The sequence below is a fragment of the Henckelia pumila genome, chromosome 1 (genome assembly GCF_033568475.1).
Source record: "Henckelia pumila isolate YLH828 chromosome 1, ASM3356847v2, whole genome shotgun sequence".
Lineage (NCBI taxonomy): Eukaryota > Viridiplantae > Streptophyta > Magnoliopsida > Lamiales > Gesneriaceae > Henckelia > Henckelia pumila.
The window spans coordinates 140,971,136-141,043,224 of record NC_133120.1 but is presented as its reverse complement, the minus strand read 5'-3'; the positions used below and the strand labels follow the sequence as shown (position 1 = coordinate 141,043,224).

General features: G+C 38.4%; 2 protein-coding genes across 2 annotated transcripts; one reads left to right on the top strand and one right to left on the bottom strand.

Annotated features, from left to right (window-relative positions):
- The first annotated feature begins 39,908 nt into the window (after positions 1 to 39,908).
- LOC140874126 (uncharacterized) lies at positions 39,909 to 42,220 on the top strand. The gene is made up of 5 exons (XM_073277405.1): positions 39,909 to 40,104; positions 40,622 to 40,776; positions 40,873 to 40,971; positions 41,624 to 41,740; positions 42,116 to 42,220. Exons 1-5 carry the CDS (start codon positions 39,909 to 39,911, stop codon positions 42,218 to 42,220), a joined length of 672 nt encoding a protein of 223 aa, XP_073133506.1.
- A 10,369-nt stretch (positions 42,221 to 52,589) lies between these two features.
- Positions 52,590 to 59,995, bottom strand: LOC140874125 (uncharacterized). Its single transcript, XM_073277404.1, has 11 exons — positions 59,956 to 59,995; positions 59,665 to 59,904; positions 59,140 to 59,197; positions 58,563 to 59,031; positions 58,309 to 58,428; positions 56,854 to 56,931; positions 56,379 to 56,533; positions 55,524 to 55,626; positions 55,348 to 55,427; positions 53,289 to 53,454; positions 52,590 to 52,958 (listed from the first exon to the last, which is right to left on the bottom strand). Exons 1-11 carry the CDS (start codon positions 59,993 to 59,995, stop codon positions 52,590 to 52,592), a joined length of 1,878 nt encoding a protein of 625 aa, XP_073133505.1.
- Positions 59,996 to 72,089: the final 12,094 nt, after the last annotated feature.

Genomic DNA, 72,089 nt, shown 5'->3' with positions numbered 1-72,089 from the left:
TCAGAAATTAACTCAATGCATGATCAAGAAAGGCGTTAAAATGCTAACAACGGAACAAGTTCAATAACCCAAACATTTTAACTGTAAATATAGCCGTGAACCTGTGTGTGTATGGTCATTAACAATTTTTATGCATGCTTCACAGATCCATTCAATGCAAAACCCCAAAACATCTCAAGTTGCACAAACAAATCAAGTCATACCATTGAGAAACTCTCCTTTTTCTAACACTGTCGGATTTTTTTGCACCCCGTTGTCCTGAACTCCATACGTTCTCCTCCATATTTATCTCTTGGAACTGGTGGGATTATTATTTCAATACTCATTCCAATGCCTCCCCTCACCTTACTAACTCCTTTATTTTCCTTTTTTTTTTCTCAATTACGCTCAAAAGATATGTCACACTTTCTAAGACTATCACAAGGCTCGCACGACTTTCACTATGTTGTATACACTTCACAAGCCATGACCCATGAGTGCTCAAAAAATATTTAACAATCATATCAAAGTCTAATTTGCATTGGAGATTAAAGTGTTCCAAGGTTAGCAAATCATCTATTTTCAAAAGCATGCATGTCATCAATTAGATATCATCATGGGCTAGTGAACTTCAATAGTCATATTCATCAATAACTATGAGCTCTAATTGTTTTTCAAAAACTGGCTAAATCCTCTAATTGACTGGCTAAGTCCTCTCCTCCATACTTAAAAGCTTACATTGTCCCCAATGTAATTAAAAATGCATAACAAAAATAAATAATAAAGATGAAAAGAAAATACTCCCCTTGGGTTTCCTCCCAAGCAGCGCCTCTGTTTAGTGTCGTCGGTCCGAGTACATGCTTCAGTTCACTCAATGCTTTGTGGATCCTCGAGTTCCAGCTCATGCACCTCCTCGACTTCATCTGCTTGGATTACTTCGTAATAATGTTTCGGTCCATGTCCATTCAATTTGAATATATTTGAAGTGTCCAAGCTCTGAATCTCAACTGAACCATGGGAAAAAACATTAGTAATTACAAAAGGCCCAATCCATCGCGAACGCAACTTACCTGGGAATAATCAAAGTCATGAATGATAGAGAAGAACTTTCTGACCAAATTCAAATTCCCTCATATAAATCATTTTATCATGAAATGCCTTCGTCTTCTCTTTGTAGATCTTTGAACTGACGTATGCATCATTGCGTATTTCCTCTAGCTCTTGCAACTGTAGCTTCCTATGCTCCCCACTTTCGTCCATCTTAATATTAAAAGTCTTGATAGCCCAATAAGCTATGTGCTCCAACTCCATTGGAAGATGACAAGGTTTCCACGGTAACGACGCCAAAATTTAGTAACGCTTAGTCATGTCACGCCCAAATTAACCTGTATGGTGAGATACCAATCGTCGTCTTGTACGCAGTTCTATAGGCCCACAAAGCATCATCCAATCTCAGGCTCCAGTCTTTTCTAGTTGGATTCACTGTCTTATCCAGAATAGATTGAATCTTCATATTTGACATTTTTGCTTGGCCATTAGATTGCGGATGATATGCAGTAGAAAAATTGTGTGTTACATGGTATTTCTTCAATAAGCTTGCCACAGTCCGGTTGCAAAAATTAGTTCCTCTATCACTTATGATTGCTCTTGGAATCCCAAACTTTGAGAAAATATTATGTTTGACAAAATCTGCAACCACTTTCAAATCGTCAATTCGGGTGGCTTTAGCTTCTACCCACTTTGAGACATAATCCACAGCAAGAAAGATATAAATATATCCAAATTAAAAGAACTAGGAAAAGGTCCCATGAAATCGATGACCCATACATCAAAAATTTCGCAAACAAGTATGGGGTGTTGAGGCATCTCCTTGCGTTGGGATATGTTACCTGTCTTTTGGCATTGAGCGTACAACTTACAGAAATAATAAGCATCTCGAAACAAGGATGACCAAAAGAATCCACAATCTAATACCTTTCTTGCCGTTCTCTTGGCTCCAAAGTGACCGCCACATGCATAAGAATGACAAAATGTAAGAACAGGAATTACCTCATTTTCAGGCACACACCTTCTTATGACTTGGTCTGCGCAACGCTTTCAGGCACACACCTTCAAATTCACTCAGGAGCAGTATCCATCTTATTAATCTTGGTTTTGCCTCCTTCTTTTCCATCAAATAGCAAAGAGTTGCATGGTCAGAACAAACAATGACTTTAGTTCCAAGTAAATAACATCTAAATTTTTCCAAAGCAAAAACAACAGCTAAAAGCTCCTTTTTAGTAGTTGAATAATTTCGCTGTCCGAGCATCATTCAAAATTCTCTAGGCATAGTATATGGCATGCAATGTTTTCCCAACTCTATGTCCCAAGACTGCTCCCACTGCATAATCATTGGCATCACACATCAGTCAGGTGGTTGAATGATGGGTGCAGAATTCAATTAGTCTTTCAGTTTGTCAAAGGAAATTTTTCATGCATCATTAAACTCAAAGGTGACTTCTTTTTGCAACAGCTTGCACATGGGTGATGCAATTTTAGCGAAATCTTGAATGTACCTCCTATAAAAACATGCATGTCTAAGAAAAGAACGCACTTCTCGCACACAAGTGGGATAAATTAAATATTGAATTATATCAATTTTAGTTTTATCTACCTCAATACCCTTGGAAGAGAAAACATGAACCAAAAATATACCTTGCCCAACCATAAAATGACATTTTTCAGAATTCAAAACAAGGTTTGTTTCTACACACATTTTGAGGACAAGTGTAAGGTTAGACAAACAATTCTTAAATGAATCATCATAGACAGTAAAATAGTAGTGAACCAACTCGGATCGACTACTAATCAGAGTTTAAATATGAATTAAGAATACAATAAACAGTAATCAAAAAGATGCTGCAAAATCTTAAATAAAATACTAGTTGGAAAAATACAACCGACTAACAAAACAATTCGATATAAAACTCAATCGAATAAATCAATAATTCCTACAGCTAAGTCATGTTGTCTCTTCCTGGTCTCCGACTACTCTGAGTCTCCCTGGGCACATTACCTGCACCTGCAACTGCCTTGTCGAATGGGGTGTCCAAATAACAACAAAACACTGGATGTGAGCTCTAAGCACAATACGCTAGTACAGGTAACATACAAACATGATGCATGCATATGTATATCCGTGTGTCATATTGGGAATAATATCCTGCTCAGTCAAGGCGCCATGGTATGTATCACGCTGGGCCGTCGCATCAGGAGGTGGATCCCATACCATATAACCCATGGACATATCCAGAACCATACTGTGGCTCACGCTCGGCCTGACAATATCTACCCAAATCAGATGATCATTGATTACTAAAACTTACATGACTCGATCAATATCGCTGTTCTTGATGCCACAAACCTGCTAATCCCAACCACATGGAATCACAAGAATCACACCTGATTCGACATATCTATTCTCGACAGAGTCCGAAAACAGTTACAAGTAGTCACTGGTACCAACCCTACACCATTGTGGACCTACTATCATCTGTCTCGTTCATTAAAAATGAACACCATGAATCGCCAAATCCGACATTTAAAACAAGCCCAAAAGATTCCAACTATCTATGAACATGCTCCTAGCAGTTATATATCTTTCTAAGACTGTGAAACAACTCAAGACTGAGGTAACCTCCCACCGATAGCCCAACTCTGGAAAATCTTCCAAAGAACACTAGCGTAGGTCACGTTTCCATCCTGTCTCGAACACTTCAGTACAGTCTTCAGCACCTGATATAATCCACCACTAATGAAGTCTATCATCACTGAGCAATAACCAAGAAATAAGATTACAATTCAGTAACCTAGAATAATCCTATCACAAGGAATCCCAAACGTATCTCTGATTAAGTCAGATGATATTCCCAATCATGACTGGTAGAAATCCGTCTACCTACTATATCTATCCATCTAGTGATATCCCAAAGTCAAATCCCATCTGCTCAGAACAACCACGTGTCAAGGAAAATCCCTCCAAGACAGACCGGGCCCTGGTATGTAGCACGCTGTGCCGTCGCTTCAGGAGGTGGCTCCCATATCGAGATAACCGTGGATGCGCCGGACCCAAATCGATGGAAGTCCATCCACTAACAGGATAGGGTACAACCCTACTAACAGACATCTCGAAAGAGATACAACAAGATGCAAATTAATGCAGCATAATATCATGGCATATAAATCATGCAGTCACATAATACATGCATACTCAGTCAGGATATCTCGAACAGTACTTTCGTACCTCAAAACAGTGCAAGCTCTACCAACTCTAGGTCCACGCCTATAGTCTGCTCTACACTGCCAAATGATACTACTATCATTAAAGTGCTCTAAAAGCCTTAACTAAGCTATTGCATACTCCTAAATATTTATAGGAAGCAAAAGCTATACCTTCGTCCGTCGTTAGCCCTTTGATGTCGATGCCTCCAGAACTTGGGCACAACTCCGCTATGACTACCGAACGCCTCGCCGACCTCCGGACCAAGCCTAAGAAGACTAGAACAGCTCCAAAAGGACTAGAAAGGAAAGGAGAACTCGGAATTGGCAAATGAAAGTGAAGTCTCGGCCTTCTATTTATAGACAACGATCGGAACTTCCGATCCTTGATCGGAACGTCCAAACCTCGATCGGAACGTCCGATCCTGCCATCGGAGCTTCCGAAGATCCTGATCTGCCACGTGTCAAAATATCACTTGTTGACTCCGGATAGGGGTGATCGGAGCCTCCGGTCCTGATCGGAGCTTCCGATCCAACCACACGTCATGCCTGACGTAATAACATCGGTGCCTCCGATCGCTCATCGGAGCTTCCGATCCTGTTCGGAGCTTCCGATCGCGCCTTCGGAGCTTCCGATCCGTCCAATACCCAATTCAATTAATTAGCATTAATCCTTTAATTACTCAATTAGGGTACGGGCTACTACATGTTCGATCTCTAAGTCAAGTGGTATGAGCTCCCTAGATCGAGTCCTATGCATGCACAACAGATACTACCTGAAAAGCACAAAGAAAAGAAAGATTTCAGAAATTAGAAGGACAAATAAAATAATAAAAAAATCTAATCTCAAGTGAAATAAAAATTCTGATATCACAAACAGTCCCCGACAACGGCGCAAAAAACTTGACCGCTAAAAATGGTGTGATATAAATCTACTCGCAAGCGTACTAGGTCAAGTTACAGATATTGGACAGAGAGTCCGGATGTCGAACCCACAGAGAGTTAATATATGATTACCAAAATATGATTATTTCTACTTAATCTAGACTAACCAATAAAAGTGATGAAATTTCAAATTTTTAACTAAGAAATAAATTTGCAAATAAAATTCAATTACATTAAAATGCAGCAAGAATTTTAGATTGAATTCAAATATGAGAAAAGCTCGATCTAGGACACACGTAGGTACCAAAAAAATCATGTGGCATGTAGCCAAATTACGATGAATTCTCCTATCTTGTTTAATGGTCTATTTCTAGAACAACTAAACCTATTCAAATATTGACGGATTAATTTTCATAATTCTAATCAAACTCAAATGCATTAGAAACTATGAGAATTCAGTTTGCACATAAAACCGCACGATGAAATCGAATACTATTTCTAGTCAATTTAACCTCATGTTAAATATTAGAGTGATCGAAATCAATTCTTCCACTGTCAAATTTGAATCAATTAACATGCAAGCAAGCAATTGTCCAGATCATTCACGAGACAAATATAATCTAATAATCAATAATATAAAACCAAATCTGAAAAATCCCAAACAAACATCCAAGTTTTCTACATAGATTTGTCCGGCTCAATCACGTGGCCTTGATCGAAAAGAAAAAACCACTCAAAGTTCAACGTAATTCCCAATAAAGGTTTTTCAATCCAAAACATCAACAAAAAATCCAAAATAAAAAGAAAAAAAGAAAAGTAGAATTATAGTGATGAACGAGAGCCGCCTTCTTGCCTCTTCAAATACGGTTGTAACCCTTAATCTAATGAAAAGAGAGCTATTTATATGCCCAAATATCCCCAAAAGATAGTGTCCAACTCGAGCAGAAATTTACAAAAATAAAAAACTCTGTCCGTCATTCTTGCTAGAGTGAGAAAACATTCGCTCTAGCGAAACAACTTCTGCCCATCTTCTTAATGAGTATCACTCGCTCAGGCACACAAACATGCGCTCGAGCGAGACTTCTTTTGTCTCAAAATTCTCCAATTTTTTTTTAATTTTCCTAGAAAATAAACCAGGAGAGACATTATGCAGACAAATGCATTAACAACACTTAAACTACTTAAAAACACAACATAAACTCATGAATGCATGCAAAACAATAATGAAACACCACAAAAATATGCATATAAATCATGTTTATCACTAAGTGACCTCTACTAGAGGCTATGCAAATCAAGGTATAAAGCTCAACGTGTACATGTATTCTGCATAATATCAATGCACATAATAATGTCACAGAAAACATGGAAACATAATACATGTATATTCAACTTGGTATCTCGGATAATACGTCTGTACCTTAATCTCAGCAATAAGAGAAACCTAGCAAATCCTGCTTTCTAATCCAAGCCTATATTCACATAGACACTATATCACTTATAGTGCTCTAAAAGTTTTAACAAAGCTATTACATACTCCCTAATATCTACAGGGATCCAAAATTATACCTGTGTCTATCGTCAACCCGCTGATGGCAACTGCCTCAAACCTTAGGCACAGATCCGCTGTTATCCTCGAAGTGCTCCGCCACTCCCGGCCCTCCAGTAGGACGCCTAGAAACCCCTAAAAGCCCAAAAGACTAGCCAGAATGAAGAAAGAAAAATTTGGAAGGTGAAAATGAAAATGAGCTCCCGGCCACCTATATATAGACAACGATCGGAGCTTCCGATCTAATCGGAGCTTTCGATCTATGCTTCCGATCGCCCCCAGCCAACCACGTGTCCTCCTTCTAGAAGCTATCTGCCGACAGTCCAATCGTAACTTCCGATCACGTTCAGAGCTTCTAATCCTGAATATGTCACTGCTTACGAAATATTTGGACAACTCGCATTGATGACGATCGGAGCTCCGATCCACTTCGAAGCTTCCGAACCAAACCCAAAATTGTGGTTTCGATCTGTCCAATGCTCTCAACCCATCTAGACTATTTATGATCGTTTTGAATCCATTTTTCAACTCTTTATACCCATTTGAGGATCCCTTAATCATGTTTTAAGCCATTTAACATAATTATGTGCTTGAATAACTTAATTTGGAGACATGTTACTGCATACTTTGAAGCTTGATTAATAACCTCGGTTGCTATTGAATTTTACTTGATGCCTTGAAGGTTTTGAGAGCACTTGAAGATTGGATCGAAAGCATTTGTTGATCTCATATTTAGGCATCAAGCATCAAATCCTTCTTTGTCTTCATCGTTCTACTTTGAATAGACGTTTAAAGGAGTTGTTTTAATTATTTATTTTCTCACATATTTTGAAAAAATTGTTTTGACAATGTTTCACTAGTTTTAGGGTTTTGTAAAACTCTTTATTGTTTTTCTAGTGAAGCGTTTTGCCCTGAGGCACTGGACGAGTACTTTGAACTGTGCTTAATTAGTCAAGCGTGTTTATTTATTTATTACTTGTTTTATTCACGTTTTTAATATTTTCGCTGCATGTTATGTCAGATGTTGCCAACATCTTGTGACAACATCTGAATCTGATATTGTTTGCAACCAGTTATTCCTTACAACTGGCATCAGAGCCAAAATCTTGATACACTATGAACTGATCCTGTTTAATATTTATTTTCAAGGAATAATATGGATTCATCAACTGCAAATTCCATTTTCAAACCTCTGGTGTTAGATGGGACAAATTATTCCTTATGGAAGACTAGGATGCGTTTTACTATTAAAGCGATGGATGTGCGTGCATGACAGAGTATCCTCAATGGGTGGACACCTCCGAAGATCTTAGATTCTGAGGGTGAATATATTCTCAGGCCAGAATCCACCTGGACAACAGAGGAAGCACAAAGTTCGAGCAACAATGCCAAAGCAATTAATGAAATTTTCTCAACTGTGGATATGAGGATGTTTGGACTCATAACAGATTGTACCACGGCCAAGGACGCATGGGATTCTCTACAATAACACTATTAAGGGACTGAAAGTGTGAGAAGAATGAGGCTGAGATTGCTAAACACAAAATTTGAGAATCTCAGGATGAACGAGGATGAAACTATCGCAAACTATGACAAGCATATTAGAGAGATAGCCATAGAGGCTTTTGCTCTTGGAGGACCTATTTTAAATAAGAATTTGGTGAACAAAGTTCTTCGATCCTTACCAAAACGATTTAATGGAAAAATTTGGGCCCTTGAAGAAGTGAAAGATACTTCAAATATGAAGTTGACAGAACTTATAAGAATTCTTCTAGTATTTGAAATGAACTCGAATGCACAAAAGAAAGACAAAGGAAAGTCTATAGCCTTTCAAGTTTCAAATGACACATATAAGGATTTTGTTCAATTCGGCCAACAGGTATTTCAGTCAGACTTGGAAGAGGAATCAATCTCACTCATCACCAAAACGTTTGGTGATTATATGAAGAAGATGAAGGAGACAAGGAAGATTGATAAAAAATTCAAGGCTCCAATATTTCCTATTAACAAACCTCTAAGAATCGGCGGGCCAGAAGAATCACCAAGGAAGTTTTCTGATCCTCAGAAGCCTCGACTTATGCTAGAAGTGAAGAAAAAGCCTACAAAAAATATTTACACGGTACAATGTAATGCATGTCAAGGCTATGGATATCATGCAAATGAGTGTGCAAATACACTTTGGAAAGGGTTGAACATTTCCTTGAGTGATGAAGAATCTGAAAAATATGAAGAATGGGATGATGAAGAAAGTTACACAGCCCTATCAGCTTTGTTGAGAATCAAGAAGATGTTTCAAGTCAATCCCTTAGGTGTTGCCGCAGGTGTTGCCACACCTGGCCACAACATCTCCCAAATATCAGTATGTTTGACTTCTTCCACTACTAATAATGAGTGTAATTCTGATTCAGGTGATGAAACAATGTCTATGAAAGATGTTCGTATGCTATACGAAGAGTTGTATGCTGACTGGACTGAAAGAAATAATACGAATACTATTATTTCAAAAGCAAATACTAAATTTAAGGCTGCTGCGTCAAGAATTGAAGTTGTGTTGAGTAGGAAGAATCTTGAACTCGTTCAGGTAAAATAAGAACTCGAGAAAGCTAAGGCCATGTTGGCCAAGTTCAATTCAAGCACAACCAAGATTGATTCTTTGCTCATGATGGGAAGAGATGGTAAGGCAGGATTAGGCTTTGAAAACCGTAAATTTGAAGTTGGTGAAACTTCAAAAACTCCTATGTTTGTCAAAGAAAGTATCTGTACTGTAAGCTCTCCAAAAAAAGGCCACATCAATTGATATACCTAAATCAATTCCACAGCCTACTGTTCCTAAAAATCCTGGAAGAAAATGTAAGTTTATCTGTCACTACTGCCATAGACCTGGTCATATCAAACCCTACTGTTTTAAGTTGCAGGAAGACTACAGGTAGAAGTTTGCATCTAAGGTGGTGCCTAAGATATTGCCCAAAATCTCACAGAACATCTCTAAGAACAGATCAACTAAAAGAAAGGTACAAGGTCATATGTAAATTGTTATCAAATTGGAGAGGAGATGGCTTGTAGGCATACAAAAGTGACTGAATTCAACATATGACATCAAAAGTTGGGTCATGCAAACTTCAAGACTTTGAAAAACTTAAGTAATTTTGATGTTATTAGAGGTATGCCTAATTTAAAATCTGAGACAACACGTTGTCTTGAGCTTATACATATGGACTTGATGGGTCCAATGTATATTGACAGAGTCGGAGGTAAGAAATACTCTTTTGTTTGTGTTCATGATTTTTTAAGATATACATGGGTAAGTTTTCTGAGAGAAAAATCAGATACATTTGATGTGTTTAAGAAATTGCTCACAAGGATTGTTAATCTTCCCAACTTGAAGGTTATCAGAATTTGCACTGATTATGTTAAAGAGTTTGAAAACTCTTCTTTTGCAAATTTGTGTGACAAAAAAGGTATTTATCATGAATTTTATGCTCCTAAAACTCCACAAAAAAATAAAATTGCTGAAATGAAGAATAGAACTTTGTAAGAAATGACTAGAGTAATGTTAAGTTCTAAAAATATTTCAAAATTTTTTTCGGTAAAAGCCTTAAACACATCATGTCTCATTTCAAATAGAGTATACTTGAGGAATGATTTTACTATGACATAATATGAAATTCTTATGGAGAAGAGGACAAACCTTAAATACTTTCATGTATTTGTCTGTGTATGTTATGGTTTAAATGATAGAGATCATCTTGCTAAGTTTGATGCAAAGAGTGATAAATGTTTGTTCTTAGGATATTCTTTGAATAGTCGATCTTATAAGATGTTTAACTTAAGAACTAGAATAATTTTTTAGTCTATTAATGTTGTTTTTGATGACTTTGCAGATCTAAAGATGAAGACTGTCGAAGATGAAGTTGATGATCTGCTTGAAATTTCTGGAAGCTAAGCTGTTGTTCCAGATGTGAAAACACCTATTACAACATCTCCAACAGAATCTCCAGAAAAAAAATTTGACCAGCCCACTGACGATGATGAGAAGGAAGACAATGAGGTAAATTAAGTTGGTAAGAATATTCCTAGAAAATTCAAAAGAACCATCCAGCTTCATAGGTCATTGGTGAGATACATGGGGATATGCAAACTCGTAGGAAAGAAAGAGTGGAGTACAAGAAGATGGGTGGACTGATTTTCATGAGCTCCACGTTCTCAAAGTTAAGATTTTTGTGTTTTGTCTCATACATTGAACCCAAAAATATAGTATAAGCTTTGAAAGATGAATTTTTGGTCAATTCTATGCAAGATGAGCTAGGAAAATTTTTTAGAAATGATGTGTGGTACTTGGTACCTTGTCTTGATCATGGTAATGTAATAGGAACAAAATAGATTTTCAAAAATAATACTGATGAATCAGGAAACATCATAAGAAACAAAGCAAGGTTGGTAGCTCAAGGGTATACATAGGTTGAGAGAGTGGATTTTGATGATACCTTTGCTCCTATAGCCCGCATTGAGTCTGTCCAACTTTTTCTTGCAATTTCATGTCATATGGGAATGAAACTTTTGCTAATGGATGTAAAAAGTGCTTTTTTTGAATGGTGTGTTGAATGAAGAGTTGTATGTGAGACAAACCAAGGGGTTTGAGGATCCATTATCACCTAGTCATGTTTACAAGTTGAAAAAGGCTTTATATGGATTAAAGCAAGAACCTCGTGCTTGGTATGGAAGACTTACAGAGTACTTGCTCGGTCTTGGCTTCAAAAGAGGTGAGGTAGATAAGACACTGCTTGTTCAAAAATCTCAAGGTAATATTCTCATTTGCCGAGTTTATGTAGATGAGATAATTTACTGTACTTCTTTTGAAAATTTTGTTGATGAATTTGTCAAATGCATGTCTTCTACTTTCGAGATGAGTATGATTGGTTAGTTGAGTTATTTCTTAGGATTGCAAGTCAAACAATTGCATGATGATATATTTTTGTGTCAAAGAAAGTATGCTAGAAATTTGGTGAAAAAGTTTTTGAGTGACAACACTAAGCACATGCGCACACCTATGGGGCCTAGTAAAAAACTGTGTAAGGACGATGTTGCCGAGGATTTTGACAACACCCTCTATCGCAACAGCATTGGAATTTTTTTGTATTTAAGTGCTACTAGACCTGATATAATGTTCAGTGTTTGTTTGTGTGCTAGATACCAGTCTAACCCAAAATTTTCCCACTTTAGGGCCGTGAAAAGAATATTGAAATATTGGCAGGGACTTTGGATTTGAGTTTGTGGTACACTAAAGGAACCAAAAATAATTTAGTAGGATTTAGTGATGCTGACTGGGAGGGAGATTTAGATGAGAGAAAGAGAACCACATAGGGTTGTTTTTACTTGAGTAATAACTTAGTATCTTGGTATAATAGAAAACAAAATTGTGTTTCTTTATCCACTGCTGAATCTGAAAATGTAGAATTTGGAAGCTGTTGTTCACAAGTCCTCAGGATGAATCAAATGTTGAATGATTATGGCATAAAAAGTGAAACTCTCATTGTGTACTATGATAATTCAAGTGCTATTGATATTTCCAAAAATCTAGTACAACACTCTCAAACCAAACACATTGACATTAGACATCACTTCATTCAAGATTTGGTCGAGAAAGGCATGATCTGTATTGATTTTGATGGAACGAATAACCAATTAGTTGATATTTTCACTAAAGTATTGGATTTCGAGAGATATTTCAATTTAAATAAGTCTCTTAGAATGTGTGCATTATAAACAGACACAGATATTGTCTCAAGTGTTGCCAACACCTGAGACAACACCTAACATGCATGTGCATCTTTAGGATCTTTCGGCATTTTGCAGTCATGTATTCATACTGTTTTGTGAAGTTTTTGATACTTTGTAACCATCGACCAGTCTACACTCAGGTTTATATGCAAAATTATTTTTACAGCCTAATAATTGTTACTTTAAATAGAGCTCTGACTAAATCACTATGTAGTTGAAAGATGTTTGTGTATTCCATAATCTTGTCCCATGTGAATTGTGATTACGCAAATTCAAAAGCTCAACTAGATTAAATTCTCAATGACAATTCATTTGGTCTTCAAGCTTAATGAAAATCCAGAATAAAATGGAAAAATCTACCTAAAGGAGTCTTTTGAAGATTGTTCTTTTAGTGTGCAGGCTACCACTTCTATTGCAATAATTCTATATGGTTGTTTGTTCATTAAAAATTTCTAAAACCTTGAGTGTTGCTATGAGATGTTGCCAACATCATTGATAACTCTTCACTTGTCAACATACTTTTTGCATGTGATTGAATTTAATTTTTATGTCACAATCTGATTTTAGGCATATTTATCTTGGTGAAAGGTTTTCCATTCGAAATAAGAGAAAATTTAGTGATGTGTGTTACGCCTTAAACGCATACAAATCTCGTGTTATGAGATTAATGTTTTTAATGCATTAACAAATCTCATATTATTATGTTTTGATGATTACAAAACTCGGTTAATTGTTACTAACCATTTAAAGTGAGACTTTGCAGATTAGATCATATTAACAATCAAATTCTTGGAAGTTACTTTGAAGTTGTAAAAGAAATGGACAAGGACAAGCCAATATTATAAAGCAGAAACTTGCAAAATTCACCGGGCACTTTTCGGTCATCGAAATCAGATTTCCAACAACGAAAATCAAGATCAGGATGTTCTCAAGCTTCTCTCCAAATTTCATAGCAATCCAACGGCTGGATATGGAGATATGAGTTTTTTTAACAAAGCTGCACAGTACTTACTTCTGCAAGGAATGAACTATGAAGACTCAACTTCAGAAAATAACTGGGAATGCTTCGGTTATTAAAATCCGATCTTCACCGATCACATGGATTTCTATGATGTTTTAAAGTTTGTATCCAAATTTCAAATCAATCCAACGGCTGGATATGGAGTTATGATTTTTGCAAATATGTTGAACAGTAGCTATTTCTGCAAGGAGCTAACTGCTGAAGTATCGGATTCAGAAGACTACTGGAATCGATGGAGGAATCCAAATCCAATCTCCACCAATCACGATCAATATCAGGATGTTACAAAGATTGTGTGTTAATTTCAGGCCAATCCAACGGATGGATTGTGAGATTCAAATTTGTGAAAAGTAATGCTCAGAACAAAAGCGATAACGTGATTTTGCGACTTCCGAGATTTACTGGAAATGTTTGACTCGTTAGAATCAAATCTTCACCGTTCAGATTGAAGATCTAGATGTTTTAAAGCTTCAGTTTAAATTTCAGATCAATCCAACGGTTAGATTGGAAGATATGATTTTTCCACAAAAGCTGCTCAGTGCTGGAAAAAGAAGGCAGCGGCGCCTACACTTTGTCTCTACTCCTTGGCTTCCCAATAAACGCTCCAAGCACACAAATTCAAATTTAAATCTTTGCCAACTATAAATAGAGGCTTGCCAAGACCATTTAGAGACATCCCAACTCATCTCTTCTCTCCTTTGCAAGCAATTTCTCACTATCAAAGTGTTTGTGTGATATATTTGAGAGTGTTTGTAAAAATAGTTTGTGAGTTGGTTGTGCTATTGTTGTAAACACTTGAGTGTGAAGCCAAGTGTGTTGTGCTATCGTTGTAAGCACATGAGTGTGAAGCCAAGTGTTGTGTTGAGGCTATCCTTGGAGCCCTTAAGGCCAAGAGTGTTGAGTTGTATCGGCGCGGTGATCGTGTCAAGTTGTAAGGCTATCCTTGGAGCCATCAAGGCCAAGACGTTCGAAGTGCTAGTGGATCCTTGGTTAATCGACTTAACCAAGAAGGGGAGACGTAGACGATTTATCGTCGAACTTCCATAAACATCTCTTATCCCTTTTACTGCTTTATTTACATTACGTATTTATTTACCGCACTTATTTATTTGATTGCTTAAGTCTTCCGCTTGCGTACTTGCATAATCACTTTAAATTGCTAAAGTTGCCAATAGAACCTAAATCCCCCCCCCCCATTAGGTTCTAACAAGTGGTATCAGAGCCATTTGAAAATACTTTTCAAATCCTTTTTATGGCAAACCTAGCGAGTGATTATGCCCAAGGGCAATCTACTAATCGTCCTCCTCTTTTTAATGGCATAAACTACGGGTATTGGAAAAATCGTATGTCCCTATATATCCAATCCGTAGACTATGACCTATGGAAAATGACGGTGAAAGGTCCCTATACACCTATGAAAATAGTTGATGGGGTTGAAATTCCTAAGGGAATGGATGACTTTTCAAAAGAGGACATGGAATTAATTTCGCAAAATGCTAAAGCTATGAATATCTTGCATTGTTCCTTAGATATGAACGAGTACAACCGGATATCGATGTGCTCATCTGCTAAAGAGATATGGGACAAGCTAGAGATATGTCACGAAGGCACCAACCAAGTGAAAGAAACAAAGATCGACTTACTCCAACTCAAATACGAAACATTTGAGATGGAATCCAACGAAGATGTTGACACCATGTTCCGAAGGCTTACTCAAATCATCAATGAGTTAGCACAATTGGGAGAACAATATCCTACCAAGCAAGTTTGGAGGAGAGCTCTTCGTGCCCTACCAAAAGAATGGGATGCAAAGAGAACCGCCATCATCGAATCCAACAAAGGGGACACTGCCGCCTATGATCTTGATCAACTACATGGGACCCTAAAAACCCATGAGTTAGAAGTGTCCACAAGAAAAGAATCAAAGAAAGAAGATGTCAAGCACAAAGGGATAGCCTTGACTACACAAGTCGAAGAAGATGACGATGATGACATGGCTCTCTTCGCAAGAAAATTCAAGAAATTCATGCGAGGAAACAAATTCAAAAAGGACAAGAAACCTGAGAAAGAAGTGACCTGCTACAACTGTCAACAACAAGGTCACTACGCCAATGAATGCCCACTCAAGAAGAAAGTGGACAAAGAAAAGAAGAAAGCCCTACTAGCTACCTGGAGTGATAGCGACGACGACGACGAGGAAGCAAACTTCTGCTTAATGGCTAAAAGTGATGACATCGTCTCTGACGACGATGACGAGGTACCTACTTACGATGAACTCTTACATGCTTATAAAGATATGTTTGATATGGTTAAGGTTCTTAGAAAAGAGAATAGAAATCTTAAAAAGGAATTAGAAACTAAGGAGCATGATAACCTTAGACTTAAGGATGACTTAGATCACTTAGAAAAATCTTTCGATAAATTCAATGTGAGTAGCAATAAATTGAACAACCTACTTAGCATGCAGAAATGTAGCTTTGATAAGGGAGGAATAGGCTATGGTAAAAAGTCTATAGACTTTGCTAGTCTAATAGCTAAAGCTAAAATGAGATCAACCCCTACTTGTTCTTATTGTTGCAAATCTGGTCATGTTAGACATAAATGCAGATCATTGAAATATCAATATGTTCAAAAGAGCTATATGAAATGGAGGCCTAATAGTACTTAACAACTCATTAGTCGGCATTATGAGATCAAAATCTAAGGGAGTTCAATATAGACCGGCTTAAAAATGCCTTGACTTGCGGCTGGTCTCCCTGTTGAACGTTGCTCTGTCCAAGGAAATAGGTTTTTAAAGTGGCCATATGCCCTACCTACCACTGGGAGCACTCTTGAAAAGTGGCGATGATGTTGCTATGAGAGATTGAACTCTTAGAAGTCTATTTTGTATCTCTCTTTTCTAACATTGTGGACCCAAAAGAACTAAAGGGTACCAAAATCAATTATTTTCAGGGAAACAAGAAAAATGCTCTCCCTAGCATATGGTATCTAGACAGTGGATGTTCTAGACATATGACGGGGAACAAGGATCTTCTTCAATCAATCAAACCAAAGGAGAAGGGGACTGTCACCTTTGGAGACAACAGCAAAGGAGTAATTGAAGGCATCGGCTCAATAGGTATATCTAATTCTTGTCTAATTGATGATGTACTCCTAGTGAAAGGACTTAAGCATAATCTACTAAGCATAAGTCAATTGTGCGATAGAGGTTATGAAGTCAAATTCACTCCCCAACACTGCACTGTATCATTTATTAGTGACAAATCCATAAATTTCAAAGGATATAGAAGTGAGAACGTTTACAAGGTCTCTTTAAATAATTTATCTTTATCAAATATAAAAAGCCTTGTATCCGTGAATGTTGATGACAACATTCTTTGGCATAGACGATTGGGTCATGTTGGTCCTAGTACCATCGAAAAACTTTTAAAACTTGACTTAGTCGTTGGTATGCCAAAACTTGATTTGAAACTTGATTCTGTTTGTGATGCGTGTCAATTTGGCAAACATACAAGGGAATCTTTTAAAAGCAAAAATTTTGTATCCACTTCTATGCCCCTTGAACTTCTCCACCTAGATCTATGTGGTCCCTCGAGGAACGCTAGTTTAGGAGGAAAGCTTTATGCGTTTGTCATTGTAGATGATTTTTCACGTTACACGTGGACATTGTTTTTAGCTCACAAAAATGATGCCTTTGAGTATTTTAAAACTTTTGCTAAACGAGTTGAGAATGAGAAAAATCTTTCAATAAAACAGATCCGTAGTGACCACGGAACTGAATTTCAAAATGAGAATTTTTCAAACTTTTGTATAGAAAAAGGCATCGGTCACAATTTTTCTTGTCCTAGGACTCCTCAACAAAACGGGGTCGTTGAGAGGAAAAATAGGACACTAGTAGAGATTGCAAGGACCATGTTATGTGAGCATTCTCTACCAAAATATTTTTGGGCTGAAGCAATGAACACTGCCTGTTACATCATCAATCGCGTATCAATAAGGCCAATTCTCAAGAAAACTCCATACGAGTTATGGAGGGAGAGAAAGCCTAACATTTCATTCTTTCGGGCTTTTGGTTCTAAGTGCTTCATTCACAACAATGGTAAGGACAACCTTGACAAATTTGATGCCAAATCCGATAAAGGTATTTTTCTTGGGTATTCTACTACAAGTAAGGCTTATAGAGTATTCAATAAGCGCACCTTACTTGTTGAAGAATCAATGCATGTTATATTTGATGAATCTTTGTTAAATATTTCTCGCACTAACAATGATGATATAGAAATACTTGAAGAAGAGATGGTTTCCTCAAGCTTAAATGATATAGATGCTACAGTTGAGGAAACACCACTTCCTAAGGAATGGACACATCACAAAGATCATCCTAAAGATCTGATAATTGGAAGTCCATCAAAGGGAGTATCTACTCGCTCTTCTTTCAATAATATTTGTAATCATCTTGTTTTTGTTTCTCATGTTGAGCCAAAATGTGTTGATGATGCTTTACTTGATGATTCCTGGATTATTGCTATGCAAGATGAGTTAAATGAATTTAAACGCAATAATGTTTGGGATCTTGTTTCTAGGCCGCATGATAGACCTGTGATAGGTACTAAATGGGTGTTTAGAAATAAACTTGATGAGCATGGCACCATCACTAGAAACAAGGCTAGGCTCGTAGCTAAAGGATATAGTCAAGAAGAAGGCATTGATTATGATGAGACTTATGCTCCTGTTGCCCGTCTTGAATCCATTCGTATGTTACTTGCTTTTGCATGCTCTAGAAATTTTAAATTATTTCAGATGGATGTTAAAAGTGCTTTCTTGAATGGTGATTTGAAAGAAGAGGTCTATATTGAACAACCTGATGGCTTTGTTGATAATTTGTTATCTGATCACGTATATAGACTCAACAAAGCTTTGTATGGATTGAAACAAGCTCCTCGAGCTTGGTATGAAAAACTCTCTTCTTTCCTTATTACCAATGGCTTTACTAGAGGAATTGTTGATATTACTTTGTTTACCAAACATGACAAAGATGATTTATTAATTGTGCAAATTTATGTTGATGACATAATTTTTGGTTCTACTAATGAAACTCTTTGTCAAGAATTCTCTAAGTTGATGCAGGAACACTTCGAGATGAGTATGATGGGGGAACTTAACTATTTCCTCGGATTACAAATCAAACAGTGCAAGGATGGGTTCTTTGTGAACCAAAGCAAATACATCAAGGAGATTCTAAAGAAGTTTGGAATGGAGAACACAAAATCATCATCCACACCGATGAGCACAGCAATCAGACTCGACAAGGATGAAAATGGTAAAACTGTAGATCAATCTTCCTTTCGTAGTATGATTGGCTCCTTATTATATGCTACTGCTAGTAGACCGGACATTATGTTTAGTGTTTGCTTGTGTGCACGATTTCAATCATGTCCAAAGGAATCACATTTGTTCGCCTTAAAACGCATTTTCAAATATCTTTCAAATACTCCAAATCTCGGCTTGTGGTATTCGAAAAATTCTTTCTTTGATTTAAAAGCTTATTGCGATGCCGACTTTGGTGGATATAAGGTGGACCGGAAAAGCACTAGTGGAACCTGTTTATTTTTAGGAAACTGTTTGGTTTCTTGGTTTTCCAAAAAGCAAAACTGTGTTGCGTTATCAACGACCGAAGCCGAATATATGGCTGCCGGTAGTTGTTGTGCGCAAATTCTTTGGATGAAGCATCAATTGCTCGACTATGGCGTCTCTTTTTCAAAAATCCCTATTTTCTGTGACAACACTAGTGCCATATGTCTTACAAAGAATCCGATTCAACATTCGCGCACCAAACATATTGACATTCGTCATCATTTTATTCGTGACCACATCGAACGAAATGAAGTTGAACTTCAATATGTTGACACTAAAAATCAAATTGCCGATATTTTTACAAAACCACTAGATGAAAATACTTTTATTCGTTTGCGTGGTGAACTTGGCATGATTGAGTTGTAATCACTTGTGGACATAAATAAATTTAATGTCATATTAAGGGGGAGCTTAATATAAAATTTGAGCAACATAATTTTGGATAATACAAATTAATTGTATTTATTCAAAGTTATAAAGCTCACATTTTATGTGAAATTTATGTGTTGCTTTTTAGAAATCATATTTAATTATCATGTTTTGCATTTATTTTTCCAGTCTTTTTGATTATCACAAAAAGGGGGAGAATTAGTTTGGTTAAATACTTTAACTAAGGGGGAGAGTTAGTTTGCTTAAATGCATAGAGAATAAAAAAATTGGTTATTTGATAAACAAACTCTTCTTAACTAATTGTTTAATTTAGGAGGAGTTTTATTCATGCAATTATATTGTGCAAATTTAAATTATTTATTTAATGTTGTACATTTATTTCTCCTATTTAACCAAGTTTTGTGATCATAAAAAAGGGGGAGATTGTTACGCCTTAAACGCATACAAATCTCGTGTTATGAGATTAATGTTTTTAATGCATTAACAAATCTCATATTATTATGTTTTGATGATTACAAAACTCGGTTAATTGTTACTAACCATTTAAAGTGAGACTTTGCAGATTAGATCATATTAACAATCAAATTCTTGGAAGTTACTTTGAAGTTGTAAAAGAAATGGACAAGGACAAGCCAATATTATAAAGCAGAAACTTGCAAAATTCACCGGGCACTTTCCGGTCATCCAAATCAGATCTCCAACAATGAAAATCAAGATCAGGATGTTCTCAAGCTTCTCTCCAAATTTCATAGCAATCCAACGGCTGGATATGGAGATATGAGTTTTTTTAACAAAGCTGCACAGTACTTACTTCTCCAAGGAATGAACTATGAAGACTCAACTTCAGAAAATAACTGGGAATGCTTCGGTTATTAAAATCCGATCTTCACGGATCACATGGATTTCTATGATGTTTTAAAGTTTGTATCCAAATTTCAAATCAATCCAACGGCTGGATATGGAGTTATGATTTTTGCAAATATGTTGAACAGTAGCTATTTCTGCAAGGAGCTAACTGCTGAAGTATCGGATTCAGAAGACTACTGGAATTGATGGAGGCATCCAAATCCAATCTCCACCAATCACGATAATATCAGGATGTTACAAAGATTGTGTGTTAATTTCAGGCCAATCCAACGGATGGATTGTGAAATTCGAATTTTTGAAAAGTAATGCTCAGAACAAAAGCGAGAACGTGATTTTGCGATTTCCGAGATTTACTGGAAATGTTTGACTCGTTAGAATCAAATCTCCACCGTTCAGATTGAAGATCCAGATGTTTTAAAGCTTCAGTTTAAATTTCAGATCAATCCAACGGTTATATTGGAAGATATGATTTTTCCACAAAATCTGCTCAGTGCTGGAAAAAGAAGGCAGCGGCGCCTACACTTTGTCTCTACTCCTTGGCTTCCCAATAAACGCTCCAAGCACACAAATTCAAATTTAAATCTTTGCCAACTATAAATAGAGGCTTGCCAAGACCATTTAGAGACATCCCAACTCATCTCTTCTCTCCTTTGCAAGCAATTTCTCACTATCAAAGTGTTTGTGTGATATATTTGAGAGTGTTTGTAAAAATAGTTTGTGAGTTGGTTGTGCTATTGTTGTAAACACTTGAGTGTGAAGCCAAGTGTGTTGTGCTATCGTTGTAAGCACTTGAGTGTGAAGCCAAGTGTTGTGTTGAGGCTATCCTTGGAGCCCTTAAGGCCAAGAGTGTTGAGTTGTATCGGCGCGGTGATCGTGTCAAGTTGTAAGGCTATCCTTGGAGCCATCAAGGCCAAGACGTTCGAAGTGCTAGTGGATCCTTGGTTAATCGACTTAACCAAGAAGGGGAGACGTAGACGATTTATCGTCGAACTTCCATAAACATCTCTTATCCCTTTTACTGCTTTATTTACATTACGTATTTATTTACCGCACTTATTTATTTGATTGCTTAAGTCTTCCGCTTGCGTACTTGCATAATCACTTTAAATTGCTAAAGTTGCCAATAGAACCTAAATCCCCCCCCCCCCCATTAGGTTCTAACAATGTGCCCTATCCACTAAAATCTTGATTTTTGGACGTGATTGAATTTGTTTCAGTGGAGTTAAATTTCGACGAGGAGTTTATTTTTGGGTATTTTTTGTGAGCTAAGATTATTACCAAAAATCCAGTAATTTTTTTCCTAATTAAATTCAAATTTTTACCATTGAGGGGCTTGTTACCGTTAGGGGGAGCTGTCAACTCGGCCGAGTTTAAGAGAGAAAGAGTCTTGTATTATAATGTGTGTAAATCTCTATTTTTGGAAACATCTTATTACCTTGATCTCCTTCCTCTCTCTTTTATTTTTTCTCTCGGCCTTCGCTTTTCTGCCCTAAGATTTCCTCGGTTTTTTTTTTAAATTCAATGGCAGAAAAGAACTTTGAATCTCATTATATCCGCACAAAGATGGGATACCAACCAGATGTTGAGGAGGATGTGCCAACACCTTCTTCACCACATCATGTGATCGAGCACGCCATGGTTCCAACACTTGAGGAACCTGTGCCTTTGGCCTCTATTTTGCCTGGAGAGCCTGGGAATGCTCTGGACGTTGAGAATATACTGGATATTTTTGTACTCAACAAGGTGTTTCCCCCAAAACCCTTGACTCGTCGATCGAAGATACAAGCTGGGTAAAACCCCGATTACAATGCATCCAAGCGTTTTCGAGGTAAAGGCCAGTCATCACGACCTTCTCTGGTGAACACAAAGTATTCCTCCAGTGATGGTAGTGCTGATGAGGATTTTGATTTGGTGGAACAACCCAAAGGCCATCCAAGCTTTGTGGCGCCTTTTTGTGATTCCATTCTTGTTCCTTTTGCTACTGCAAGTGCGTCTACTGAGGATTCTTCTTCAACTGATAATGAAAATGAATTAGAGACTCCAATAGCACCTACTGTTGATGATACATTGGTTCCTGCTACTAAAACCATTGTTGATACAACACTGGTCTTTTCTGATGATGAAGAAGCATCGATAGCCAAGTTCATGGCTATATTGAAGCATTCTAAGGGAAAATCTTCTGTTGTTACTTCTCCTGCCTCTGATGATGAACCTGATGAGGAGATGCTGAAAGAGTTTGCTGAAAATTGCTCTCACCATTCTTATGATTCTACTTCTTATTCCAGTGATGATTCTAATGCAAAAGATGATCTAGAGGGAGATGTCTCTGAGGAAGATGTTGCCACGGATGTTGAAAACACTCTTGACAACACCTTGGACACTGCTCTGGCTGAGGAGTATTTTGTAAGAAACTCCTACTCCTCTTCCTTTTATACTGAGATCATTGGGGACGATTGGCAACACTATGCCAATCGTGAGTTTTTTGATGAGCACAACATTGATTAGGAATCCTATGGTGCACAGACTTTGGTGAGATTTTTCCAACTTAGAAATATTCTTGTTATTGTTACATCTGCTTCTCCTTACTGTAGAAAGTTGGTGCTAGAATTTTATTGCAATTTGACTTCTGTTGTGACCCCTGGTATGCAAAGTATGGTAAAGTTTATGTTCGGGGTCAAATTTTTCAATTTAGTCCTGTTGTGATTAATGGATTCTTCCATTCTCCAAATTTGGGTGATGCTGTGTTTCCTTCTCTGGATTTGATGACATATGTCATCACTGGTGGCTATGTTACAAGATTTCCAACTCACCAACATAAGATGTTTTCGGCCAAGCTCACTTCATTAAGATCTGTTCTTCACAAGACGGCTGTGAAGACTTGGACTCCATCTAGAAACTCCACTAGTGTTACTAAACATCAAGCTCAAGTGTTGTATGCTTTAGGGACTGGAAAAACGTTCAACTATGGCCGACTTGTGTTTGACACTGTAGTATCCCGGTTCCATTTTACAAGATTAAGTGATTTTAAACATGTTAGAAGATGACGTATAATTTTAAAAGTGTCAAAACTTGTTTAAGGAGTCCTTATTTGGTAAAAATAAGTGGAAAATCAGATTTGGAACGTCCTAAAATGGAAGGGTAGGTCCCGGGGGTCCAAAAATGAGTTCAGAAGGAACAAAACAGTTTGGAGCACCCGGAACAGTTCGGGCCCTTCGAACCCGAGTTCAGACCATCCGAACTCAGCAGAGACAGATGTCTTAAAGTCTCGGACAAGTGGCAGTTCGGACCGTCCGAACCCAATTCGGATCGTCCGAACTTCGCCTATAAATAGGCCATCCGAGAGCCTCATTTTCACACCAAATTTCATATTCTCTCTCGGCCTTTAGTTCTTTTTAGGGGTTTAGGGGTGTTTCCAGCCTTCCTAGGCTTGGTCCGGAGGTTGGCAAGGCAATCCGGGGTTGCTGCGGAGAGGTGCCCAAGTTCTGGGGTAGTCGTCATCAGCGGGCTGACGACGGATGCAGGTATAGCTCTGGCTTCTTATAGTAAATAAGGAGTATACTATAGAGTAGTTTAGGCTTTTAGAATAAGATTATAATGCATGAGTATTTTGCATTGTAGTGCGGATTATAGGCTTGGACTTTAGAGCTGGTATAGCTTGCCTAGTATAACTAAGGTACGTAAGTACAGACTGAGATAGCCAGCTGAATATACATGTTTATGTGTTGCATTATTATGTGTTGCATTATTATATGTCATGATATGCATGATTTACTGTTCATGATTTGTATGCGGCATTTGCATACCATGTTGAGCCTGTTATCCTTTTGAGATAGCCAGTTGTTCTAGGGTCGCTCAGCCCTAGGGTTGTTGTTATTATACGATCGGGTACCATGTGACACCCACTGTACCGACGGGGCAGTGTGTGCGGTTTTACCCAGGATGGTGATAGTCAAAGATCGGGTTCAGTATGTATGGCACCCACTGGATCTTCAGAGCAGCGTACACATATTGGAGGCGCCTGTGTACTGAGCAAGATTTTCCAGATATGATCCCAGTTACCCAGAGCATTCATAGTTCATGTTGCATGTATCATATAGACCAATATATTCCATACTTTACGTATTGGGCGTTAGCGCTCACGTCCCTGCTTTTATCTGGACACCCCATTCGACGGGGCAGGTTTGCAGGTGGATCAGGAGCGAGAGTTGTAGTTGGTCGGTGACTAGGTCTTAGTAGCAAGAGTTTTCAGAAGAGTTTTAGATTAAAATTTTAACTGATATTTATTCGATTTGGTTGTATCATTATTTGAGGATTTATTTATGATTTTCCGCTGTTATTTCTGATGATTTATTAATTAAGTTAAATGCATGCTTAAGCTTCTGATTAGTAGGTGATCACGATGCGGGTCACTACATTTATGGTATCAGAGCATGCATAGTAATCTTGGGAACTAGATTGTTGAAATTGGGATTGACCTCTAATCACCGTGTAGATGGCAGGTCATGGCGACGAGAGTAGCCACGGCAGCATAGGTGGACGCTGGGAGGATCAGGACGATCAAGAGCATCATCGGGTCGTCATCACTATCACCATGATGATCGTAGGCGTTTTAGTATGATAGATATTTGCATAACCAGGGGTTAGAGTTGTGCTAGTTTTCAGATGATCAGTTCTAGGCTTTTTCTAATGATTCAAAAAGTCAGTGGTTTGATATAGTGACAGATTTGAATTGTTTCCTCAGAGACTCGGTGTTAGGGTAATTGTTTATTGATGATGGATTTTCATCATAAATTCAGTGATAGATTATACCATGTGCTGAGGACTGTGCAGGGTTGTTCAAGACGGGATAGGAAGCGCGACCTACGCCGGTGTTTTCTGGGAAGTTTATTCCAGATAGGCTATCGGGGGAGGTTACCTGAGTCTTGATATTTTGCACAGTTATAGCAAGGGGTATAATTATCAAAAGGAATGTTTTTATGAATTTGATATTGGTATTGGATTAGTGCCAAGAGATTTGAATGATGTCGTCTGAATTTATCAGAGATACAGATTTTAGTTTCCGTTGACAGAATAGTCTTGGAAAGGATTCCTTGGCAAGTGTACATTCTGGATGGATAGTTTTCGCTGGTAGTACTGGGGAGAACCATGAAATTTGATCAGTATTTTCTGGCCTTATCATAGTTGCAGATAGAGATCAGGGACATGATCAGCATGATGATTTGGGTTTCTTATTAAATGATTGTAGGATTGATTTGGGTGGTTTCCATTATTGCTCTGGAAGTCTTTTGTACTTCAGACAAGTTATTGGAAAGTTACCACAGTCTGGAGACCATGATGTTTCTAGTGATTATTTGGATTCAGTGAGGTCATGTAAAATGATATGAGATAATAAAGAACTTGTTGTTCTTATTCAAGTCCATATCCGTACTTAAGATGTATTTCGAGGATGAAATTATCTTAAGTGGGGGAGAATGTAGTAGCCCGGTTCCATTTTACAATATTAAATGATTTTAAACATGTTAGAAGATGACATATAATTTTAAAAGTGTCAAAACATGTTTAAGGAGTCTTTATTAGGTAAAAATAAGTGGAAAATCAGATCCTGAACGTCCGAAAATGGTAGGGTAGGTCCCGGGGGTCCAAAAATGAGTTCAGAAGGACCAAAACAGTTCGGAGCACCCGAAACAGTTCGGGCCCTCCGAACCCGAGTTCGGACCGTCCGAAATCAGCAGAGACAGATTTCTTAAAGGCTCGAACAAGTGGTAGTTCGGACCGTCCGAACCCAGTTCGGATCGTCCGAACTTCGCATATAAACAGGCCATCCGAGAGCCTCATTTTCACACCAAATTTCATATTCTCTCTCGACCTTTAGTGCTTTTTAGGGGTTTAGGGGTGTTTACAGCCTTTCTAGGCTTGGTCCAGAGGTTGGCAAGGCACTCCAGGGTTGCTGCGGAGAGGTGCCCAAGTTCTGGGGCAGTCGTCATCAGCGGGCTGACGACGGACGCAGGTATAGCTCTGGCTCCTTATAGTAAATAGGGAGTATGCTATAGAGTAGTTAAGGATTTTAGAATAAGATTATAATTCATGAGTATTTTGCTTTGTAGTGAGGATTATAGGCTTGGACTTTAGAGCTGGTATAGCTTGCCTAGTAGAACTAAGGTACGTAAGTACAAACTGAGATAGTAAGCTGAATATACATGTTTATGTGTTGCATTATTATGTGTTGCATTATTATCTGTCATGATATGCATGATTTACTGTTCATGATTTGTATACGGCATTTGCATACCATGTTGAGCCTGTTATCCTTTTGAGATAGCCAGTTGTTCTAGGGTTGCTCAGCCCTAGGGTTGTTGTTATTATACGATCGGGTACCGTGTGACACCCACTGTACCGACGGGGCAGCGTGTGCGGTTTTACCCAGGACGGTGATAGTCCAAGATCGGGTTCAGTATGTGTGGCACCCACTGGATCTTCGGAGCAGCGTGCACATATTGGAGGCGCCTGTGTACTGAGCAAGATTTTCCAGATATGATCCCAGTTACCCAGACAGAGCATTCATAGTTCATGTTTCATGTATCATATGGATCTATATATTCAATACTTTACGTATTGGGCGTTAGCGCTCACGTCCCTAATTTTATCTCGGACACCCCATTCGACGGGGCAGGTTTGCAGGTGGATCAGGAGCGAGAGTTGTAGTTGGTCGGTGACCAGGGCTTGGTAGCAAGAGTTTTCAGAAGAGTTTTAGATTAAGATTTTAACTGATATTTATTCGATTTGGTTGTATCATTATTTTAGGATTTATTTATGATTTTCCGTTGTTATTTTTGATGATTTATTAACTAAGTTAAATGCATGCTTAAGCTTCTGATTAGTAGGTGATCATGATGCGGGTCACTACAGACAAAGTCACTTACAAGCGCCCATACCCCTCTCTGATCTATGCCATGCTTGTTAGTCAAGGACTTGAAAAAGATGATGATGAGATTCTGACAGCTGCTGGGGATGTGCAGATAACTGCTTCTGCTCTTGTTCGTGGAAATATACAAGTTGATCTACCTTGGTCAGAAACAAAAGTTGTGGAAGATGTTTCCAACACTGCCTCCGTTACTACGTACCATTTTTTTTGTGCCTCCTTCTTTGACACAATCACTTGAATCCACGTTTTTTCACTTTCAGTTGCTGCATGCTGAGCAAAAGATCAACCAAGCCAAGGCCGACATTGCTTATTATGAAGCTTTGAAAGTTCACTACCAAAGTATACTTGGTGTTGGGACCTCTTTTGGACTAAAAGGGGGAGAAAATGCTGTTGTTGATGGATCCTCTGAGAGTAATCAATTTAAGTGTGGTGGTTTATATGTTTTGAATTTAGTGTGGTGGTTTAGATGTTTTGATTTTAGAGGTTTTCAATTCTCTTGAGCTTTATCTGTTTTTGATTTATTCTCTCTACTCTGATTTTTTTTTTTCTAATTTTTATGTAATAGTAATGTTAGCACTTTTGGTTATAACTCCCTGACTTGTTAAATTTTTTTTTTTGCTCTTACAATTCTGGAACTTAAGTGTTGTGAGAAAATGTTGGTAACATCCTCGACAACATCTATTCTTAAACTAAGGAGGAGCATGTTATCTTGAATTTAGGGGGATAATTGATATTTAGGGGGGAGTTGTGCTATGAGCTGAGTTGATCAAATGTGTTTTGTCTAGAAAGGAAAAAAAGGAGAGATTGAAGGGAATATTTACTTCCTAAAATTCCTTAAAGTTTTAAAAAGATTTATTTTAAGTATTTTTCCTTTCTTGAACTTCAAGTTTTTAAATTTATTGATATATTTTAAATAAGGATATATCTTGTATGCAATTGATGTGCGATATTATATGCTTATCTTAATATATTCTTATCACCTAACTTATCAAATATTACCTTATCTTTTTAAGTTCAATTTTGAATGAAGGAAACAAGAACAATATATTTTGGAGATAAGAGTTCACGTCAAAAAGGAGAACTCTAAGGCTTATATACACGTGAAGGCTTGCACAAGTAGAACACCGAATTCGAGAGAGTGAGAGCTTCTGGAGAGAATTGAGCGTGCAACTAGAGTTTTCTGAATACATACTTTGTATCTTGATTTATAGCCTCGGTTGCTATTGAAGTTTACTTGATCGCCTTGAGGGTTTGGAGAGCACTTGAAGATTGGATCAAAAGCATGTGTTGCTTTCATATTTAGGCTTCAAGCATCAACTCCTTTTTTGTCTTCATCATTCTACTTTGAGTAGATGTTTAAGGGAGTTTTTTTTATTATTTATTTTCTCACATGTTTTGAGAAAAATTTTTTGACAATGTTTCAGTAGTTTTAGGGTTTTGTAAAACTCTTTATTGTTTTTCTAGTGAATATTTTTGCCCTGAGGTACTGCACGAGTACTTTTTACTTTTGCTTAATTATTCAAGGGTGTTTATTTATTTGTTTCTTGTTTTATTCACGTTTTTAATATTTTCGCTGCATGTTATGTTAAATGTTTCCAACATCTAGTGACAACATCTGAATCTGATGTTGTTTGCAACAAGTTATTCCTTACATGGTGGAAGTCAACTTTTTTGCCCTTGTTATTCGAAAGAGGCGTGGCTACTTGGGCCGAGTTCCATACAGCGTTCAAGAAGCTGTACTTTTGTAACTCCCCGTTTTTATCTTAATTGACTTTATTTGAGATAATCAGTGATTTCAGAATTCGAGAGCCGACTTTTTTTTATCAGGGATTATTTTCAAATTTTTGGAAATTTTAGGGACTAAAATGCAAAAATGAGTTTTGTTATATATTTGGAAGTTTGTCTTAGTCTTTCTTATCTCTTCCATCTCCCTCCCCAATGTGTTCCACCATTGAAGAAGCTCCAAACGTAATTCAAGCTTTTAGATTTGAGTTTTTGGTCGATCCGTCCGTTAGAATTTATTTCTGAAGGCAGATTAACGATCACAACAACGAGAGCTTCGTTCTATCGTAAGTTTCTCTCCGATCAGATATGTTTTATTTTTTGGATGCAGTTGGAATTTGAATCTGTTCGGGTATGATGTTCTTGAGATTATTCTTATCGTTTATTCTCAGACGGAATTGAAATAGAGCGTCGATTGGATTTGATATGAGTTTTCTATTAATTTTCGAAAAGATGGATTTTGTTGGTTTTGAATTGGAATGGATGTTTGTGGATTTGAATGAGTTTATTTGATTGATATTATGATATCTGCATTTCCGATTTGTCAGAATATAACCATTATGCCGTCAGTTTGAGTTTTGGGAATATCGTTTGAATGTGATCGTACCGAGCTTTGAATGAGGTTTTGAATACCAATATTGATCTTGTGACTTCTTATTTTAGATTGAATCGAAGTTAGTGGAGTTGTGAGATTGCAGCTTTGATCAATTTGGAAGATTTGAGCCGGTATAATATCGATTTTCTTACTTATCGATCGAAGAACTTGAATAGATATTGAATGGAGATTTGTTGTTTTACAGATTGAAGATTGTGAAACGACAAGAAGGTATAAGATGAACTTGGAATGAAATAGGACGATTAACTCGAATCCGGATTGATTCGAGTGTCCTAGAAGAAATCACATATTGCATGTTTAAATGTTTACTTGATATATGATTGAAATGATATTTGAGTGCATGAGAATACATATGGATTCATATTGAGCCGAATGATTATTCATTTTGAATTAGACGATCTGGAGATTATAGCTGAGTGGCCTTGGTTGGCGAATTACTACAAGTGTCAATCAACTCTCTATAATGCTATGGAGTCTAGAGGATTAAAATATACCTCGTCCACCTCGAAAGGGGAGTTCGGTGTGATTGTTGGATATCATAAATTCGGGATCCCAAACTGAAGAAAGAAAGAAAGAAGAATTCCTTTTGATTATCTGAGTCTGATAATCCAGAAGTTTTAAAGTCATGCATATCATTTTAATTCCACAGTTGAATGAATTACTTGAGGATTATATGGAATTTGAGAATATATATTATGTTTTGATTTATTATGTGATATTGTATGCTAGTCTCTTTTACTGAGAATATTTTTCTCACCGGATTATCTGGCTGTTGTCTTTGTTTGTATGTGTACTTGGCAACAGGTGGGGCAGGAACGAGCCAGAGAACTCATGGATAGGTGATCGAGAGGATAGAAGTGAGGCCCTTGGTTTTAGGAGTTGAAACTATAATTCAAACTTTGTGATGTATTTTGGATTGTAAACTAAGAGTCGAATGCATGTTCTATTAGTTGGAGGATTGTATAACTTTAGAACTATCTTGTAATGTAATATGCATGTTGGATGTATTGATGCATGTTTTAGATTGAAGTTTGAATGGTGTTTTACATTGAAGAAAGTCTGCCCTGTTTCTGGTGTTTTTCTGGGCAAAGGGCGCGCTTGATCGCACGAGTTCGTAGGATCGAGCGCGGCCCTTAAATTTGTTGATGCAGTAGAATTGAAAAAATGGTGCGCTCGATCTCACGATTTTGTAGGATTGAGCGCAACACTTGAGATTTCTCCGGCAGTACTTGAGGCATGGATGGTGCGCTCGATCGCACGAGTACATGCGATCGAGCGCAACCCTTTTAAAAAAAAAATTTCTTGCCTTGACTTTTGAATTATTGTTGATGATGGTTTACTTTATCTCGAGATTAGATGATTAGAACTGAGTCCTCACATTAAGTGGTAGTAGAGCGATGAGATCTTGGACTGAATTTAGAAATGAGCGGGGTAGATTGAGTCCGCTTGCATTGGTTTCTCGCATGTGTTTGAGTTATTTAACTGATTCTTTTAAATACGATGTGAGCATGCTTCATTGATTGAGCGTTATTTGAATTACGTGATTTAAATTTTTGAGCATGAAATTACTTGTGACACCAATTGTTGTTTTTCTCGATCGAATACGAATATTCTCGAATTGGTGGTATTATTCTAAGAGGAGATTTTGGACCTTGTGGAATTAATGGAATTAAGGGAAATGGATTATCTGGGTCCTAACCTTTGATTATCAGATTATGGGTCCTCGAAGAATGTTGAATAGGAACCCACTGCAGTCACTCCTCCGAATGAGAATCCTCATACAGTCACTCCTCCGAACGAACAGGGCAGAACAGTGACAGATCAGATGGAGGCAATAGATACGCCTATGGAGACCTTACTGAAGAGGTTCCAATCTTTTCGACCCCCGATTCTGAAGGATATGGAGAATCCAGTTGACTGCGAGAGTTGGTTGGATGACATAGATCATCTTTTTTATTCTCTCGACTATTCTGATGACTGCAGAATCAGGTTAGTTATTCATCAATTGCGATGAGTTGCTAAGAACCGGTTGATCGCGACAAAGATGGCTATTGAAAATCGAGGTACAGCTATTGACTGGAATCTTTTTAAATCTGAGTTCTATAAATAGTTCTTTCCAGTTTCGTACCGAAAGGATAAGGGTGCCGAGTTCTCAAATATAAAACAAGGGAACTTGAATATCGAGGATTATGTTTCCAAGTTTGACAGGTTATTGAGGTTCGTACCTCACATTTCCGACAACAAAGAAGCTAAAGCCGATCAATTCATCAATGGCTTGAATCCTGATATCTTTACTCTTTTGAATACTGGGAGACCCAATAACTTTGCGGAGGCAAAGGATCAGGCCAAGGGTGCTGAGGCAGGACTGATGAGGCAGAGAGGGAATCAATTTTCACCTGAGCAACAACAGAGATAGTTTCAAGCACAACCGTCTCATTTTCAGAACCAACCTCAGAGAGCAGAGGGTGGTAGCAGTAGAGGCAATAGAAAGGACTACTTTTGTCCCAAGGGGAAACAGTTTAAGATACCTGGGAGCAGTTCTTCTAGTTCAGGTGGCTCGAAGCAGTTTAGTTCAAGACAGAGTTCAGGATCCTCTGGAGCGGCTTGTAACAAATGTGGAGGTCGCCACTCCAGTGACCAGTGTAGAGATATTTTTGGGAATTTCTACATCTGTCAGCAGACGGGACATTATGCTAGAATTTGTCCTCAGCGGAGTTCTAAGCAAGTGCAGAGTGGAAATGCTTCTAGACAATTTGCACCGCCTCAGAGGCAAGCGAATGCAATTCACTCTTTCCAGCCCCAACAACAAAATCGTCAAGGAGGTAACCAGAAATTGAACCAACCTCCTCGATAGCAGGCAAGAGTTTTTGCTCTGAATGAGGATCAGGCTCAGGCAGCACCTGATGATGTGATTGCAGGTAACTGTACAATCTTTGGTTATCCTGCTTCTATTTTGATAGATACGGGTGAGTCTCACTCTTTCATATCTGAGAAATTTGTATTGATGCATGCCTTACCTTTTGAGCCATTACCCGCCGTGGTTTCTGTTACTTTACCTTTGGGTGGAGGAATTGTTTCGAGGAATTTTGTTAGAAATTGTGAATTGAGTAGTGAAGGGAATTTGATCGAGTTCGACTGTATTATACTTGGTTTGTCTGACTTTGACTACATAGTTGGTATAGATGTTTTGACCGAGTACAGGGCTACAGTAGACTGTTTTCAGAAGGTAGTCCGTTTCAGACCAGAGATGACGGACGAGTGGAGATTCTTTGGTAAGGGTTCTCGATCTAGAATTTCTTTGATTTTTGTATTGTCTATGACTAGATTGTTGCAGAAAGGAGCCGAGGGATTTCTGATATATGTCGTGAACGTTTTGAAGTCTAGCCCTGAGATGATTGATATACTAGTGGTTAAAGAGTTTCCTGATGTGTTCTCGAATGAGATTTCGGGATTACCGCCTAGTCGTGAGATTGAATTTGGCATCGAAATGACGTCAGGTACTCAGCCAATTTCTAAAGCTCGGTATAGAATGGCTCCGATTGAATTGAAAGAACTGAAGGAGCAACTCGAATATTTGATCTCCAAGGGATACATTTGGCCTAGTATGTCGCCTTGGGGTGCTCCTGTTCTGTTTGTTAGAAATAAAGATGGATCTTTGCATCTCTGCATTGACTACCGCCAACTGAACCACGCGATGGTTAAGAACAGGTATCCTTTACCTCGCATAGATGATCTTTTTGATCTATTGTAGGGTTCGTGTATTTATTCGAAGATAGATTTGAGGTCTGGGTATCATTAGCTGAGAGTGCAAGAAGAGGATGTTCCTAAGACTGCGTTTAGGACAAGGTATGGCCATTTTGAATTTCTTGTCATGTCGTTCGGTTTGACTAACACCCCAGCAGTCTTTATGGGGTTGATGAACCGAATTGTTCAGCGCTTTCTAGATGATTTTGTTATTATTTTCATTTACGATATCCTGATCTATTCGAAGATTTGAGCTGACCATGCAGAGAATCTGAGGATCATTTTTCAGATTTTGAGAACTGAACAGTTTTTTGCCAAACTATCGAAGTGCGAGTTTTGGTTGGACCGAGTCGTTTTTCTTGGTCACATTATCTCTGGAGATGGGATTTCTGTCGACCCCAGCAAAATCGAGGCAGTTATGAACTGGGGTAGGCCGATTACTGTACCTGAAATTTGGAGTTTTATGGGTTTAGTGGGTTACTATCGCAGATTTATTCAGGGTTTCTCATCTATTGTGAAGCCAATTACCCAGCTGACTCAGAAAAATGCGCCTTTTGTTTGGACTGAAGAGTGTGAGACCAGTTTCACTGAGTTGAAGAAGATATTGACTAGCGCTCTGATTATTTCTATTCCATCGGGTTCTGGAGGTTTTACGGTGTATTGTGATGCTTCTCATTCAGGTCTTGGTTGTGTACTTATGCAGAGGAAACACGTGATAACTTATGCATCAAGACAGTTAAAACCGCATGAGACTCGCTATCCAGTTCATGATCTTGAACTCGCTGCTATTGCTTTTTCCTTGAAGATCTGGCGTCACTATCTATACGATGAGTCTTTTGAGATCTTTTCGGATCATAAGAGTCTTAACTATTTGTTTTCACAGTTTGAGTTGAATATGAGACACAGGAGATGGCTAGATTTATTGAAGGACTTTGACTGTGAGATTAAGTATTACTCGGGAAAGTCGAATGCGGCTGCTGATTCTTCGTGTCGCAAGCTTTGTTCTTTATCTCTTTCGACCATCGGTGTGTCTCTTTGATTGACGACTGTTGCAATTCTGGATTGGAGTTTTATTCAGATAGGAATCCTATCAGAGTTTGTGCTATTCAGGCCGAGCCAGAGTTGTTTGTGTGGATTAGAGAAGCACATAAATCCGATGAGAGTATTCAGCATTCGATAGAGAAGGTGAGATCTAGACACCAGTCTGAGTTTCAGGTCAGGGATGATGTTTTATTTGTGAATAACAGTTTTGTTGTGCCTGATATTTCTGAGTTGAGACAGCGTATTCTGCGAGAGGCACATTGCAGTCGGTTTAGTGTTCATCCTGGAGTTTGAAAGATGTATAACGACCTGAAGAGTCAGTTTTTGTGGAAGAAGATGAAGAGTGATGTTGCAAGGTTTGTATCCCGTTGTTTGAACTGCCAGCAGGTGAAAGCCAAGAGAAAGAGGCCGGGTGGTCTTCTGCACAGTTTATCTATTCCGGAATGGAAGTGGGATCATATCTCGATGGATTTCGTCACAAAACTACCCCATTCTATTCGAGGATGTGATGCCATTTGGGTAGTGATTGACCGTTTGACGAAGTCTATGGATGACATATCGTCACGATCGGATGGCCGAGTTGTATGTCAGAGAGATTTTTAGATTTCACGGTGTGCCGAGATCGATTGTTTCAGACCGAGATCCTCGGTTTACTTCTCATTTCTAGAATAGTCTGCATGAGGCTCTTGGTACTTGTTTGCACTTGAGTACAACATACCATCCTCAGACCAAAGGTCAATCGGAGCGGACGATTCAGACTCTGGAGGATATGCTAAGAGCAGTAGTGCTTGATTTTGGCATTAGTTGGCAGGATTCTTTGCCTCTCATTGAGTTTTCGTACAACAACAGCTTCCAGACGAGTATAGGAATGGCACCATTCGAAGCGTTGTACGGAAAGAAGTGCAAATCTCCTCTGTACTGGGATGAGATGTCGAGTCCCCAGACTTGGGACCAGATATGATTCGTGATATGGCTGAGCAGGTGAAGATTATTCAATTGAGAATGAAGACTGCTCAGAACCAAAAAGCGAAGTATGCGAATATCCATCGCAGACCTCTATCTTTCGATCAGGGAGACCATGTATTCTTGAAGATTTCTTCGTTTAGAGGTACTGTTAGATTTGGGAAGAGAGGGAAGTTGTCACCGATATTCATCGGTCTGTGTGAGATTTTACAGATGATAGGTGATCTAGCCTACAGATTAGCACATCCTCCTTCTTTATCTGGGATTCACGACGTATTTCATGTCTCGATGTTGAGAAAGTATCACCCAAATCATTCTCATGTTCTTCAGCCTGACGAAGTCAAACTTGATGAAACTCTGAGCTACTTCGAGAGACCGATTCAGATCCTTGACAGAAAGGAGAAACAACTTAAAACCAAATTGATTCTTTGGTGAAAGTTCAGTGGAGTCATCACGGAGTCGAAGAAGCGACTTGGGAGACAGAATCTGATATGAGACAGAGATTTTCAGACTTATTCGCTTGACGTGAGTCCTTAATTATGCTCTTGAATTCTTATTTCTCTATCTTATGAGTTGAGATTATTGATTTTGAGGACGAAATCTATTCTTAGAGGGGGAGAATTGTAACTCCCCGTTTTTGTCTTAATTGACTTTATTTGAGATAATCAGTTATTTCAAAATTCGAGAGCCGAATTTTTATTGATCAGGGACTATTTTGCAATTTTTGGAAATTTCAGAGACTAAAATGCAAAAAGGAGTTTTGTTATATATTTGGAAGTTTGACTTAGTCTTTCTTATCTCTTCCATCTCCCTCCCCAACGTGTTCCACCATTGAAGAAGCTCTAAATGTGATTCAAGCTTTTTGATTTGAGTTTCCGGTCGATCCGTCCGTTGTAATATATTTCTGAAGGCAGATTAACAATCACAACAACGAGAACTTCGTTCTATCGTAAGTTTCTCTCTGATCAGATATTTTTTATTTTTTGGAGGTAGTTGGAATTTGATTCTTTTTGGGTATGATGTTCTTGAGATTATTCTTATCGTTTATTCTCAGACGAAATTGAAATAGAGCGTCGATTGGTTTTGATATGAATTTTCTATTGATTTTCAAAAAGATGGATTTTGAGATATGTTGGTTTTGAATTGGAATGGATGTTTGTGGATTGGAATGAGTTTATTTGATTGATATTATGATGTATGCATTTCCGATTTGTAAGAATATAACCATTATGCGGTCAGTTCAAATTTGGGAATATCGTTTGAATGTGATCATACCGAGCTTTGAATTAGGTTTTGAATACCAATATTGATCTTGTGACTTCTTATTTTAGATTGAATCGAAGTCAGTGGAGTTGTGAGAGTGCAGCTTTGACCAGTTTGGAAGATTTGAACCGATATAGTATCGATTTTCTTACTTATCGATCGAAGAACTTGAATAGATATTGAATGGAGATTTGTTGTTTTACAGATTGAAGATTGTGAAACGACAAGAAGGTATAAGATGACCTTGGAATGAAATAGGATAATTAACTCGAATCCGGATTGATTCGAATGCCCTCGAAGAAATTATATATTGCATGTTTAAATGCTTACTTGATATATGATTGAAATGATATTTGAGTGCATGAGAATACATATGCATTCATATTGGGCCGAATAATTATTCATTTTGAATTAGACGATCTGGAGATTATAGCTGAGTGGCCTTGGTAGGCGAATTACTACAAGTGTCGATCAACTCTCTATAATGCTATGGAGTCTAGAGGATTAAAATATACCTCGTCCACCTCTAAAGGGGAGTTCGGTGTGATTGTTGGATATCATAACCTCGAGATCCCAAAGCGAAGAAATAAAGAAAGAAGAATTCATTTTGATTATCTGAGTCTGATAATCGAAAAGTTTTAAAGTCATGCATATCATTTTAATTCCACAATTGAATGAATAACTTGAGGATTATGTGGAATTTGATTATATATATCATGTTTTGATATATTATGTGATATTGTATGCTAGTCTATTTTACTGGGAATATTATTCTCACCGGATTATCCGGTTGTTGTCTTTGTTTGTATGTACTTGGAAACAGGTGGGGCAGGAACGAGCCAGAGAACTCATGGATAGGTGATCGAGAGGATAGAAGTGAGGCCCTTGGTTTAGGAGTTGAAACTATAATTCAAACTTTGTGATGTATTTTGGATTGTAAACTAAGAATCGAATGCATGTTCTATTAGTTGGTGGATTGTATAACTTTAGAACTATCTTGTAATGTAATATGCATGTTGGATGTGTTGATGCATGTTTTAGATTGAATTTTGAATGGTGTTTTAGATTGAAGAAAGCCTGCCTTTTTTCTGGTGTTTTTCTGGGCACAGGGCGCGCTCGATCGCACGAGTTCGTAGGATCGAGTGCGGCCCTTAAATTTGTTGAGGCAATAGATTTGCAAAAATGGAACGCTCGATCTCACGAGTTTGTAGGATCGAGCGCAACACTTGAGATTTCTCCGGCAGTACTTGAGGCATGGATGGTGTGATCGATCGCACGAGTACATGCGATCGAGCGCAGCCTTTTTAAAAAAAAAATTTTGTTTTGCCTTGACTTTTGAATTATTGTTGATGATGGTTTACTTTATCTCAAGATTAGATGATTAGAACCGAGGTCTCACAACTTTCCTCCATCACTCCGTCAGGCAAAGACGAACATGATGATGAACTTGAGACATGGCAACATGTCAATAGACGAGTACATCAGAAGTTATTTTATTTTTTACCATATTTCCCGTACATTGCTACTTGATCCAAGGCCAAGTATGGCCATTCTTTGCAGGGCCTCAACCTAGAGATTCATGACTGAGTGGCTATCTGCGATGATCCGACATCGTATGAAGTGTTGGTGGACTGTTGTCGACTGGAAGAGAACAATATCAAACTTAAAAAAATATCACCTCCTTCTGACCAGGTAACTCTTTGGGGTCTAAACCATAGTCTTTCAAGAATCCTGGTGTGTCATATTCTTCAGGTTCAGGTTCAGTTTTCGGTGGCAATGTGTTACACATTGGGAAGAAGAAGGGACAGTGTGAGAACTGTGGTGGTCTTCATCCATCCGAGAAGTGTCGTGGAGTGGGAGGTTCTTGTTTCCTTTGTGGCAAGATGGGCCACAAGAAGAGATATTGTCCTCAGTATGTTGGAGGATCAACATCTGTCTCTAGTTCTCAGGCATCTATACTTCAGAGGCCATCTGGACAGTCGGTTGGGAGCACCAACCAAAGACCGCGTATACCTGGACAAGTTTTTGCCCTGATCCAAGATCAGGTTTAGAATGAGAACGTGGAGGTTGCAGTTACATTTATTTTTTGCGGAATTCTTACTTTCATTCTCATATATGGTGCATCGCATTCATTCATTTTGGCACGTTTTACTAATAACCATAGATTTTCGTATATATCCCTAGACATAGTGTTATCTGTGTCTACCCCGACTGGTCATTCAACTTTGGTCAAGCATTTAGTCTTGGGTTGCTCTTTAGAATTTGATGGCTCTGAGTTATCAGCAAATCTTATGATATTCCTGATGAAAGATTTTGACTGTATCTTGTGCACTGATGTTTTTACTTCCTATCGAGCTACTGTGGATTTTTATCAAAAGATTGTTCAGTTTCGTCCGGTAGAGGGCGAAAGTTGGTTTTTATATGTTTAGGGAGCGCGACACTCTATGCATCTGGTATCAGCTCCGAAGGCTTGTAAGGCTTTGTATGCAGGTGGGGAAGGCTACCTTATCTTTGCGGTTGATAGGTCCACATGGATCTGGGCTATTGAGGAGTTTCCAGTTGTTTGTGAGTACCCAGATGTTTTTCGGGATGAGATTCTAGGGTTCTCTCTAGTTCGAGATCTAACTTGTGCCAAGGACGACACCAATTTATCATGAACCTTATCGTCTGGCAGTAGTAGAGATGATGGAGTTGCAGCAGTAGTTGAAGGAATTGTTGGATAAGGGATATATCCGATCGAGCGTTTCACCTTGGGAAGCACTAGTACTTTTCGTCAAGAAGAAAGATTGTTCTATGCATCTCTGTATTGACTACAGACAGTTGAACCAAACGATGATCAACAACAAGTATCCTTTGTCGCGCATTGATGATTTGTTCGACCAACTTCATGGTACCTCCTTGTATTCCATGATTGACTTGAGGTTAGGTTACCATCAGTTGTGATTTCGAGATGCAGATGTTTCAAAAATTGTGTTTCTGCTCATCCACCATACAAAATAGGTGGGTTGGATTGGAATTTTTCCAACCCACCTAAAAGGTGGGCCTCCCCGCCTCGCCTAATCGTGGGTTGCGGGTTGGCCCACCAAAACTCGTCAAATTACACGTAAGCCTGTTGGGTTGGCCTGACCCGCCACTTAAAATAGGTGGGTTGGGTTGGTGTTTTTGCAACCCGCCTAAAAGTTGGGCCGACCTGTTTTGACATCGCTAGTTTTTAGTGATGCCTTTTGGAAAGATGAACGCACCTGCAGTGTTCATGGATTTAATGAAAAGGGACTTCCACAGTTATTTGGACAAGTTCGTCGTGGTTTTTATTGACAATATTTTGATCTATTCGCGTATTGTTGATGAACATGTGCAACACTTGAGGCTTGTACTTTATATTATCCATGAGAAGCAGTTATATGCCAAGTTCAGTAAGTGTGAGTTTTGGATTGACCGGGTTGTGTTCCTTGGTCACGTCATTTCTCGGGATGGTGTTTCAGTGGACCCATGTAAGACTGAAACAATATTGAACTTGTCACGTCCGACAACAACTTCAGAAATTTGTAGCTTCTTGGGTTTAGAAGGGTACTATCGACGATTCATCAATAATTTCTCACAGATTGCTAGGCCACTGACGCAGTTGATGAGGAAGGATGTTCCTTTTGTCTGGTCAGCCAACTGTGAGCATAGTTTCAATGAGTTGAGGAGTCAACTAACTACTGTGCCTGTTATTGCTTTACCATCTGGATCCGGAGGCTATGTGGTTTATATAGATGCATCTCTCCAAGGTCTAGGATGTTTGTCAACACAAAACGGGCATGTTATTGCTATGCCTCTCGATTGTTGAAGACCCATGAAGGGAACTACCCAGTGCACGATCTATAGTTGGCGGCGATCGTGTTTGAACTGAAGATTTTACGTCATTATCTGTATGGTGAGCTTTTCAAGATTTTTCGGACCACAAGAGCTTGAAGTATTTATTCACTCAGGCTGAGATGAACATTCGACAGCGTCGTTGGATGGATCTTCTCAAAGATTATAATTGTGAGATCAAGTACAATCCAAGTTCTGCGAATCCAGTTTCAGACGCACTTAGCCATAAAGTGAGTATTAGTGTTATTCGCACTAGTGCAGTATCCAGTGCAGTCCACGAATGTTTTTCTTTGGGTTTCATGTTCAGACACAAGAAATGACTGCAGGGGATCCGAGTATTTTCAGTGTTAGCTGAGCCAACATTTTTTGCCCTATCAGGAAAATTCTTCAAATTTGAAGAAGCAGAAGCTAGTCAGGCTTGCTCAGTAAGACAACACATCTGGTTTCCATTTTCAAACAGACGGATTGTTGTGTTTGTTCAATAGAGTTGTTGTACCTGAAAATTTGACCTTGAGAAATGAGATTTTGTCCATGGCCCATTGTAGTAGATCACCGTGCACCAGACATGCAAATATGTACAAGGATCTACGTACAAGGTTATGGTTGAAAGGTATGAATCATAGCATTTACCAGTTTGTTTCTTGATGTATTTTTTGTCAGAAGGTCAAGGCAGAGCATCGATAAGATTCCAGAATGGATGTGGGAGCATGTGACGATGTATTTTTTCACCCACTTACCGATGCCCTTCAGGCATTGTGATGCTATTTTGGTGGTTGTGGACAGGTTGTCCAAATATGCACACATTCTTTCGTATAACTGCGAGTTCAATTTCGATCCATGGCGAGGTTGTAAATTCAGGAGAACATACGATTTCATGGAGTCCCTTTGAGCATAGTCGGTGATAGATATCCGAGGTTCACCTTACGATTTAGGAGTAACTTTTAGTGAGCCTTGGACACTACTTTGAGTTTGAATACTGCATATCACCCAGAGACTGATGATCAGTTCGAGAGGACTATTCAGACATTAGAGTATATGCTGAGGAGTTTAGTGATGGTTTTTGGGTTATCTTGGCAGGATCACTTGTCGATGATAGAGTTTGCATACAACAATATCTATGACCGCAATATTGGCAAGGCACCTTTTGAGGCTCTATATGGTTGCCATTGTCGGACACCCTTATTTTTGGATGAGGTAGGGGAATGACAGGTTGAACGTCTAGAGTTGATCTAGAAGATCATGGAAAAAGTTGATTTGATCAAGAAAAGGATTAGGACCGCGCAGGATAGACCGGGTAGTTATGCCAACACCAAGCCCATGTCATTTCATTTTGAGGCAGGAGAACATGTTTTACTACGAGTATCACCTTTCCGAAAGGTGATGAGATTTGGTCTGAAGGGCAAGTTACCGCCTAGATTTGTTGGTCCGTTTGAGATACTAGAGAAGGTTGGAGATATGGCTTACCATTTGGCATTACAACTATATCTCTCTAGCATTCACAATGTGTTCCACGTATCGCTACTTCGTCAATATATTGAACATGAGTCGCACATTCTGCATCTGACATAGCTTCAACTAGAACCTGATTTTTCGTCCATGGAGAGACCGCTCAGGATTCTTGACAAGAAAGAAAAGGTGCTTCGGAATAAGCGCAATTCTCTACTCATGGTCTAGTGGCAGCATCAAGGCACTGAAAAGACGACTTGGTAGTTAGAGATTTGTATGCGTTCGGAACACCTAGTTTTGTTTTGATTGTAATTTACTTTGCGATTTTAATGTATTTGGTAACCGATTATATTGAGAACTTGTTTCCAGTGTTATCTTTTTTTGATTATCCTAGTCTGGATTTCGAGGACGAAATCTCCTAAGTTGGGGAGAATGTAGTATCCCGATTCTTATTTAAGTTAATCATACTTCCTAAACATGTTTAATTGGTCAAAATATGATTGAGGGATTTCCAATTGGGTTTAAGGAGCTGAAAATTGGATTCAAGATGCTCGAAAAGGGTTTCAAGCATTTCAAGTGTTGGGACAGTTCGAAAGCTCCAAAGAGCAGTTCGGAAGCAGAGTTGTACTTCGGAGGCAGAGGGTGAGTTCGGAAGCTCCGAACTCTAGATCAGAAGGTCTGATTGCCTATGAATAAGAAAGTATGGGCTTTCTGATTGGTGATTTTATTGGATATAGATTGGAAGCTCCAAAATCTGTCGACAGCAGTGTGTTGTCCAATCAAGGACACACGTTCAGTGGATAGATATCAGATGTTCAGATTGTCCGATCGACGGATCGGAAAGTCCAATCATTGCCTATAAATAAGGGCTATAGGCAGCCATTTTCTAACACCTTCCTCACTTTTCTCTCTCAAATTATAGCTCGATTGTAATAGTTCTAGGTGTCGGTTCAAATGCGGGATGATAGCAAAGCTCTACGGGGATCATAGTGAAGTTGTGCTTAGGTTTTGAGGCCATTGCATCAAAGGGCTAACAACGGATGCAGGTATAATTCTAGACTCTGATTAGCTTCTGTGAGTAGCTATTAGTCTAGTTAAGTCTTTTAGTATACAATAAGTGATATGATGATTATCTGCTTATAGGCTTGGACTAGAGAGCCAGTGTTGCTAGGTTTCTTGAGTTGCTTAATAGAGGTACGAACGTACAATTAGAGATATCCGGGTTGATTATTTATGTTTTATTTTTGCATGGTTTATATGACATGACTTATGTGCATTTTTTATTCCACGTTTATTATTGCTACATGCATTATCATGTCGAGCCTATTTCTTGATGTTACCAGTAGAGGGGTTGCTCAGCCCCGTGTTATTTGTTGATGGATTCTGTGGATTCGGGTCATGTTACTTTTATCCACTTATTCTTATGGTATGGGAGTACCTCTTGATTTGATGACCCAGTGTGCTACATACCATGACGCCTAATGTTTGAGCAAGAAATTCTACCGTGATAGGTTCCCAGCACCCTTCATTTGCATTAGAATTCATGACATGTGTATAATCATACTTTTGTACTTTCATATATGTATACTTATATTTATGTACTAGGTGTTAGTCTCCCATGTCCTTGGTGTTGTTTTGGACACCTAATTTGATGGAACGAGTCTTAGGGTGGAAAAGGTAGGAGCCTCTAGGCAGGGTTTAGGGTCGGTGCCAATGATCATTAGGAGAAGGTTCTTTCCATTTTGTTTATTTTGGTTTAATGTAATGCCTAAAAAACCCATAAATCAACTCATGAGTATTAAAGAAATTTTAAATGAATTTTAAGTTATTTTATTTTATTTATTTATGATTTAAAAGTTATGTTTAATTAAATGATTTTATGTGATATTAAAAATTTAAAAGTTATGTTTAAAAGATTTTGTGTTATGTATATTGTATGAGATTTTATGTTTCAAAGTTGAGTTTTTAGGTGTTAAAATATATGATTAAATGTTGTGTTAATTAATATTATATAATTTATTTTTTTAATGAAATAAATTCCATTAAAAGGGTAAAAAAAAAAAAACAAATACACTGGGTATCCCCAGGTGATTACAACTTACACCATCACACCACTAGACTTAAATCATAGGAAAATATTACATGATAAGGGCAAACACCGTAGGACCAACAACTTAATTTTTCTAGTAGCATCTTCAACATCTAAAGCTTCTCCTTCAAAGATAACCCTGTTCCTAGAATTCCAAAGTTGGTAAACAGTTGCAGCAAGTGCACACATCCTCATAGAGGCTAATGTTCTCTTTCCACGGTTGACCCCCCTAAAAGCTCTCCCAATGGCGTGAATGGACCTCATATTCTTCCTCATGTCAAGCCAATCCCGGATCCTATCCGAAACATGCAACGTATGCACACAATTTAAAAACAAGTGCTGCACTGATTCCTCATAGGTATTGCAAAAACAACACCTTTTGTCCTCCACATGTCCATGTCGGTCTTTCGTTAGGAGCATCCCATGTGCTAGCAACCAAATCATGATACGATGTTTTGGTAGTATGCAAGACTTCCAAATGATAGGTTTCCAATTCCACCGACCCCGAGCTTCTAAGAAAAATTTGTATGGGCGCTTGAGACCACCCTCCTATTCGTATTATGTCTCTAAACAAAGCACCACCACATCCCAAGACCCTAACTGTTCAATGATCTCGTTCCGGATATAAATAATGTTCTTGTTTAATGGTGATTCATCATGTTGCCTCCTCCAATCGATCACCGAAGAAAATCTTCTATATTTGTGATTCACCTTATATAAAATATTTGATGTTTAACGATTGCAAAAGTTAGTTTTTGATATTTTTCAGGTATGGTTTAATTCCGATAACGAAGGGAGTCGAGACTAGCCTACAAATAAGGATAAGTAAATTTAAATTAAAATGTGTTGGTTTTGCAGATTTTATGTTAAAATTTTTATGTGGAATTTTATTTTAAAGTTAGAAGGGAAAAATTTAAAAGAAAGTATTTTTAAGTCAACGGGCCAGCTTTCGGCTTATTAGAAAAAGTTTTTCTTCATGTCAAAACTTTTTCTCCTCTCCCCCACTCTTCTCACGTCAAACGCCGCCTTTCACCTTCTCCTCTAACTCTTTCAAAAATCTGCACACTCCAAGCGTAGATATTTCTCGTTCGATCATTCATGCGAAGGATAGATCGCATCCAATAGTCCGGATTTCTCCCTACCAACGAATAAAGGAAATTTTTAAATGCTTTAAAACCATCAATTGATAATATATGTATTTTGATTTAAAAACATATATGTTTATGTGTATGTAATATATATTGTATTGAGTTTTAGAGATTTAGAAGAGCATTATGTAGAACTATGAAACAAGAATCGTTCTTGATGTTTTGGTATAAATATTTTTGAGAAAGATGTTAAAAAGTTTTGAGATTTTATGAGAAAAGATGTTTGAATCTGAGACTTTTGGTGTGTGTATTTTGAATGAAAAATTTTGATGCAAATATTTTGAAGATGGATGTTTTTGGTGAATATTTTTCGAGTTTTTGAAGTTTTTCATGTGTTATATCACAAGCTTCAATGGGTGGGTGAGTAGGTTTGATTATGAATTGAAAGGGAGCCAAAATATGTTGAACCGAGTTTCTGCACCCTGCCCAGGCACAGTGGCTCCGGTTTCGGGCGCCCCAGGGTTCTTTCCCAGTAATATGTTTTTATGTGTTCGAGATTCTAAGTTCATGTTTATGATCTTTTCAGGTGTTTTAAGTATTTTTAAGAGTTCCTTTCCAGCAAGTTTAAAGTTTTTATGTCAAGAATGGAATGAACAACTCACGTGGATCGTTTTAGTTATGTAATGCATTATACGCAAGTATGTTATCACGAAAGCTATGTTCCTTATGAAAAACATGAATGTTATGAAATTTTAATGGACGTGTTTATCTTTATTTTTTTTAGCATGCATGATTTTCAAGAACAAAAGAATTCAAAGAGCAAGCCATGTTAAGTTTCAAGTTATTTTCAAGGTTTATGATGACATGATGATTTTAAGATATTTTTTAAGTATTTTTCATGAACGATAAAAAGTTTTATAATGAAAATGTTTTATGATGAGAATGATGAATTTATGAGAAAGCTTTACGATGAATTTATGAAGATGTTGACAAATTTTATGAATGATGATGCATGAAAATATTTGATGTGTATGTGTGCTTGGGGTAGCAATACGGGATTGGTTCCTCGGGATGAGCTCCGGGGAGGGTGTTTCTAAATGATGTGCTCACGAGATGGAAATACAAGACCAGCGCCCTGGGATGGTCTTCGGGGAGAACCTTTCCAAAGAATAAATTTTTTAGTGGCCAAGGCCAATATGCTATATTATTGTTGTACAACGACAGTGATCACGGGAACCCAATGTGCTCATTCTGGTGATTGCCACAATTGCATGTATCTCATCACCCAAAATAAAGAATTTTATTACATATGTTTTATGCATGATGTTTATGATTAAGTTTTGCACATCCACGACACGATGATTTTTTTATTATGTATTTATTTTGTATATTAATAATTCTTGTTGAGTTTTTAGACTCACTATACTTTATTGGTGCAGTTGGAATTGAGAAGTAAAGGAATTAAAAGCTTTGGTAGAAAGACTGGAGAGTCCAAGAGGCGAAGACATTGCATGACACGACTGTTCGAATCTCTGGCGTTTTAATGAGAGAAGTTTTGCATATGTTTATTGTTCTTTTGTTATTACATTATTTTGATGCACGATCGTTAAGAGTCAGTGGTAAAGAAAAGTTTAGATTTAAGTATTTTCAATGACGGTCTCGTGACAATTGGTTCTAATGATTTTAAGTTTTTAACCTTTTATGTTGTTTATTTCATTATGATAGCTTTATACTTGGTTTCAAGAATGTTTTAAAAAGTATTTTCCGCGCTAAGTTTATTTTATTGAAACTCATGTTTCGTCTGCTTTCCTTAGATTTTAATTTTCGGTTCAGGTTTGATAAATAAGTAGTAGTTTTGGCGTGCTCCTATAAGAACCGGTGTTGATTGTAGGGTTGCATCTTTTGTTTCAAATCTTTTATGCACGTTAGAGTCATGAGAATTTTGTAGTGTTATTTACATAGATTTTAATTTCAAGCATGATTTATTAAACTTGCAAACGCGATGTATGCCCTGCACTGCTTTATTAGAAAATTTTCCCCACATTTTTCCGCATCTTAATTCTTGAAAATGTCTAAAAATATGGGATGTCACAGTTGGTATCAAAGATTTTGGTTCTGTGAGCCAGTTCATGCTTGCAATCTCGCCAAGGACTCGAATGCTCCTGCCTCCATGACTGTAAGGTTTATGTTTTAAAGTTAAAGTTGTGATTTTGTTTGCATTTATGACTATGCATGATTTAAAAGAAAATATGTCTTGTTGTGCGAATGAATTTCTGGATTTGTGACTGTGTTGGATTTGATCCGATTAAGATTATCTTCGGGAAGGAGTGATTTATTGTTCAAAAGTATTGATTGAGATTGTTTTTTTTTCCTATTTAGGATAATTCGAGCATTTTTTTTATTGAAATGAGTGACCTGTTTTGAGATTTAAGTCAATTTTATTTGGATGCTATTGTTTTGGTCAAAAGGTCTCATGTTGGCATAAAATTTTTTGGTGAGATTTTACCTTTGGGCATTATGGCTAGGATTATAATTTTTTTGAGAATGTACTTGCATCATAAGTAATGTAGTATGATTGTTGATTGTTCTCTCTCATGCCTTTGTGGTATGGGATATGTAAGTTGATAAAGATTTTTTCTTGTGTTTGTTGTTCTAACCTCCAGGAAAAATTATTGTGGATCTTTGACAAGGAACTTAGTTGATCTTTGATGCGATTTTGGGTCCGCATGGTTAAGTGTTACTAATTTAAGTTTATTATTAGATTTGATATTTTAATCGGTATGGTTAAATAAACGAATTTTGGAATATAAACAACTGAAAAATTACTATAGCAAGTAACTCATGGCATCTCTAGAACCTGCAACTAATCCTGCTTTGATCCACCAGCTCCGTCCAACCTGAGACCTGCCCCGTAAAATTGGGTGTCCAAGAAAATACCTAGGAAGTGAGCGACTAACGGCCAATACGTAAATATGAGTATACAAAATTTAATATGATGCATGCAACATGAGATGACTGGGGTGACTGGTCAACTACCAAGTTCTGCTCAGACTAGGCACCAATGAGTATGTAGCACCATCTTGGACTCCAACCACTGGGTAGGTCACACACTCGTCTAGATCACCGTAGTATTAGTCTCCGATCCGTGCGGTAACTCCCGTTGTAAGAAAATATAATCAGGTGTAAGGCTGAGGGGCCCATGAAAAAGGTTATCTCGAAGGAGATATGACTCAACGTATATGTGAACATGCAGGATGCATATAAAATCGTAAACATATATCATGGCACATAAATGCAACATATAAGCGTGCATATTTGACAATCTCAGTCAGTACTTACGTTCTTGTAGTAGTAGATCAATCCTAACAGAGTCTTGGTTCCGAGCCTACAGTCAAATATTCATTGTATCACTAAGAATATTCTACAAGTCTTAACTAAGCTAACATATACTCCTATAATTTAAATAGGATTCTCGGACCATACCTTAGTCTGTCGTTATCCCACCGATGTCGATTTTCGAGTTTCTACTCTCAATTGGATGTTATTTCAGAATCACCTCACTTATATCGTTGGGAAATCAATTATAGAATGAATTAGAAAAAGAGATTTGTAGAATTTGTGTCTAAAATGTCGTTTGAAGTCCCCTATTTATAGACAAAGATCAGTAGTTCCGAACCAGGGTTCAAACCTTCCAAACTCTGCATGCTCGCCATATTTTAGAACTACAGAGTTTGGACATTCCGATCAGAACTTCGAAGGTTCCGAACGCTCATGCATTCACACGCATACAGTTTTATTGCTTAGTCATCATTCCATGTCATCGGATGCTCCGATCTGTCATTTCGGAAGGTCTGGATGGAACCACGTGTCAGTTCACCTCGTGACTACTCATGGAAAATTGGTTGCAGGAGTTTGTACGTTCCGATCCTTAATTCGGACCTTCCGAACTGCTCTCCTGTTTCCAAAGTTGACCATGCTGACATCGCTGCTTCCAAAGTGTATGGAGTTTGGATCTTCCGAACTCGGTTCGGTCCTTATCCAAAGATCAATTTATAAATTTTGTTCTCATAATTCTTGTTAATCCCTTGTTTATTGAGTTAGTAACCCTTAATCATGTTTATAACTTAAAATAGGGTATGGGTTACTACATTCTCCAAAAATTAAGAAATTTCTTCCTCGAAATTTAAGTTTGGGTAATAAATAAGAGAAAACAAGAGAACTCATGTTTATTCATCAAAAGATACTATACGTTCCATACATATCGATAGAATATGCAGCAAACAATTGAGGATATTTCGTTCGCATCCAGCTCTCAAGTTCTCAAGTTGCCTCTTCAACACCTCGACGTTGCCACTGTACCATGACCAATGGTATACGCTTGTTTCTGAGGACCTTATCTTTTCTGTCAAGAATATGGAGTGGTCGTTGACAGATCAGGTTCAAGCTGCACGTCATTTGGATATATCACATGCGAATCGTCAGCTATATATTTCCGAATCAATGACACGAAGAATACATTATGGATAATAGATATATATGGCGGTAAAGCCAAGTGATTTTCCATGTCTCCTACCTTTTCCAATATCTCGAATGGTCCAATATACCGGGTTGATGGTAACGCTTAGTCGTGTCATGCCCAAATTAACCCAACTCAACTCAGACAATTAAATTTGTAGTAGCGAGAGTAGGGATCGTTTCCACTAGAAAAGTAAAATTTATTGTGTTCTTAAAACTACTGAAAGTAAATAAAAGGGGGTTTTTGAATTTAAAATTAACTTCTAAAAATTAAAATCAAATTGAATTATATTTTTATAACTAGCATGCAAGATTAAACTTATAGTGAAACAATTAATTAAACAAGCCTTGGTATCGATCGATTACGCCCTTGAAGTTATTCACTCGATCATCAATCCTCTAAAAATAATTAATTCACATTTGAATATTCATCATTGAAAATTTAATTTCTATCTCACCTTCATCTTATTTAATTAGACACAAGCATTCTAAATTAACCCTTACCAATAAATCAACCAAGATACAAGCGATCAAGATTTAAATCCAAGGTAGCATTCAAACTAGTGAGATTGATGAATCTAGATAACATAAACACAAGAAGTTATATTTAATCTAGTCGATCGTTGTTCCTACAAATTAATAAATTCAAAAGCAGAAATTATTAATCATAGTTGCTTCACAAATTAGAGGGATCAAATAATTATGGATTTGATATCTAATTTAGCTTTAGATTGTATGAAAACTCATTAGGTGATCAAGATAATAATCAAACACACAAGCATAACAAATAAATTTGAACAACTCTTGCAAATAAAAAAAAATCAAACAATGAAAATTAAAATCTCACGAGAAAATAAAAATTCAAGGTATCCTCTTCCTCAACCAAGTATTAAAACTTATCCACTAAAGTTCATGAAATCTCTAGAAAAATTGATGAATAAAAAAATTAAATCTAAGAACAAAGAAAAAAACCTAACCGCCAAGATGTGTTCTTGTCTCTCTGTCGTCCAAACTTCTATTTTTCGTCTCCTATTAGTGTTAAATATCTCCCAAAATTAAAGAGTCTCGAAATTTTCAAATTCTGCGCAAAATTTTTTTTTTGCGGCATGCACAAACCCTGGACAGAGGTCCGTGCCCACCTCTGGGTGCACTCTGCCTCAACGTTTTCGACGAAACACATGCACGGACCTTCTTCCAAAACATGCACGGGGTCTGTGTATTAAACTAGGAAGAATTCTTCTTTCTTCAAGATGTACGGACCTTACTACAAAAGGTGCACGAGGTCTGTGCATTTTTCTCAAAATTTTCCTTATTTTGCTCCATTCTCTTCCTTCCCTATATCAAATCACAAACTAATGATTAGTGACTATAAAACCAATTTAATCGCTCAAAATGCACCTAATCATCACAATTTAATCCAAGTAAATATAGAAAAATATAGACATCTCAAACTCCCCCACAATTAAAACTTTTCTCGTCCTCGAGAAACACAAAACTAAAAATAAGTTCCAAGCTCATATTTCGTAATGAAATTAACCATGATTCACACATGCATGCCTCAGAAATTAACTCAATGCATGATCAAGAAAGGCGTTAAAATGCTAACAACGGAACAAGTTCAATACCCAAACATTTTAACTGTAAATATAGCCGTGAACCTGTGTGTGTATGGTCATTAACAATTTTTATGCATGCTTCACAGATCCATTCAATGCAAAACCCCAAAACATCTCAAGTTGCACAAACAAATCAAGTCATACCATTGAGAAACTCTCCTTTTTCTAACACTGTCGGATTTTTTTGCACCCCGTTGTCCTGAACTCCATACGTTCTCCTCCATATTTATCTCTTGGAACTGGTGGGATTATTATTTCAATACTCATTCCAATGCCTCCCCTCACCTTACTAACTCCTTTATTTTCCTTTTTTTTTTCTCAATTACGCTCAAAAGATATGTCACACTTTCTAAGACTATCACAAGGCTCGCACGACTTTCACTATGTTGTATACACTTCACAAGCCATGACCCATGAGTGCTCAAAAAATATTTAACAATCATATCAAAGTCTAATTTGCATTGGAGATTAAAGTGTTCCAAGGTTAGCAAATCATCTATTTTCAAAAGCATGCATGTCATCAATTAGATATCATCATGGGCTAGTGAACTTCAATAGTCATATTCATCAATAACTATGAGCTCTAATTGTTTTTCAAAAACTGGCTAAATCCTCTAATTGACTGGCTAAGTCCTCTCCTCCATACTTAAAAGCTTACATTGTCCCCAATGTAATTAAAAATGCATAACAAAAATAAATAATAAAGATGAAAAGAAAATACTCCCCTTGGGTTTCCTCCCAAGCAGCGCCTCTGTTTAGTGTCGTCGGTCCGAGTACATGCTTCAGTTCACTCAATGCTTTGTGGATCCTCGAGTTCCAGCTCATGCACCTCCTCGACTTCATCTGCTTGGATTACTTCGTAATAATGTTTCGGTCCATGTCCATTCAATTTGAATATATTTGAAGTGTCCAAGCTCTGAATCTCAACTGAACCATGGGAAAAAACATTAGTAATTACAAAAGGCCCAATCCATCGCGAACGCAACTTACCTGGGAATAATCAAAGTCATGAATGATAGAGAAGAACTTTCTGACCAAATTCAAATTCCCTCATATAAATCATTTTATCATGAAATACCTTCGTCTTCTCTTTGTAGATCTTTGAACTGACGTATGCATCATTGCGTATTTCCTCTAGCTCTTGCAACTGTAGCTTCCTATGCTCCCTACTTTCGTCCATCTTAATATTAAAAGTCTTGATAGCCCAATAAGCTATGTGCTCCAACTCCATTGGAAGATGACAAGGTTTCCACGGTAACGGCGCCAAAATTTAGTAACGCTTAGTCATGTCACGCCCAAATTAACCTGTATGGTGAGATACCAATCGTCGTCTTGTACGCAGTTCTATAGGCCCACAAAGCATCATCCAATATCAGGCTCCAGTCTTTTCTAGTTGGATTCACTGTCTTATCCAGAATAGATTGAATCTTCATATTTGACATTTTTGCTTGGCCATTAGATTGCGGATGATATGCAGTAGAAAAATTGTGTGTTACATGGTATTTCTTCAATAAGCTTGCCACAGTCCGGTTGCAAAAATTAGTTCCTCTATCACTTATGATTGCTCTTGGAATCCCAAACTTTGAGAAAATATTATGTTTGACAAAATCTGCAACCACTTTCAAATCGTCAATTCGGGTGGCTTTAGCTTCTACCCACTTTGAGACATAATCCACAGCAAGAAAGATATAAATATATCCAAATTAAAAGAACTAGGAAAAGGTCCCATGAAATCGATGACCCATACATCAAAAATTTCGCAAACAAGTATGGGGTGTTGAGGCATCTCCTTGCGTTGGGATATGTTACCTGTCTTTTGGCATTGAGCGTACAACTTACAGAAATAATAAGCATCTCGAAACAAGGATGACCAAAAGAATCCACAATCTAATACCTTTCTTGCCGTTCTCTTGGCTCCAAAGTGACCGCCACATGCATAAGAATGACAAAATGTAAGAACAGGAATTACCTCATTTTCAGGCACACACCTTCTTATGACTTGGTCTGCGCAACGCTTTCAGGCACACACCTTCAAATTCACTCAGAAGCAGTATCCATCTTATTAATCTTGGTTTTGCCTCCTTCTTTTCCATCAAATAGCAAAGAGTTGCATGGTCAGAACAAACAATGACTTTAGTTCCAAGTAAATAACATCTAAATTTTTCCAAAGCAAAAACAATAGCTAAAAGCTCCTTTTTAGTAGTTGAATAATTTCGCTGTCCGAGCATCATTCAAAATTCTCTAGGCATAGTATATGGCATGCAATGTTTTCCCAACTCTATGTCCCAAGACTGCTCCCACTGCATAATCATTGGCATCACACATCAGTCAGGTGGTTGAATGATGGGTGCAGAATTCAATTAGTCTTTCAGTTTGTCAAAGGAAATTTTTCATGCATCATTAAACTCAAAGGTGACTTCTTTTTGCAACAGCTTGCACATGGGTGATGCAATTTTAGCGAAATCTTGAATGTACCTCCTATAAAAACATGCATGTCTAAGAAAAGAACGCACTTCTCGCACACAAGTGGGATAAGTTAAATATTGAATTATATCAATTTTAGTTTTATCTACCTCAATACCCTTGGAAGAGAAAACATGAACCAAAAATATACCTTGTCCAACCATAAAATGACATTTTTCAGAATTCAAAACAAGGTTTGTTTCTACACACCTTTTGAGGACAAGTGTAAGGTTAGACAAACAATTCTTAAATGAATCATCATAGACAGTAAAATAGTAGTGAACCAACTCGGATCGACTACTAATCAGAGTTTAAATATGAATTAAGAATACAATAAACAGTAATCAAAAAGATGCTTCAAAATCTTAAATAAAATACTAGTTGGAAAAATACAACCGACTAACAAAACAATTCGATATAAAACTCAATCGAATAAATCAATAATTCCTACAGCTAAGTCATGTTGTCTCTTCCTGGTCTCCGACTACTCTGAGTCTCCCTGGGCACATTACCTGCACCTGCAACTGCCTTGTCGAATGGGGTGTCCAAATAACAACAAAACACTGGATGTGAGCTCTAAGCACAATACGCTAGTACATGTAACATACAAACATGATGCATGCATATGTATATCCGTGTGTCATATTGGGAATAATATCCTGCTCAGTCAAGGCGCCATGGTATGTATCACGCTGGGCCGTCGCATCAGGAGGTGGATCCCATACCATATAACCCATGGACATATCCAGAACCATACTGTGGCTCACGCTCGGCCTAACAATATCTACCCAAATCAGATGATCATTGATTACTAAAACTTACATGACTCGATCAATATCGCTGTTCTTGATGCCACAAACCTGCTAATCCCAACCACATGGAATCACAAGAATCACACCTGATTCGACATATCTATTCTCGACAGAGTCCGAAAACAGTTACAAGTAGTCACTGGTACCAACCCTACACCATTGTGGACCTACTATCATCTGTCTCGTTCATTAAAAATGAACACCATGAATCGCCAAATCCGACATTTAAAACAAGCCCAAAAGATTCCAACTATCTATGAACATGCTCCTAGCAGTTATATATCTTTCTAAGACTGTGAAACAACTCAAGACTGAGGTAACCTCCCACCGATAGCCCAACTCTGGAAAATCTTCCAAAGAACACTAGCGTAGGTCACGTTTCCATCCTGTCTCGAACACTCCAGTACAGTCTTCAGCACCTGATATAATCCACCACTAATGAAGTCTATCATCACTGAGCAATAACCAAGAAATAAGATTACAATTCAGTAACCTAGAATAATCCTATCACAAGGAATCCCAAACGTATCTCTGATTAAGTCAGATGATATTCCCAATCATGACTGGTAGAAATCCGTCTACCTACTATATCTATCCATCTAGTGATATCCCAAAAGTCAAATCCCATCTGCTCAGAACAACCACGTGTCAAGGAAAATCCCTCCAAGACTAACTCTGACAGCAAAAATTCCAAATATGTATCTCTGACAGAAGCCAGATGATAACTAAATCCTGATACCAAGCCTAGTATCTATCCAATCCAAATTCATACCCTGCTATGGTTGTTGCCAAATCCCCAGATTGAGTAGCCTTTTCTATAGTCCTTGGAGCACAAAGGCCTCCAAACAACCTCTAAAGTATGAAAAATTCCATAGCAATTCCGACTAAGGGTCGCGCCTCCTCACGTCTAGTCTCGATCACAGTCCACAACACTTTGTATTACTTGACCTGGCACCCTGATGAAAATCCATCATCAAAAGGCAACAACCTAAAGAGGTCAAAACAGCCAACTGTTCTAAAGAAACCCGCATAGAACAAACACTCATGCCTCCTGAAGAATTGCATCATCCATGGCAATATCCATAGTCAATCGACTAACTATGCCATCCTAGGAAAAACACCTAGAACCAATCATCCGGAAACATGCAATTACCCCAGCTAGTCACTGTAGTCGAACACTGATCAACTAATGACTAGATAATTCTCACGTGAATTTCCAAAATAAGTACGCCAGTATGATTTCTTCAAGATATGTACAATCTTTTATTACAACTCCATGTAATAGAAAATCACTAAATCCAAATACACTGGAAATGTACAACTCAACTTGAAATGATACAATCAAGGCCTAAAATCATTTTACAGATGATTCAATACTTAAAACTGAAATTTTGTTTATAACAAAAACTCAATACATCATATTAAAACCACTTATATGCGGAAGTCTTTCATTTGGTTTACTGATTTTGAACGTGAAGTTTCACATATGTCATCCGCACGCGTCGATGCAAGCATACTCCAACAGACGTTCATTCTTGACAAGATCTTACTTTATCTATCGGGTGCGTCACTAATTTATGGTGAACACCCTGGTGGATGAGTTAAGATCTTGATGACAATCTCTCCAACTGTTAGTGGAGAATCTTCCCTGGTTAAAACCGAATGGGTAGCGATGCACCATGCGTTCTAACCAACCTTCTGAGGAACCTGAATTTAAATCTTCTACCTTCTATCCCAGTCCTGCCCGACTGGAATCTAGGCGATCTTTGACCAGCTATACTATGCATCAATGAAGAAACATACCCGATAGTCAGCCTATCTACTGATATGCTACTACTGGTGTTCTCATCACTGTTGCATTCTGCATAATGGAAATATCTGTTGTCAATCTCGGCAATGATGATCTTGAGTACTCCTAAGTACTTCGCAATTCCAGCGTCCAACGCTAATTCGGTCATCTTCAATCAAGAATAACCCAAGTTAATCCCAAAGAATCAATACTATATTCCAAAATCTTATTGCATACTCTTATACCAAAAAATGCAGTGACCCAACTCGGATCCACTACTAATCAGATTTGAAATCTTAATTAAGCATGCAATAAACAATAATCAGAAAGACGCTGTGGAATCTGAAATAAATACTGGTCGGCAAAATACAATCGATTAACAAAACAATTCGATATAAAACCCAATAGAATAAATCAATAATTCCTACAGCTAAGTCCTGCTGTCTCTTTCTGGTCTCCAACTACTCTGAGTCTCCCTGGGCACATTACCTGCATCTGCAACTGCCCCGTCGAATGGGGTTCCCAAATAACAACAAAACACTGGTTGTGAGCTCTAATCTCAATACACTAGTACGGGTAACATACAAACATAATGCATGCATATGTATATCTGGGTGTCATACTGGGAATAATATCCTGCTTAGTCAAGGAGCCATGACATGTAGCACACTGTGTCATCGCATCAAGAGGTGGCTCCCATACCATATAACCCGTGGACATATCCGGAACCAAAACCATGGTATCCATTCACACATGCAATGGGGCTGAGAAATCCCTATACTGGGTAAGCCAATAATACCGGCTAAAACAAGATGTATGCACATGAAACATAACATAATAATGCAACCATGGCACATAAATGCAACATATAATCATGCATACCCGCTGGCAATCTCAGTCAGTACTTACATACCTTACTATAGGCAGTCTTTGGAGTCTCACTCTAGGTTCCACGCCTATCATCAACTCTACAATGCAAATACTCATACATCAATATTTATGCTCTAAAAGCCTTAAATAAGCTATTGCATACTCCTAAATATTTTTAGGAAGAAAAAGCTATACCTACGTCCGACGTCAGCCCACTATGGAGACTATTCCATAACTAGGTATACGCCCTTGCTGCAGCTCCACATCTTCGAGCACAACTCCACTACTCAAGAACTGCTCCGCTACTATGTCACACACTGTCTAACTATACTATAATATACTTCCTACTCCAACTCTAAAATAAGAGTACCCAAAGCCCTAAAATAGATCATCGTGGGCAAAGGAGAGGATTTGGTGCACTTGGAAATGAGGCTCCTCGGCCCCATTTTATAGACAAGGGTTCGAACCATCCGAACACTCCTTCGGATCGTCCGATCCCTGCATGTTTGAGAAGTGTCATGGCCAGATCTTCGAACCATCCGATCGGGTACTTCGGATCATCAGATCTCGAATATTACATCATTAGTGACGTCACCTACTCGGACACCAGTCTAGGCTACTGTTCGGACCGTCCGATCCTAGACTTTGGATCGTTCGAACTCTATTCTCAGCCAATCAAATTATTTTCCTTATCTTATCTTATCTGATGCAGATCAAACTGTCCGATCCCTCTTCGGATCGTCCAAACTCTGCCCTTCCGAACTAGAACAGGCCCTCCAAACTCAACCACTTCGGACCATCCGATCCTTAGTTCAGAGCTTCTGATCCGATCCTTAGTTCCGAGCCTCCGATCCTGCCTAAGACTAGGAACCTTCCTGGCTATTTGCGAGTGTTCTGGATCCATTTTTGAACTCCTTAGACTCTTTTGGAAATCCCTTAAAAGTGTTTTACTTAATCTAAACATGATCACTCAATTAATTCTTAATTAATCATTTACTCCGAATACGGGTTACTACAAAAATCATCCATGAAAACTTCTAAAATGTGCTCAATTAAATCAGAGAATATGCTAACCATACACCGCTGAAATGTGGCTGGTGCGTTGCAGAGTCCAAAAGGCATACACCGGTAAGCAAAGGTGCCAAACGGGAAAGTGAACATCATCGTTTCTTGATCCTCCGATGCAGTAGCAATCTAAAAATAACCAGAATAGCCATCAAGAAAACAATAATAAGAATGACAAGCTAATCTCTCAATCATCTGATCAATAAAAAGCAAAGGAAAATGGTCCTTTCAGGTATCAACATTTAATTTTCTATAATCTATACAAACCCTCCACCCATTCCGAATTCGGCTGGAACCAACTCATCATTCTTGTTCTTCACCACTGTAATTATTCTTTTCTTGGGAACAACTTGAACAGGGCTAACCCACTTGTTGTCTGAAATGAGATAAATCACTCCAACTTCAAGAGGCTTGAGGATTTCTTCCTTCACCACATCCATCATGGACGGGTTCAGTTTTCTCTGCGGCTGATGTGTAGGGCTAGCTCCTTCTTCCAGCAAAATCCTATGCATACATGTGGAAGGGATGATTCTTTTGATATCTGCAATAGTCCATCCTCTAGCAGTTTTGTGCTTCTTCAAAACTTGTATGAGTTTCTCTTCTTGCTCGTTCTCTAAGCTCTTGGAAATGATGACTGGCAATGTTTCTCCTTCTACCAGGAAATCATATTTGAGATGATTAGGCCGAGTTTTCAACTCAATTATAGGTGCTTGCAAAAAATATGAAAGACGCCTAGTATTAGAGATTGGTAAAGAAATATAAGACAGATTACCTAACTAAGATAGCTCAGGAACATGATTCAGAGTGACCACAATTTATTTCAACTCCTCATTGGAACACAAATCCTCGTCCTCTTTCTGAATGGGTGCTATAATAGCCACCTCCAACTCATCTTTTTCTGCAAGATCAAAACACTCTTATGACAAGTAATCCACAATATCAACAGAGTAAACATAGTCATCACCATTAGGATATTTCATTACATCATAAATATTAAATTTAACCACTTCACCATCAAATTCCATAGTAAGTGTGCCGCTGTGACCATCAATCTTAGTCATCGATGTTTTCAGAAATGGTCTTCCTAACAGAATAGGGCTATTATGATCACTATTCTCCATATTGAGCACATAAAATCAGTAGGGAAAACCAAGTTATTAAATTCAACCAATACATCCTCAACTACACCCCTAGGATATGCATTAGACCTATCAACCAATTGGATAACAACTACAGTTTTTTTCAAAGGACCAAGTTTTATGGAAGCATAAATAGAATATGGCATGACATTAATTGATGCTCCTAAGTCTAACATGGTCTTTTCAATTCGAACATTCCCTATCGTACATGGAATAGAGAACATACCTGAGTCTTTGCATTTCGCAGGTATTTTTCTCTGTATTACTGCGAACACATTCTCTCCTAGCTCCACCTTTTGACATCCTTTCAACTTCTGTTTTCTTTTCGCAGTACATAATTCTTTTAAAAATTTAGCATAGCGAGGTATCTGTTTAATAACATCTAACAAGGGAATATTTACCTCACATCTACGAAAAGTATCATACAATTCTTTGATTCCTTCAGCTTTTCTAGACTCTTTCAATGCTAAGGGAAAAGGTGGTACATGTTTATACTATGAAAGAGGAGGAAACTTACCTTTTTGCGTGTCTCCCCGAGTTGGTTCCTTGTCTTCCATCTTCACTTCCTCATCATGTTCATCCCTTGATGAAGGATTAACCACCTTTTATTGGATTTGCAACTCCTTCCCATTCCTGATTGTGATTGCACTGGCATTTTCCTTTGGGTTTGGTACTGTTTGAGATGGCAAACTGCTAGAATGTTCTGATTCCAACTTATTGATTGCGGTTGCCAGCTGTCCCACCTGAGTGTTCAAGTTTTGGATACTTGCTCTCATTTCCTGCTAAAAATTCAAAGTATTAGTGGCAAGATCCTTAAAAATATTTTCTAAAAACTCACCGGGGGTTGGAATTTGAAGACGCTACAGTTGTGGAGGATACGGTGGCCTATATGATTGATTATTTGGCTGCACGTGTTCATTGCAAAATTTTCATATCTAAGGTTCGGATGATCCCTCCACCTTGTATTGTTCGTGTTTGAATAAGGATCATATTTCCGCTGTGGTGACCCTGGATATCCTCCTGGTGCACTTACTTGTTCAGTAGATCCCTCTTGAAGTGTGGGACACATGTCAGTTGCATGTCCCATTGCAGTGCAAATTCCACACACCTTCACATTTTGTCCATTTCCTACAGCCATTTGACGCACAAGAGACGTCAGATCCATCAGTTGTTGTTCAAGGGAAGAAACATTTACCTCGTTGTTCCTTCTGGGTGCTGGATCACCTCCGCTGGTTCCAAATTGTTGAGAATTTGCTTCCATGTTCTCAATTAAGTTCTTCGCATCTTGCGGTGTTTTTTCTACAAAAACTCCTGCATTGGCCGCATCCGCCATGCTCCTATCATGAGGTAACAAACCTTCATAACAATACTGAATTAAGAGATTTTCACTTATCTGATGTTGCGGACAGCTAGCACAAAGCTTCTTGAACTGCTCCCAATATTCATGAAGTGACTCTCCCATATGTTGCTTGATGCCATAAATCTCTTTTCGGATGTTTGCTGCTCTCAAAGTTGGAAAGTACTTCTCTAAGAAAATCCTCTTCATTGATGTCCAAGTTGTGATGGATCCAAGAGGTAGGTAGTATGGCCAATCCTTTGCAGCATCTTTAAGAGAAAACGGAAATGCTCTCAATTGAATTTGTTCTTTCATCACTCCATGGGGTTTAATGCTTGTGCATAAAACATGAAATTCCATCAAATGTTTCTGAGGGTCCTCACCTGCAAGTTCATGAAAAAAAGGTAATAAATGTATTAGCCCAGACTTCAATTCAAAATTTGCATTAGCTTCTAAAGTAGGAAAGTAATGCATAAGGGTTGTTGATTCAGATCAGGGGTGCCAAGCTGTCTCAAGCTCAATTATGCATTGGCATCCATATCTTCTCTAGGCGTCTCGAATGAAACTTCTTCTTCTTCAGATTTTTTCCGAGCTTCCCTCTGTCGTCGATGGAAAGTTATGTCTATCTCAGGATCGCAAGGGAATTATTCTACTTCTGAAGATTCACGTGCATGCATGAGCAAACCAGAAAAGAACTAGAGAAACAAACGAAATAAAACAAAAACACAAATAAATATTTTGCCTTCCCCGGCAACAGCGCAAAAATTTTGTAACACTTAGTCGTGTCACGCCCAAATTAACCCAACTTAACTCAGACAATTAAATGTGTAGTAGCAAGAGTAGGGATCGTTCCCATGAGGAAAGTAAAATTTATCTTGTTCTTAAAAATACTGAATGTTAATAAAAGGGGGAGTTTTTGAATTTAAAATTATCTTCTAAAAATTAAAATCAAATAGAATTAAATTTTATTAACTATAATGCAATATTAAACTTATAATGAAACAATTAATTAAACAATCATTGGTATCGGTCGACTACACCCTTGAAGTAATTTAGTCGATCATCGATCCTCTAAAAATAATTAATTCACATTTGAATATTGATCATTGAAAATTTAATTTCTATCTAACCTTAATCTTAGTTAATTAGACACAAGCGTTCTAAATTAACCCTTACCAATAAAACAACCAAGATACAAGCGATCAATATTTAAATCCAAGGTAGCATTAAAACTAGTGAGATTGATGAATCTAGATAACATAAACACAAGCGGTTATATTTATACTAGTAAATCGTTGTTCCTAAGAATTAATAAATTTAAAAGCAGAAATTATTAATCATATTTTCTTCACAAATTAGAGGGATCAAACAATTACGAATTTGATATCTAATTTAGTTTTAGATTGTATGAAAAATCATTAGGTGATCAAGTTAATAATCAAACACACAAGAATAACAAATAAATCTGAACAACTCTTGATACTCAAATAAAAATCAAACAATGAAAATCAAAATCTCACGAGAAAATAAAACTTCAAGGTATCATCTTCCTCAACCAAGTATTAAAACTTAACCACTAAAGTTCATGAAATCTCTAGAAAAATTGTGAATAAAAAAATTAAATCTAAGAACAAAGAAGAAAACCTAGCCGCCAAGATGTGTTCTTCTCTCTCTGCCGTCCAAACTTCTGTTTTTCGTCTCATATTAGCGTTAAATATCGCCCAAAAATAAAGAATCCCGAAATTTAAAAATTATGCGCAATATATTTTTTTTCCAAATCTGCGGCATGCAGGGACCCTGGACAAAGGTCCGTGCCCACCTCCGTGTGCACTCTGCCTCAACTTTTCCAAAGAAACACATGCACAAACCTTCCTTTAAAACATGAATGGGATCCGTGTATTAAACTGGGACTAATTCTTCTTTCTTCAAGATGCACGGACCTTGCTTCAAAAGGTGCACGGGGTCTGTGCAATTTTCCCAAAACTTTCCTTCTTTTGCTCCATTCTCTTCCTTCACTATATCAAATCACAATCTAATGATTAGTGACTATAAAACCATTTTAATCGCTCAAAATTCACCTAATCATCACAATTTAATCCAAGTAAACATAGGAATATGGACATATCAGGTGACAACTTACCTTTCAAGCAAAATCGCATCACTTTCCAAAAAGGTTACACGCAAAGAAAAACATGTTTCTCCAGGCTCGAACTGCAATGGCCTTCTATGGGTGTTGGCGTAGCTTGCTTGTCTGTCTTGGGCAACTTTAATTCGTCGCTTGATCAAGTCTACCTTATCTGCAACTTGTTGCACAAATTCTTATCCCTCCACCTGTCGTTCACCAACCTCATCCTAGAAAATAGGTGTGTGGAAACAATGGCCATAAAATGGTTCAAATGGAGCCATACCAATGCTGTGGTGATAACTGTTATTATAGGCATACTAGACCATAGGAAATGATCATGCCAAGACAAACCAAAGTCCATGACAAAAGCTCTCAGGATATATTCAAGAGTACATACTTTTCTTTTTGACTTTCCATCCTTCTCAAGATGATATGTTGTACTCATACTCAAAGTGGTGCCTAACGCCTGTTGGAAACTACCCCAAAAACGTGAGGTAAATCGTGATCCATATCACTTAAAATACTCAGTAGAACACCATGGAATTTCACAAGCTCTTGGATGTATAAATGTTCCATGCGATCTAAGGAATACTCACGATTTTAAGGAATAATATGTGCAAATTTAGTCAATTGTTCCCAATGACCCAGATATCATCACACTGTCTAGAGGTCATAAGAAATTGGGTGACAAAGTCCATAATCACATGTTCCCACTTCCGTTTGGTAATCTCTAGATTTTGCAGTAGACCACCTGGTCGTCTATGCTCATCTTTGACTTGCTGACAACCAAGGTATCTTGAAATTAACTGATACACACTTCCCTTCAGCCCTTTCCTCCAGAACCTAGGTCGCAAGTCCTTATACGTCTTCATGCTTTCAGAGTGAACTGTTAATCGACTCATGTGAGCGTGTGATGATATATCATTCCGAAGTTCAACATCATCAGGCACTACCATTCGATTAGGCAAGCACAATAATCAATTAGATTGATAATGAAATCCAGATGTATTTCCTACATTGGCTAAACGGGTCAATCTTTGTGTCCTAGAATCAAACATCTGAGCATCTATAATTCGAGATTATAAGGCTGGCCCCGTTAAAAGGGATACAATCGAATTACATTTGCTCCTTTCTTGTGATTGAAGGTAAAACACAAATAATAACATTCTTGAGTCATGCTAGAGATTTCACTAGTCTGAAGAGTAGAGAGTCTAATTTGTAGACTCAAGGCATCAAAAGTGAGATTAGCGGAACCTGAATGATATTTGATTTCACAATCATAATCCTTCAGAATATCCATCCAGTGTCACTGTCTCATATTCAACTCATCTTGAGTGAATATATATTTCAGACTCTTGTGATCCATGAATATCTCAAACATTTCACAATACAAGTAATGCCTCCAAATCTTGTGTGCAAAAACAATGACAGCCAACTCAAGATCATATAGTGGATAATTTAACTCGAGTGTTCTCAATTGTCAAGAATCATAGGCTATCACATTCTCATGTTGCATCAGTACACATCATATCCCCTACCTAGAGGCATCAGTGTAAATCGTATAGCCTCCTGATCTCGATGGTAAAGAAAGCACAGGTGCAGTGGTCAGAAGTTTACGAATCTCTTTGAAAGATTTCTCACATTCAGAAGACCAAGGAAAATGAACATCTTTATGGGTAAGCTGTGTCAAAGTTCTGGCTAACTAGGCAAAATTCTCAATGAACCGACGGTAATATCCAGCTAGACCCAAGAAACTGCGGATCTTAGCTACCATCATAGGTCGTGCCCATTTCATCATTGCCTCTACCTCACTCGGATCCACCAATATTCCTTATCTGTATATAACATAACCAAGAAACACGACTCGAGCCATACAAAATTCACATTTGCTCAGTTTAGCATACAATATCTTTTCCCGTAACATCTGCAAAACAATTCTCAAATGTTGTGTTGGCTCATCCTTATCATGTGAATATACCAAGATATCATCAATGAAGACAATCACGAATTTATTCGGGTAATCTTAGAACACGCTATTCATCAGATCCATAAAGACTGCAAGTTCATCAAACCGAATGACATCACCATGAATTCATAATGTCCATACCTGGTACGAAAAGCAGTCTTAGGAATATCTGAATCGCCAATACTCAAATGGTGGCATCTCGATCTCATATCAAACTTAGAGAATACAGAAGTACCATATAATTGATAAAAACAGGTCATCAATGTGTGGCAATGGGTACTTGTTCTTGATGATGACGCGATTCAGTTGTCGATAATCAATACATAGATGCATCGATCCATCTTTATTTTTCACAAACAGGACTGGTTCTCCCCAAGGAGAATGTAGTGACCCGACCCGGATCCACTACCTAATCAGAGTTAAGAGCATAATTAAGCATGCATTAAATAAAATCGCTGCGGAAAACTTAAATACAAGCAGACCGGCAGAATACAACCGGCTATTCAAACTCGATTTATACAACCCAATCAAATTTACATAGATAAAGACCTACAGCTACATACTGCTGTCTTCCAGGTCGCTAGTTCCTCCAGGCTCCTGGTGCTCAATCCTGCACCTACACCTGCCCCGTCGAATAGGGTATCCAGATACACAAAAAATACTGAACGTGAGCTCTAAGCTCAATATGAAAGCACGGATAAACATACAAATATGATGCATGCAAATGACAGGGTATCCATATCTGGGGTAACTGTATACAACTGCTCAGACTGGCACCTGGAATATAAGCTCGTCACATCGGGATAGCTAACCATTGTGCGCGACCACTCATTCCCGAATCACGGACGCGGACCACGAAGTCCTTCAGGTATCAGTACCTAGGGGTACTCGATATCAAACGTCCTAACAGGGCTGAGCAACCCTAACTGGCTCATCTCGAAAGATATACAGATGTACAGGCACAAGATGATATGAACATGCCGCATAACAATAATAACATGCAAACACATAAATTCAACATATAAGCATGCATATCCGCTGGCAATCTCAGTCAGTACTTACGTACCTTTCGAAGGCAGTCCTAGTAGTCCCACTCTAGGTTCCAAGCCTATCATCAAGTCTAAAATGCAAATATCCATGCATCATTCAATAAGCACTAAAAGCCTTAACTAAGCTATTGCATACTCCTAAATAATTTAAGGAGACTATAGCTATACCTGCGTCCGTCTTCAGCCCACTGATGGCGACTATCCCGCAACTAGGGGCAGACCCCTACTGCAGCTCCACAGCCTCAAGCACTACTCCGCTACACGAGCGCTGCTCCACTACTCGAGCACTGCTCCGCTACTATGTCAGACACTGTCTGACTATACTAAAATATATTCCCTACTCCAACTCTAAAATAAGAGTACCCAAAGCCCTAAAATAGAGCTACTAGGCGAAGGAGAGGAACTCGGAATTGGCAAGAAATGAGGAGCTCAAACCTCATATTTATAGGCATCGATCGGATGCTCCGTTCCTCGATCGGAATCTCCGAACGTGTAGATCGGAAGCTCCGTTCCCCCGATCGGAAGCTCCATTCGCTACGTTTCAATTCGGTCCACATGCAACCACACACCTATCACCGACAGCCATCGGAAGCTCCGATCCTGATCGGACGTTCCGATCTCCCTGCTTCCGATGTGGTTCCAAACTCACCAAGATCGGAAGTTCCGATCCCACTCGAATCTTGGGACCCTCCAAACCATTTTCGAGTGTTCTGGATCCATTTCTGGACTCTGTTAACCATTCTGGAATTTCCTTAATCATGTTTTAATTAATCCAAACATAAATACATGATTAAATATTTATTAATCGTTAATTCTGGATACGGGCTACTACATTCTCCCCCACTTAAGATATTTCATCCTCGAAATCAGATCTTAAGTACCGAATGAAAACAACTCAGGATGTTGTGAATACATCCTGCTCTCAAGTTCCCAAATATCTTCCTCAGTACTTCAATGTCATCATTGAACTATCAATCAGAGGAATAACTTTATTACGCAAGACCTTATCCTTATGATCCAGGATAGAGTAGGTCTTTCCACGTAAATCAAATCAGTATCCTCTTGAATCTCAGACCGCTGCAGAATATGAGACTGATCCACCACATATCGTCGCAACAGAGATACGTGAAATACGTCGTGAATACTGGGAAAATAAGGTAGCAAAGCTAGCCGATAATCCAAATTGCCAATGCTCTCGAACGAACCATAAACCTAGGAGATAACTTGCCCTTAAGGCCAAATCTGAGAATCCTGCAGAAAGGTGACATTCTCAGAGTTACTTTCTCCCCCAGCATCAAGCTGCAAAGGCTCACGCTTAGTATCTGGCATAGCTGTCCCGACAATCCTGTGCACTCTTAATCCGTTTCTTGGTCTGATCAACTATGTCTGCTAACTGCTGGACTAACTCCAGTCCCTCAGTCTGTCTCTCCCCCACTTCTCCCCTAGAAGGGTGGAGTATGACAATGTCGTCCGTACAACGCCTCAAATGGTGTCATCCCAAAGCTACTATGATAGCTGTTGTTGTACGCGAACTCAATCAATGGCAACTGATCCTGCCAGACTGAACCAAAATCTATAACACATGCTCGCAGCATATCCTTCAAAGTAAGGATTGTGCGCTCTGACTGACCATCTGTCTCCGGATGATATGTATTACTCAAACTGAGAGTAATGCCCATTACACGTCGAACCCTCCCCCAAAATCTGGAAGTAAACCTGGGGCCTCGATCACAGATAATGCTCATAGGCACTCCATGAAGTCGATAGATTTCTTGAATACATAACCGAGTCAAACGATCCACATGGTACTCTTGGCTACAGAAAATGAAATGCGGTGACTTGGTGAGTCGGTCCACCACAACCCAGATAGCATCACAATTCCTCGAGGATACCGGAAAATGGGTCACAAAAAGTCCATCGTGATAACTCCATTTCCCACTCAGGAATAGGCAGACTGTGAAGCAAACCTCCAGGTCGTCGGTGCTCTGCCTTGACCTGATGACACACCAAATATCTCGAGACAAGTTGATAAGCATAGAGTTTCATTCCCTTTCATCCGAACCGAGTACGTAGATCTTTGCACAACCCGTTGCTTCCCCGGATGAATACTTAACTTAGCGTGATGCGCTTCCAAAGAACAAATCTCAAGAAATCCACTGGAAGCACCCAAACTAATCATTCCGATTAACAGTCTTTAAAATTTGTCCACTGACTATCCTTGGACAATCACTGAATCCTATTTCCCATGCTGAATCAATCATTGCTAAAACCAAGCAATGCTCAAATCAAAATCCGTCAATGGTAATCTCAGCAACGCTGTCAACGAACTACGATCACAAGAGCCACCCTATGACCACTTTCGTGATCCATAGAATCCAAAAGTCCAGATCTCCGCATTCCGGAAGATCCTTAGCGATGAAGAATCCCCTAAATACACTTGAATCGCTATATCAAGAATAAAATACTTAAAGTACTATTTCCAGCACTTGTTGATTCACTACATCCCAATCAACACCAATTGGAATAATATGATCGATCAAGTCAATCTATTGTAGCTCTCGATCTTCCTGACGATAACCTTAGTCAGACGATCACAGATCAATGAACTCTCATGGATGATCAATATCGATGATCTCCCTGCCACACGTCCGCAGATCCCAAATACTTGGAATCAAAAGAATCACAGCTTATTCAACCACTCATCTTTGTCAAAGTCAGACAATAACCACGAGTAATCACTAGTTCCGAGCCGGCATCCGTCTAGACATACTAAACACTATCTATACTCGTTCAATATTATCATAAGGACTTGTTCAACTCAAATCACAATACAAGTCCGAAAGATTCCAGATAACGCTGAACATGCTCCTGATAATTATATCTCTCGCTAAGATTGCAATAAATCGAGACTGAGGTAACCTGTCAAAATGTACCACCTGGAATCACCGCCAAGTGTACACTTGTATAAGTCATGCTTTCCTCACGCCTCAAATAGCCATGTACAATCCTTATCATCATATATAATCTATCACTGAAGAAAACTATTCTTGCCGAAAAATACTCATCCCCGAGTCAAATGCTCTAGGAAATTCACTAACACAACTCCTGAATAGCCCTTATCACCAGAGCATCCAAACACCGACTAGATCCACTAGTCCAGCAATATTCGATAGGCTAAAACTATCTGCTCAGAGTACGCACTTGTCAAGGAAATCCCTCCAAGACTGTTTCTTATGACAAAAACTGCAAACCAATATCTCTGACGACAATCAGACGATATCTATACCGCCGATACCTAACCAAGCATCCAATACAATGTCATACCCCGTCGTGACTGTTACCAAAACTCTAGACTAAGTAGCCTTCCCATCGCCAAATCCTGAAGCACGAAGGATTCCAGGCATTTTCCGAAGTACGAAAGACTCCCAAACTAACACTGGCATAGGGTCGCGCTCCATCATGTCTAGTCTTGGTCATAGTTCACAACTCTCGGCATATACTCGACTTGGTATCCTGATGAAATCCCATCATCACGAAGTCTCAACCTATGAAGGTCAATCAAACTACTGTCCTAAGGAAACAACTTAGAACAAAAACTCAAAATTCCAAAAAAGATCAATATTTCCATGCCCCCAGATGAATTACCTCATCAATGGCACTAACCCAGTCAAACGACTAATTAGGTCAGCCCTAGGAAAACACCTAGACTAAGCCCATGTCAATCCGTTACCGCTGGCTTACTAAAATCCATGAGCTATCCTAGTTGATTACCAATCAACTAATTCCAAGACAAACTTTATAAAATTACTTGCAATCAATCACGAATTGCTGAATAAGTAACACATGTATCATTACTTCAAGTTACGTACAAATTCCTTTATTACAATCCCATGTAATACATACAGTATTAAAAATACAACAAAATGTACATCCAATAACTTGAAATGATACAACCAAATTCTGATGTTTCATTACAACTGAAATATTTTTTACAACTACAACAATACAGTATTTAAAATCATCGAATCTTATCTTCGTCCCTTGAGCATGAAGCTTCACATCCACACACGCATCGATACAAGCATACTCCCGTCCAAGTCTCTCTACATGTCCTCCAGCGAAGAACTCCGGAGAAATGGCACGTGATAGCTAACCAGCTATGCTCTGCGTCAGTGCATGTCAGTCGACTTCTTCTACTCACGATCTACCATCAGCGTTCTTCTTGTATCCAAATCATGCTTTTGAACATGAAGTTTCCCGTATGCCTACCAAAAGCATCGATACAAGCACACCGGCAAAACCATGTTCTGCACGAGTTTACAGACCTTACGCTAGAAACCTGTCATGCTTTAGGCACTCAAGGCATTCCTTGGTAAAGGTCTATCTGACAATCTCTCCAGCTACGAGTGGAGAATCTTCAAGGTCTGGAACCACATGGATTACTAAACACCATTCATTCCAAAAAGCCCTCAGAGGTATCTGACGCGATATACTCGATCTTCCTTCCAATCTTCCCTGGTTGAAATCCATATATTCTTCGATCAACATCCCAATGCATCGAATGATGAACCGTCCAAAGCAGTCAGTCTATCCATCGATATGCTACTACTGGTGTTCTCATCACTGCTGCATTCCTTATAGTAAAGACTTATGTCGCAAACCTTGGCAATGAAGAACCAAATCTTCTTTCGCTAGGCCTCAATCAATCCTACAAGGATAATCAAGAAGTCTTATTATCAATTTCCTAAGTCCCTTGCAAACAGTGCTCTGATACCAATAAATGTAGTGACCCGACCTGGATCCACTACCTAATCAGAGTTAAGAGCATAATTAAGCATGCATTAAATAAAATCGCTACGGAAGACTTAAATACAAGCAGACCGGAAGAATACAACCGGCTATTCAAACTCGATTTATACAACCCAATCGAATTTACATATATAAAGACCTACAGCTAAATACTGCTGTCTTCCAGGTCGCTAGTTCCTCCAGGCTCCTGGTGTTCAATCCTGCACCTACACCTGCCCCGTCGAATAGGGTATCCAGATACACAAAAAATACTGAACGTGAGCTCTAAGCTCAATACAAAAGCACGGATAAACATACAAATATGATGCATGCAAATGACAGGGTATCCATATCTGGGGTAACTGTATACAATTGCTCAGACTGGCGCCTGGAATATAAGCTCGTCACATCGGGGTAGCTAACCACTGTGCGCGACCACTCATTCCCAAATCACGGACGCGGACCACTGAGTCCTTCAGGTATCAGTACCTAGGGGTACTCGATATCAAACGTCCTAATAGGGCTGAGCAACCCTAACGGGCTTATCTCGAAAGATATACAGATGTACAGGCACAAGATGATATGCACATGCCGCAGAACAATAATAACATGCAAACACATAAATGCAACATATAAGCATGCATATCCGCTGGCAATCTCAGTCAGTACTTACATACCTTTCTAAGGCAGTCCTAGTAGTCCCACTCTAGGTTCCAAGCCTATCATCAAGTCTACAATGCAAATATCCATGCATCATTCAATAAGCTCTAAAAGTCTTAACTAATCTATTGCATACTCCTAAATAATTTAAGGAGACCATAGCTATACCTGCGTCCGTCGTCAGCCCACTGATGGCGACTATCCCGAAACTAGGGGCACACCCCTGCTGTAGCTCCACAGCCTCGAGCACTACTCCGCTACTCGAGCGCTGCTCCGCTACTCGAGCACTGCTCCGCTACTATGTCAGACACTGTCTGACTATACTAAAATATATTCCCTACTCCAACTCTAAAATAAGTGTACCCAAAGCCCTAAAATAGAGCTACTAGGCGAAGGAGAGGAACTCGGAATTGGCAAGAAATGAGGAGCTCGGACCTCATATTTATAGGCATCGATCGGAAGCTCCGTTCCTCGATCGGAAGCTCCGTTCCCCCGATCGGAAGCTCCGTTCGCTACATGTCAATTCGGTCCACATGCAACCACACACCTGTCACCGACAGCCATCGGAAGCTCTGATCCTGATCAGACGTTCCGATCTCCCTGCTTCCGATGTGGTTCCGAACTCACCAAGATCGAAAGTTCCGATCCTGGATCGGTGGTTCCGATCCCACTCGAATCTTGGGACCCTCCAAACCATTTTCGAGTGTTCTGGATCCATTTCTGGACT

Excerpts from the sequence above, each read along its gene's own strand:
- LOC140874126 (XM_073277405.1), top strand. The coding sequence starts at position 39,909 with ATGCCTTTTGGAAAGATGAACGCACCTGCAGTGTTCATGGATTTAATG. Across the intron at positions 40,777-40,872 it reads CAGACGCACTTAGCCATAAA|GGGATCCGAGTATTTTCAGT; the intron begins GTGAGTATTAGT and ends AAATGACTGCAG. Across the intron at positions 40,972-41,623 it reads AAGCTAGTCAGGCTTGCTCA|GATCACTTGTCGATGATAGA; the intron begins GTAAGACAACAC and ends TTATCTTGGCAG.
- LOC140874125 (XM_073277404.1), bottom strand. The coding sequence starts at position 59,995 with ATGGAAGACAAGGAACCAACTCGGGGAGACACGCAAAAAG. Across the intron at positions 58,429-58,562 it reads TCGGAATGGGTGGAGGGTTT|ATTGCTACTGCATCGGAGGA; the intron begins GTATAGATTATA and ends GGTTATTTTTAG. Across the intron at positions 55,428-55,523 it reads GATTTTCATCAGGGTGCCAG|AGGTTGTTTGGAGGCCTTTG; the intron begins GTCAAGTAATAC and ends TTCATACTTTAG.